The 72,089-nt window shown below is 37.6% G+C and overlaps 5 protein-coding genes, 1 long non-coding RNA gene and 1 other non-coding gene across 9 annotated transcripts; 4 read left to right on the forward strand and 3 right to left on the reverse strand.

The window, feature by feature from the left end:
* Window positions 1-841: 841 nt before the first annotated feature.
* Window positions 842-2,061, forward strand: LOC142177476 (uncharacterized). 3 transcript variants are annotated; one of them, XR_012705939.1, is made up of 3 exons: window positions 842-1,121; window positions 1,655-1,705; window positions 1,785-2,061. It is a non-coding gene; the product is annotated as an uncharacterized LOC142177476 (long non-coding RNA). The 3 variants fall into 3 exon arrangements; XR_012705938.1 differs by having other exon boundaries at window positions 842-1,030; XR_012705937.1 differs by having other exon boundaries at window positions 842-1,705.
* Window positions 2,062-31,535: 29,474 nt separating this feature from the next.
* Window positions 31,536-31,979, forward strand: LOC142177341 (uncharacterized). The gene has a single exon (XM_075245815.1). The coding sequence runs from the start codon at window positions 31,536-31,538 to the stop codon at window positions 31,977-31,979; it is 444 nt and encodes a 147-aa protein (XP_075101916.1).
* A 5,301-nt stretch (window positions 31,980-37,280) lies between these two features.
* On the forward strand, window positions 37,281-38,998 carry LOC107792531 (large ribosomal subunit protein eL31). The gene is made up of 3 exons (XM_016614755.2): window positions 37,281-37,415; window positions 37,537-37,653; window positions 38,589-38,998. Exons 2-3 carry the CDS (start codon window positions 37,571-37,573, stop codon window positions 38,866-38,868), a joined length of 363 nt encoding a protein of 120 aa, XP_016470241.1. The 5' UTR covers window positions 37,281-37,415; window positions 37,537-37,570; the 3' UTR covers window positions 38,869-38,998.
* A 1,601-nt stretch (window positions 38,999-40,599) lies between these two features.
* Window positions 40,600-45,555, reverse strand: LOC107792530 (histone acetyltransferase type B catalytic subunit). The gene is made up of 10 exons (XM_016614753.2): window positions 45,398-45,555; window positions 45,230-45,271; window positions 44,444-44,553; window positions 43,382-43,450; window positions 42,757-42,795; window positions 42,612-42,688; window positions 42,420-42,519; window positions 41,876-41,951; window positions 41,635-41,795; window positions 40,600-41,545 (listed from the first exon to the last, which is right to left on the reverse strand). The coding sequence occupies exons 1-10, from the start codon at window positions 45,480-45,482 to the stop codon at window positions 40,904-40,906; spliced, it is 1,401 nt and encodes a 466-aa protein (XP_016470239.1). The 5' UTR covers window positions 45,483-45,555; the 3' UTR covers window positions 40,600-40,903.
* Window positions 45,556-47,294: 1,739 nt separating this feature from the next.
* Window positions 47,295-47,366, forward strand: TRNAP-UGG (transfer RNA proline (anticodon UGG)). The gene has a single exon. It is a non-coding gene; the product is annotated as a tRNA-Pro (tRNA).
* Window positions 47,367-48,099: 733 nt separating this feature from the next.
* LOC107792529 (F-box/LRR-repeat protein At4g29420) lies at window positions 48,100-53,738 on the reverse strand. The gene is made up of 2 exons (XM_016614752.2): window positions 53,151-53,738; window positions 48,100-49,621 (listed from the first exon to the last, which is right to left on the reverse strand). Exons 1-2 carry the CDS (start codon window positions 53,614-53,616, stop codon window positions 48,723-48,725), a joined length of 1,365 nt encoding a protein of 454 aa, XP_016470238.1. The 5' UTR covers window positions 53,617-53,738; the 3' UTR covers window positions 48,100-48,722.
* Window positions 53,739-55,753: 2,015 nt separating this feature from the next.
* Window positions 55,754-58,946, reverse strand: LOC107792528 (putative caffeoyl-CoA O-methyltransferase At4g26220). The gene is made up of 6 exons (XM_016614751.2): window positions 58,696-58,946; window positions 57,509-57,582; window positions 57,340-57,419; window positions 56,818-56,962; window positions 56,599-56,730; window positions 55,754-56,447 (listed from the first exon to the last, which is right to left on the reverse strand). Exons 2-6 carry the CDS (start codon window positions 57,569-57,571, stop codon window positions 56,160-56,162), a joined length of 708 nt encoding a protein of 235 aa, XP_016470237.1. The 5' UTR covers window positions 57,572-57,582; window positions 58,696-58,946; the 3' UTR covers window positions 55,754-56,159.
* Between the last annotated feature and the right edge of the window lie 13,143 nt (window positions 58,947-72,089).

Genomic DNA, 72,089 nt, shown 5'->3' on the forward strand with positions numbered 1-72,089 from the left:
ATATTTGGATTACAACCCTGAAAGTAACCCAAAGTACAAAAGAAAGAAGCTGCAAAAGTCAACTACCAAGACTCCTTCCTTGTGGGGAGAGGAGTTGCTTCCCAGTTATTGAGCATTGTTTTTGGGCCAATTAGTTGCATATCGGCATGACTAGTGCCTTCACCAGCCTGGATCATATTCACTTCAGAAAACATCTGCCTGAGGCCATGGCAAATTTCATCAATGTTCGCATGCGCCGAGGAATTTTGACCATGTTTGAATCGTGGCTCGACAAAAGTGTAGAAAATGTGAGGGATAGGTTGCTGCAAGACCCACCCGTACTTTTTGCGGTGCTTGGCTTTGTCTTTGTCTGCTTGTGTTGGACTGAAGCCTAAACCAAAAGTACCACTGTTACTAAACGGAGAAATGGATTCAGAATATTGTGGATAGTCCCTTGCCACTGCATTTTAACAGTTCCAGTTTCTTTTTCTACTAATGATCTTTTCCTTTTATTGACAATGAATCCTATACATCTGATAGAAACTGCCATCATATTTTCTGTAGTCGTGACAGGCCATATATACTACGGAAAAGGGTCAAAAATATCGCTTTGCTATTGAATATTATTTAAAATTACCCTCCGTTATACTATTGGTTCAGAATAACCCTTACCGTGCTAATATTGATCAAAAATACCCTCCAGTTAACGGAGGTGCTGGCAGACATTTAAGAATTTGGCCCATCCGCATTTATTTTTTACACAGACCCGACCCGATACCCGACCCAAAAAATTAAATCCTAAGAATATTTTTTCTTCATGAAATTTCAGTTCATTTTGGCAGCTTCTTCCCTTATCCCTTCAACTCCTTACCCCATTTATATATGGCAACTTGCAGAAGCAGATAAAAATGGAGAGAGATATCTCTGCAAAAAAAATAAACGTTGCTTTGTTCTTGAGTTCCATGACTGTTTCTCACTGTTTCTTAAAGAAACTATAAACAAATGGAATATATAAAAGAGTCTTTCAGACATTGAATCAGAGAATATACCAGTAAGATATGTGTGTACAAGCCAGAGGTTATCAACATGTTACTTCTTAATTGTTTGTTGGTGATATCCTTTATCCAAACCAAGTATAATTGGTCGGTTCTCGTTGCTCATATTTCATAGATTAGACTTTTTGTAGATCTCATTCTTGACTTTATTTGAAACTTTGTTTTAGCTACTAATGGAAACAGGCTGCCATTGATGGAGGGTTTGGATCGTGGAGAAGAGAAGGAAAGAAAGAAGAAAAAAAAAGTATTTTTTAGGGTTTAATTTCTTGGATCGGGTACCGGGTATTGGGTCAGATCAGTGTAAAAATAAATCTCGATGGACCAAATGCTTAAATGGCTGCTATGTGGCACCTCCTTTAATTGGAGGATATATTTGATCAATAGTAGGGTAATTTTAAGTATTCGATAGTAAAGGCATATTTTTAAGCCTTTTCCTTATATACACCTTTGGCACATCCATGTACTAAAGTGATCAACGCCTTTATTCAGCTGCCCTCTCTCCTTTCTCATACATGTATAAACCTATGTGCATACTCGTGTCTTTGCTTGCATTCATCACTTTGGACCCTTAGGCCCTATAAAGCTGTTGGTTTGACCTACGTTTTACATGTCTTTTGCAGGTTGGCCAAATTTAGATGGGATAGTTTGTGGCTACCAGTAGGGCCCCTTAGGTAAGCCTGTTTTTTACTGTTTCCACATTCTTAATTATGCCTTCTGCTGAAAAACTATCATCGAACTTTGAAATTGCAGTGGAGTTGGAATCTGCATTTACGTAGACCATTTACTAAATGTGTCATCTGAAGAAATACGGAAACTTAGAAGATATATGTATGCATATAAAGCCAGGTAAGAGTTTAGAGGATGTATTTATGGGCCCTTAAAGCCAGTTAAGAGTGTCGCCCTAATCGATTTATAGCACTCAACTAGTTCCATTATAGATTTTCCCTCTTTTTTTGTCTGGTGTACGATGACTATGAGATGTACTGTAAAGTTCCGGAGAGTTTGTCTGATAGGAAGGGGCTTAAATTAATGGCGGAAGCTCTTTTATTCCATCATTCCCATTTCCCTCAATGGGAATTCTCTGTTTTGATATATATATGGCACTGTAAATGCTTTGTTCCTGGTACTAATATACTTTCTTTCTGGTGGGAATTTTTGTTCCCCTGCGAATTCTGGCTGTTTCAATATGCTTATGAATTCGTGTAAATGTTTGATTTGATTACCCACGTTATTATGCTTGGCTTTTTACTGTTAATTGTCTGTGATTCAGATTAAAGCAACAAAAGCGAATATATTTCCCAAGTTTCACATGCTTACCTTTGTGTACAAATTGTTGACGCAACAAGAGATTAGAGAGGATTGTCCAGCAGTTAGTTTGTACTCTATACACCAAGCGTTCATTTGGTTGATGATATAGGAATAAGAATCCAACACCAATAAACTCAGTGTAATCTCACAAACGGGGTCTAAGGAGGGTAGTGTATGCGCAGACTTTACCCCTACCTTGTGAATACAGAGAGGTTGGGGAGGGTACTGTATACATAAACTTTACCCCTACCCATAAAGATAGAGAAAATATTTCTGTTAGACCCTCGCTCAACGAAAGCACGAATAATAAATCCTACCATAGAACTCTGCATAAACTAAAACATTGTTTGGTGAATAAGAAAAAATTATCGTTGTAGAACTAATCAGAGGTGGAGCTAAGATTTGAATCTTATGGGTTCGGGAGTATAATGGTTTTAAGTTATTGGGTTCTAAATTAATAATTTGTACATATTCATTAGATTTCTTAATACAAATGCAAGGTTTGAACAAAAATTACTGGATTTGACGAACGTCAAGGTCAATTTTCTTAACATATCAGAATCAGACTCATTCTTATTCTTATTCTTGATTTATTTTATATTGGTCTCTGGTGTTATATTTATCCACCTTCCAAATGTTTAAGCATGGACTGGGGGGGGGGGGGGCTCAACTAAGTGTGTCGCATTGATCGAAGAAATATTATTTTAACTCCTTATATGGTTTTGAATAATCTCCTCGTGAACTAGTTTTTAAGATTGAGTTAGGTTAAAGCATTATTTTCTTATATTATCATCGATCTCATGCGGATCTAGCTTTTAAATTTAATTAGTTGGTATAAAATACTACTACTACATTTACTAACTATTAACCAAACGAGAATACAGACTTAGTGTGTGTCTTTGTGTATATTTTCTAAAATATTCAGTTATAAAGGTATAAATCAAAAGACGAGTCACTACAACAAATTTCGCCTAAGGCCACCAGAAACGCGTTGCTAAAGATATTTGCGGGCATGCTTTCATCTGTGTGGCCTTTATTACAAGCTTTGGGCAACGGTTACAAGAATCCAAAATATAGCGAGCTAAAACATGTATCATCCTCTTTAGGCCCAAGGCAACTTTATGTTGGACTATATACATGACACAACAAGCATTTATACTGTATTTACCATTCATAACTATGCTTTTCAAAAAAATATCATTCATAGCTATATTTGAATTTTGTAGCAAAAAAAAAAAAAACTATAGTATTGAAACAAAAGATTTGTAACAAGAGAGCAATAAGCTTTCATTGCTCAGTTGGTTAGAGCACCTGCTAAGTAAGTAGAGATTTGGAGCTCGACTCTCAATAAGAGCATTTTATTTTTGTATTTACCTTGGTTATACATGTTATATCCTTTGTATACACCCGTATTTTGCCTCGTGCGAACGAATACGATTGATAAAGATTGTATTCGTTATGCGAACAAATACAATTGTGCGAACGAATATAGTTGATTCAGACACATCTTGTATTCGTTGAGCGTATAAATACAAGTGATACAATCTTATAACAATTGAACAGTAGCTATGAATAGTAATTAGGCAAACTATAGTTACGTGTGATAATTAGGCTCTAAAGTGTAGTGCTTTATGAAGGTTTTCATTCAATTAATTTTAAGTTTTTTTTACATCCATTTGGTTTCATCATGCATGGTACTGGCTTCATAAGAGAAATTGCGATTAAATTAGTTAGATCAATAAAAGATGAGTTAAAAAGGACTAATCATGTGATTAGTTTCCCTTACATTAATTATTTTCATTCATCGACTATTTAATGAACATAGTAGATCATTAGGGGCAAAATTCACAAATAGCCACTTTCCATCCCATATAATTGGAAAATAGTCATTGTCATGGGATTTTATATTTTACGTGTGAAACTCCAGGACATTTTCATGGTGCTTTACTTCCGAAGATTACAATACCATGGAAGTGACTATTTCTCAATTACAATGCTGAAAAGTGACTAACTCGTGCTACTACTTCGACCATTTCACTTGGCCCATTAGCAATGAAAACACAATAGCAATCCAATAGATAGTGGGATTTAAACAAACAAATTAAAGCCGCGTATGACATATCTCTTGGATTTGAGGATTTCAATACGTCTAAATTCAAACATCGCGACGCTGCATATGAATTTAGTGGGGCAAAATATAAAAGTGGTATATCCGCCAGCTAAAAATTATATAAAAAAATATGTATCTTATATATATATATATATATATATATATATTCAAAAATATATATTTTGTCGGCTATTATCTTTTGGAACGGCTAAAAATTTACGTTTCTCAATTTATAGTAAGCTTACTACGTTCCTTGTAAATAACAAAGTAATTAGAGAATTTGAGTGCGCCGTGCAGTTATAAAAAAACTTTAAAAAATCAGTAAATTTATACTTTATTTCATACGAATTGCCCAAGTCATGTAAATCACGAGAACTATTAAACTCAATCCAGTTCAAAAAATATTTAGAATTAATATATTTATTTGCATGTAAACAATAACATTGTCGCAACTACAAAATACTATATAGTGCGGCTACAGACTGGGCATGTACAGAATTGGACATTCATTCATGGATGCAATTAGGGTGAAACTTGTGGTCGCATGGAAGCTCGAGTTCTCCTCCCATCATCGCTTCCCTGCAGACCGTACAAATCTCTGCATCTTGCGTCTCCTCTACAGGATTCCCCTCCATCTCTACGTCTAATGGATTATCTTGCATCTTTCCAATGCAACTAGGACGAGTACACTGTCTCTTGATATATATATATTATACTTTAATTTTTTTCCTTTTAAATTTGTTTTATATGTCATACATAGATTTTGAGAATATATTAGATTTTTGATTAGTTTGTTTTTACTAATATACAAAAGATGCACGCGTGACACACGAGCGCACATGAGGCGCACATGAAGCTAGTTTTATGTGATTTACTTGAGACCTTCTAAGTTTTTAAGTATTAGTTTCTCAAAGCAACTCCAATAAAATCAGATTCCTTTTATAATTATAATAGCTCGATAACTTAATTATTCTTAATTAACTTATATGCTAGGAAACTATTAGGCATGCTTAAATTTTTCAATCACAGATTCGCCCGCATAGAGTGGTTATGACACTTGATAAATTCTTCATATTAAATTTTCATCAATCATAAATACAGTAACTGCTCCAAAATAAAAGTTACAAACAGACTTGTGGATGTGCCAGACACATTAGCAACAAAAATCAAATAGCAATCTAATAGATAGCGGGCTTTAGACAAACAAACTAAAACCTCATATGATATATTTCTTGGATTGGGGATTTTTAACACTTCAAAGTTCAAACATTGCTACGCTGCATATGAATTTAGTGGGGCAAAATATAAAATTGGTATATCCGCTAGCTAAAAATTATATATATATATATATATATATATATATTCAAAAATATATATTTTATTGGCTATTATCTTCTAGAGCGGCTAAAAATTTATACTTTTCAATTTATAGTAAGCTTACTACGATAATTGTAAATGACAAAGTAATTAGGGAATTTGAATGTGTCGTGCAGTTGTAAAAAAACTAAAAAAAAATCAGTAAGCTTATACTTCATTTCATACGAATTGCGTAAGTCATCTAAATCACAAAAACTATTAAACTCAATTCAGTACAAAAATATTTAAAATTAATAGTTTTATTTGCATGTAAAAAGCAACAATATTGCAGTGACTACAAAATACACTAGTGCGGCGACAGACTGGGCACATAGTAGAATTGGACATCCATCTATGGATGCAATGAAGGTGAAACTTGTGGCCGCATGAAAGCTCGACTTCTCCTCCTGTCATTGCTTCCTAGTAGATCATACAAATCTCTGCATCCTGCGTCTCATCTACAGGATGCTCCTGCATCTCTATGTCCATGTCCACTGGATCATCTCGGCTATATAGACACCACCTCCTAATACAATAATAAATGCACACGTGAGTGCTATCAGAGCCCTAATAAAAGAGTAGGATTTTCACGCAGGCTCTGACCAGCTACCACGGTGGAGCACATGTTGCGCAACAACATGACACCCGGACAGTAGAGTTAGCCCGGTGTATAACAATACCATGTGAGGGAGTCTTGCTAACCCTAATGAAGGAATTAGGAAACCAACCAAAATGCAATAAGCCAAGAGGAAACCAACCAAAATGCAGTTCGTGTTGGCAGAATGCAGGGCAAAAGGAATGACCGTGTAAGTGTAAGGAAGTTTGCATTCTTTATATAACAAGAGGAATGAACGAGATATTGTGTGTGCCTCACGTGCGTCACAGTCACACGTGCATCTTCTGTATATTGGTAAAAAAAATTAAAATATTATATATTTTCAAACTCTATGTATGACATATAAAAAAAAATTAAAAGAAAAAAAATCTCAAGTTATATATGTATACTGGTCAATACAAATTCTTATCACCCTTTTATTTAATAATTGGGTGAATTCTTGTATCACTTAATGTTTCATTGATGGCTATAAATAACAAAGAAATATTGCATTGGCTGAAGATCGGTCATACGAAACATAGAAGTGCAAGGCATAAGGTGTAGAATGACTAGAATAACTAAAGAAAAATTTGGAAGAGCAGTTACCTTGGCTATGGTGGCAGCTATGATACATCAGATATGGAAGGCCAAAAATGAAACTATTTTGAAGCTAAAAGTTCCAAGAGCTCAGCTGGTTTGTGACCAGGTTAAGCAAGACTGTAAGTATAGATTTTTTGACATTCTGAAGAGTGGACTGGACATCAAAGGAAGATGATGGATAATAGAATCATACAAATAGACAAACGCAAAATATAGAATGAGAATATATAGGAAAAATGCAAAGTAAGGTATAGGATATAGGGGACATAAGGGACAGTTAGGTATATGATATAAGGTAGAATGAAAATGTACAGGGGAAAAGAAAAGTAAGGTATAGGATATAGGGGACTGTTAATTGTTGTTAGTACTGTGTGAGACCTTTGTATTTGTATTACACCTTCGTATTTGTTTTTAGTGGTGATTAATAATATTTGTTATTTCCACCCAAAAAAGAGATTTGGCAGAGGGAATGGTTAATTGTTGTTAGTACTGTGTGAGACCTTTGTATTTGTATTATACCTTTGTATTTATTTTTAGTGGTGATTAATAATATTTGTTGTTTTTACCAAAAAAAGAGAATTGGCAGACCCAATTATCACAAAAGATGAGCTCAAATAGAAGGAAGATCTTATAGAGATGATCTTAAAGACTAGGGCAGAATGCAAGTAACTTGAATTTTACAATATCATATACTCTCTCCCTTTCAATTTATGTGAACATATTTTCTTTTTAATCTGTGCCAAAAAGAATGACCAATTTCTTTATTTGGAAATAATTTATCTTTATACAATGAGTGCCACACCCCTTTTATGCCCCCCTCCCCCCTCCAAAACGATAATGTGTATTATGGATGGTGGGTTAAATAATTTTTCCAATTAAAGTGACAAACTTGATTAGGAATTATTTTATTTACAGAGTCGCCACTCGGAATTGATTTTTTGGGTGTTCCAAGTCACCTTTTATTTGAATCCTTAGTCAAAGGAATGTTTGACTCTATTATTATTGGTCTGCGAAAACAAAGTCCGGGTAAGGAATTCTGTTGACCGGGGAGAAGGTGTAAGGCATTCCCGAGTCCCGTGGTTCTAGCACGGTTGCTTTATTGACTTAAACTTGGCATAAATTAATTTTGGATAAACTGTGATTTATTGATTTCCATATTTTATCTATCCGCTTTTAATTGCTTGATTATTCATAGTTATGGAATTATCTTCAAATGAGTCACGCGTACATGTACTCATTTTGTTTGGCGCGTTAAAAATCATATCACGCGTGCGTGTACAAAATTACTAGTACTTTTATTATTATTAAGATTGTGTCGCCCAAAGTTACGTGAACGCATACCTTGGTTTTAATTTTGGAACTAGTAATTATGTCACGCGAACGTATACATAATCGCGATAATTTGATTAATTAAGAGCGTGCCTAAAACATACTATTGTATTCATGAATTTATCCTAAATATAATTTCAGATTATTGTGAGGCAAGGAGTTATGGAGCAATAAAGACAATGGGTCACCTTTTTCTCTTATTAAACTGGACGTGATAGAAATTATTTTGACCCAAAAAACTTAAAATTAATCATAGCGTAATTAGTCTTTTAAGATCAACTAAGCAGTAGGCCAGTTGCTTTCAAATTTGCATCTCTAGCCCAACAAATAACTTAGCTAACAATCCTCTTAATTCATGCTTTCGTAGCCTAATGACTTGGTCCCAACAAATGAAAACTAAAGAAATACACTTTCAGTCTATTTTTTGATATTACCCAAAATAGTTTTTCTCCAAAATGTGCTTCTCAAATTTCACCTACGGCACATTTGAACTCAATCAAACCACGACTCACGTTATTATCAACAAATTTGATTATGACAGTCCAAAACCCAAATTAAATCTATTCAATTAACACATAAAATCTCAAACTTAAAACCAATATTAACATTGAATTCCTCAGCATAAAGATATGAATCAAATCACTAATGGAACAAGCCAAGAAGACATGATAGAAGCTAACACCAAAATTTTATTTATCACAAGCATCAACAAAATTTTGAGATTAAAAGTACGTAACGGACCTCAATACTCAACTTTTACGGGCCTGGAAGACCGAAAACAGCATGACCACGGCAAGCCGGGAACCTCGCCGAACAGAAACTTTCACCTCGGCGAACTCGACCAGAACTTTGACGGAGCTCGATTACTCGACTGATTTTCGCCGGAGTGAATGGGTGTTTAATAGCTAGTTTCGAGACTGCTTGGTGCCAGTCTTTTTGCTGATTTTCGTGGTGGTTTTAAGGTGTTTCAGGGCTGTGATTCTGACTTATTTTTATCACCTTTTGGTTATTTTCGCAGCTGATATTTTGTTGAAAAAAAGGCTTTTTTCAGCTGCTTTTGGAGCCAAAGATGGAGGGAAAAATCTTTGAAGCTTTGATGGTCGATGGGGTATTTTAATGGAGATTTTGTGGTAGTCTCATGGTAGAAAGCTGCTGCGTTTTGGCTTTGGACCAGAAGAAAAAAAAAAAGGGCGCCCAGGTTTTTCTCTTCACTCTTTTCTTTTTGTCCTCTCTATCTCGTGTGTGTGTGTGTGTGTTTTGAAGGAGGCATATGTAGGGGGTTGTGAGTGGGGACAAGCATGGGGACAAAGAAAAGTGGAGAGGGGATAAAGTGTAGGGGGACAAGCATGAGGGCAGGTATGGGGGACAAGAGAAAGTAGAGTGGGGACAAGAGAAAGTAGAGTGGGGACAAATTATGGGGGACAAAGAGTGGGGACACGCGTGGGAAGATGGGAGCGGGAAATATTCAAGCACGATAGAAAATTAGGTGCTCACAATGAGTTATAGACACAAAATATATGTGCCTCATTTTACACCACAAGTTCAAAAATCTTCTCTCTTTTCTTAAATTTCATGTTCAGTCAAATGAATTCACATAAATTGAAACGGGGAGTATAATATTTGTTATGCTTACCTTAGTTCTATTCATTTTGTTTTAGAGAGTGATTGGTCGACTTTTTCAGAAGGTAGATGATATTATTTTTGTCCTTAGGTTTTGGATGTTGTCGTCCGTAAGCATCTTAGTTTCTTTAATATGCATTTCTTAGGCTGTAGTGTTTTATAGTTGCTCGGTTATTGCTTAGATTAGTTGTTGCATATTAGGGGTGGGCAAAAAAATTGAAAAATCAATAAACCAAACCGGACCGAATCAATTCGGTATTTCGGTATCGATTTTTCGGTACTAATTCGGTATAATTTTTTTAAAAGTTCGTTCGATACGATTCTCGGTATTGAACTTTCGATACTTTGGTAAATCAAAATACCTAAGTACAAAACTTTTGAAAAAGAAGGGGATTGACCTTTAAGCAAATATAGGTTTCTGTTGTTTCCGAAACCTTATCAAAAGGTATTTCTTACTCTAAATATGCAAGCATTCTTTTTAGAGATATAACCAGATCTTTGTCATCTTTTAATGAAATTTCCTTCAATATTATGAGAGTGCACTAGTTTTTTATCCTATGGTCGGAGAACTTTCTTTTTCCTTAAGATACCTATGCGCGTTGGTTATATAGGAACAATAATGGTAGTATGTAATACCTCTAGAGCACATTAAAACTATAGATTGTCCTAAATAAGATATATCTATGCTTACATACATCCCTTTTGGACTATTATACCAAGGTTTGTGGAACATAGTGATGTGGCCCATTTTTTTATGCGCCAAATTGTCATTCCTCTCTGAATTAGTATAGTATGGCTGATGTCTTGTTGCAGTTTCTGCTTTACTCTAGTTTTTTCATTAGAAAATGCATTGGAGAAACGGATCTTTACCTCTGAAATTAGAGAACAAAATCCATTAGAAAAATTGATCTTATATTCTTATATGAAATCATGAATTAGAGTTCACCACTTTTTCATTCACAAAGACTCGGTATGATATCGAAACCGTACCGAACCAAACAAGAAAATATCGAACTGTACTGAAATATTTGATACGGTATTTGGTATGCACAATTAATAAACTGTATACCGAAGTATCGTACTGAAGTATCGAACGCCTATCCCTACTCACAAGATCAGCCCATTCATGTAATTAATACAGGGGTAAGATGAAAAAAAAACTATTTAATTTTATTTTGGTTAAATTAAATGACAAGTATTTTGAGACAAATATTTTTAGTAAGGACAACAAGTATTTTGGGATGGATGAAGTATTAGATCAAGTCATTTATAGGTATATGTTTGTTCACTTGCATTTAGATACGATAAAATTTCAGATTTTGATGTTAATATTTCATTCTTGCTTAAAATAACGGGGACTCCTAAAGTATGATAGGGGCCCATTTAGGGAATAAATGCTATAATGTTCAATTGGTATGCAATAGATGTCACGTCCAAAACCTGGGGAGGCAAGACCGGCACCCGATGCCTCACTTGACCGAGCGTACCAACCTGAGACTCAAGGACTCTGAACATATAATGTGATACTTTGGCCGTAAGGCCACATTGTAGTGAACATAGACTAGCTCCAACCGAACATCAGTATAAAGCTGGACCGGCAATGCCGTCATAACAACTACAGCTGACAAATAAAAAATTATACATATAAGGCCTACGAGGCCAACATACTGCACTGACTGACAGGATATGTCTACAAGCCTCTACTGATGGGTCGAGCTGAACTCGGACAACACCTACTGAGGAGGTCTACCTGTCTGTCTATCTGAACCTGCATGTATGAAATGCAGCATCCCCGGATAAGGGACATCAGTACGAAATAATGTACCGAGTATGTGAGGCAATTAAATAACTGAAAGCTGAAACTGAACTAATAATATAACAACCGAAAGTAACTGGGAGTCAAAAAATGATGTGAAGATATACTTACCTACTGATACTGACTCAATGTCACGACCCCAATTTTCCTCCTTTAGGATCGTGATGGCACCTAGTCTCTAAGACTAGGTAAGCCTAGTACATGCTGAGAATTTAATAGAAATAAACAACTTAGCTATTAACTTCAACAACTATTAAAAAGAAAACTCTACAACTCAGTATATACAACTTCCTAAAACCTGATGATAACGAGTCACAAGTTCTACGAATAAGTATTGATCATCCTATACAACAATGTGTCTAAAAAGGGAAAGAAAATAAAGTAGACTAAATAGAGGGGGACTCCGAGGCCTGCAGACGTCGGCAGGTATACCTTGAAGTCTCTGAAGCGGAGCTCGTCTCACTAGTACTTAGACTAATATGAGGTACTTGGATCTGCACAAAAAGATGTGAAGAAGCGTAGCATGAGTATACCACAATGGTACCCAATAAGTGCCAAGTCTAACCTCAGTAGAGTAGTGACGAGGTCAGGTCAAGGCCCTACTGGAATAAATAAGAAACTGAATGAGTAATTAACAGTGTAATAATAATAATAACAATGGAAATGAAATAAGTAAGAAATATACCAAAATTGGCTACACTAAACTAAGGCAAATAATGCTTCATGGAAAAAAAATAAGGAATGTTATGCGAAGGAAACAAAACAACCAAACACAAGTGAAGTAATAGGGAAGTATCAACAAGAGTCACTACCGAGGTACCGCCTCGTAGTCTCAAATCACAAAACAATTCACAATCTTTCCTTATATCACCGCGGGAGCCTTGCATTTAGTTTTGAAAATTATTTTTCCCAAAATAGCTTCCCGCGTTTTAGCCCACCTTATCACACTGCGTGGCTTCAAGTAGTTCCCCTACTAGCAACGCACGTTCAAGCGCACCTTATCTCACTGCATGCGTTTCAACCCCAAAATCTTATACCACATGCATATCAATATCACAACGTATCACAATCGCACCTCAAGTGACCAATATCACAACTTGCCAAGAAACCAACAACAATAGTGTTTTTACAAAAAGTAGTCGATGGCTCAACCACAATATATACAAGACTATCAACAATAATAACCGAAGCGAGTAACTCAACAAGAATAGTATTTCACAACTTTATGACTTTGCCTCAATGTAAATCAAGGCCTTTATAACTCAATACCAATTTCAACGACAAGATATTTCAAAAATAACAACTTCAAGTAAAGAACTCAACGGTTAAATAATAAATAAGGAATAGAGGAAATAATACTTCAACTAAACATGTAAAGGCAATTAACAAATAAGAGATAAGACAAGTAGAGCATGTGAAGATAGACTAATGATGATGAATATAACATGTTAAGGTAACTCAATTAAGGCATGAAGGAAATCTACATAGCTAAAACCGATAAATTTTCACATTTAGCCCGTGTACACACCAGTCACCTTGCGTACACGGCTTTCACATATCACAATATTCACAAACCATCACCAATCCTAAGAGGTAATTCTCCCACACAAAGTTAGGCAAGACACTAACTCAAAACACGCTAACTCAATCCACTAGTAGGCCTTTCCATTATCCAACTCCGAACGGCTCGAATCTAGCCAAAACAACTTCATATCATAACTATAAACTATAGGAAACTATTTCGAACAATAAAGTTACGATCTTTACAAAGAAACAAAAAGTCAACCCGAGCTCGCATCTCGGAACCCGACCAAAATTATAAAATTCGAACACCATCCGATAACGAGTCCAACCATACAAGAATTACTCAAATCTGACCTCAAATCGCTTTTTAAATCTCCAATATTTAGCCTAAGAAGTTTTCAAAACTTTTTCCCAAATTTTCAACTCAAATTACTAATTAAATAATAAAAATAACTATGGATTTGTTAAAAATAGCCAAAGCCGAGTTAGAATCACTTACCCCAATGATTCCCTTGAAAATAAGATCAAACCCTTGAAAAATTCCTATTTCTTCCTAGCGATTTCACTTTTGTAGGCCAACAGCCACTTTTGCGGATCCCCACATGCGAAAATTTCATCGCAGGTGCGGCCATGACTTAAGTCCTGAAAATGCGCTTATGCGGAAACCCAAGCACACTTGCGCCCACGCTTCTGCGACCAATGCCTCGTTTCTGCGAGCGCGCATTTGCAGAGCTTTGACCGCATATGCGGTGCTTCCCTTGCTCCCTCAACTTTGCTCCAGCGATGCCTCTCTCCACACTAGCGAGTCTGCTTCTGTGAAACATGGACTTATGCAGCACAAGGGCCGCTCCTGAGGTGCCGCACCTGCGACCCAAAATGCGCAGGTGCGATTGCACTAGTCACAACAACCTTCAGCAATCACACAAAGTCTAAACTTGTTCCGGATTCAATTCGAATCACACCCAGGGCCCCCGGGACCCCGCCCGAATATACCAACAAGTTCCAAAATACATAACGGACCTACTCGAGGCCGAATATCACATCAAACACCATCGATTCTACGAATCGCAACCCAATTCAAGCCTATAGAAACTATGAACTTCTGAATTCCAAAACTAATGCCGATTCATACCAAAACTACTCCGATCGACTCTAAATTTTGCACACAAGTCATAAATGACATGACTGGCTTATTCCAACTTCCGAAATTAGAATCCGATCCCGATATCAATAAAGTCAACTCCCGGTCAAACTTTCCAACCTTCCAAACCTTCAACTTTCTAACTTTTGCCAATTCAAGCAAAAATGACCTACGACCTTCCATATCAGTATCCAGACATTCTCCTAAGTCCAAAATCACCATACGGAGCTATTGGAACCGTCAAAACTCTATTCTGGAGTCGTCTACACAAAAGTCAAACTACAGTCAACTCTTTCAACGTAAGCCTCCAACTTAGGGACTATGTGTCTCATTTCACTCCGAAACTCACCTGAAACCATAACCAAACACCTCGGAAAGTCACATAACCACAATATAACATAGATAAGGCAATAAATAGGGGGTCGAGGCTAAAATACTCAAAATGACAGGTCGGGTTGTTAGATCCTCCTCTTCTTAAAACAAGCGTTCGTCCTCGAACGAGTATAGAGGCATACCTGAAGTGGTGAAAAGATGAGGATAATGGCTACACACATCATGCTCGATCTCCCAAGTCGCCTCCTCGATTGGTTGACCCCTACACTGAACCTTCACTGAAGCAATGTTCTTCGACCTCAACTTTCGGACCTTCCTGTCCAAAATGGCCATCGGCTCCTCAACATAAGATAAATCTTTGTCCAATTGGATTGAACTGAAATACAACACATGTGACGAATCACCGTGATAATTACGGAGCATAAAAATATAGAATACTGGATGAACGACAGCTAGAATAGTTGGCAGTGCAAACTTGTAGGCCATCTCTCCAATCCTCTCAAAAATCTCAAAAGGTTCGATATACCTAGGGCTCAACTTGCCCTTCTTCCCGAACCTCATAACACCCTTGATGGGCTAAACTTGGAGCAAGACCCGCTCCCTAACCATGAATTCAATGCCACGAACCTTTCAATCCATATAACTCTTCTGTCTAGATTGTGTTGTACAAAGTCGATCTTGAATCAATTTAACCTTTTCCAAAGCATCCTGAACCAAGTCTGTACCCAATAGCCTAGCCTCGCCCGGCTCAAACCAACCAACCGGAGGCCAACACTGCCTCCCATACAAGGCCTCATACAGATCCATTTGAATGCTCGACATGTAACTGTTGTTGTAGGCAAACTCCGCAAGCGGCAAAAATTGATCCCATGAATCCCAAACTCCATCACACATGCACATAGCATATCCTCCAATATCTAAATAGTGCGTTCGGACTGTCCGTTCGTCTGAGGGTGGAATGTTGTACTCAAATCCACTCGTGTGCCCAACTCACGTTGTACGGACTTCCAGGATCGTGATGTAAACTGCGTACCCCAGTCAGAGATGATGGATCCCAGGACGCCATGATGTTTGGCAATCCCACGAATGTAAACCTAAGCCAGCTGCTCTGAAGAATAAGTAGTCACCACTGGAATAAAATGAGCCAACTTGGTCAACCTATCCACAATCACCCATACTACATCAAACTTCTTTTGAGTCCGTGGAAGCCCAACAACAAAAGCCATAGTAACCCACTCCCATTTCCACTCTGGAATCTCTAGCCTCTGAAGTAATCCACCTGGCCGTTGATGATCATACTTCACATGCTGACAATTTAGGCAACGAGCTACAAACTCTACTATGTCTTTCTTCATTCTCTTCCACCAATAGTGTTGCCTCAAGTCCTGATACATCTTGGCGGCACCCGGATGAATGGAGTACCGCGAACTGTGGGCCTCCTGAAGAATCAACTCATGCAACCTATCTACATTGTGCACACATAGCATGCCTTGCATATGTAACACACAGTCATCCCCAGTAGTGACCTTCTTGGCATCGCCGTGTTGAATCATGTCCTTGAGGACAAGAAAATAGGGGTCGTCATACTGACGCTCTCTGATACGATCATATAGAGAAGACTAAGAAACCACACAAGCCAAAACTCAACTCGGCTCCGAAATATCCAATCTAACAAATTGGTTGGCTAAGGCCTAAACATCCAATACTAATGGCCTCTCCGCTAGATATGTTAAACTACCCAAGCTCTCCGCCTTACGACTCAAGGCATCGGCCACCACATTGGCCTTCCCCGGATGATATAAAATGGTGATATCATAGTCCTTAAGCAACTCTTACCATCTCTGTTGTCGCAAGTTAAGATCCTTATGTTTGAACAGATATTGTAGACTCCGGTGGTCGGTATAGACCTCACAAAGGACAACGTAAAAATAATGACGCCAAATCTTCAAGGCATGAACAATAACTGCTAATTCAAGGTCGTGGACTAGATAATTCTTCTCATGTACCTTTAGTTGTCTAGACGTGTAGGCAATCACCCTACCGTCTTGCATCAACATCGCACCGAGGCCAACACACGACGCATCACAGTACATAGTGTAAGACCCTAAGCCCGTAGGCAACACCAATACTGGGGTTGTAGTCGAAGCAGTCTTGAGCTTTTGGAAGCTCTCCTCACACTCCTCGGTCTATCTGAACAGAGCACCCTTCTGGGTTAATCTGGTCATAGGAGCAGCAATAGATGAGAAACCATCTATGAATCGACGTTAATACCTTGCCAAACCAAGAAAACTCCATATCTCAGTAGTTGAAGACGGTCTGGGCCAACTCTGCACTGCTTCAATCTTCTTCGGATCTACCTTGATCCCCTCACTTAACACTACATGTCCCAAAAATGCCACCGAATCAAGCTAGAATTCACACTTTGAAAATTTTGCATACAACTTCTTTTCTCTAAAGGTCTAGAGCATGGTCCTCAGGTGTTGCTTATGATCCTCCCAGCTCCGAGAGTACACCAAGATGTCATCAATAAACACAATGACGAATGAGTTAAGATAGGTTTGGAATACATTGTTCATCAAGTACATGAATGTTGCTGGGGGTGTTGGTCAGCCCAAATGATATCACAAGGAACTCGTAATGACCATACTGAGTCCTGAAGGCAGTCTTCAAAATATCCAGATCCTGAATCTTCAACTGGTGATAGCTTGACCACAAATCAATCTTTAAGAACACTCTGGCACCCTGTAGCTGATCAAATAGGTCATCAATGTGTGCTAATGGATACTATTCTTCATTGTAACCTTGTTCAACTGTCTATAATCAATACACATACGCATAGAACCATCCTTTTTCTTCACAAACAAGATTGAAGTATCCCAAGGTGATACACTGGGCCGAATGAAACCCTTATCAAGCAACTCTTGCAACTTCTCTTTTAACTCCTTCAACTCTGCTGGGGCCATACGATATGGTGGAATAGAAATAGGCTGAGTGTCCGACAACAAATCAATACCAAAATCGATATCCCTATCGGGCGGCATGCGTGGAGATCTACTAGAAATATATTTGGATAGTCTCTCACTACCGGAACTGACTCAATGGTAGGAATATCAACATTGACATCTCTCATAAAGCCTATATATGCCTCACACCCCTTCCCAGCCATTCGTTGTGCCTTAAGGAAAGACACCACTTTGATAGGAACATAATCTAAAGTACCCATCCACTCCAACTATGGCAAACATGGCATAGCCAATGTCACTATCTTGGCGTGACAATAAAGAATATCATGATAGGGAGACAACCAGTCCATGCCTAAGATAACATCAAAATCTGCCATACTAAGCAACAACAGATCAAATCTGGTCTCAAAACCACCAAGAACAACTAAACACGATCTATACACACGGTCAATAATAATGGAATCTTCCACAAGCGTGGACACATAGATAGAATAACTCAAAGAATCACGGGATATACCCAAATATGGAGCAAAGTAAGATGATTCATAGGAATAAGTGGAGCCTGGATCAAATAAGATTAATGCATCTCTATGACAAACAGGAACAATACTTGTGATAACTGAGTCGGATGCAACCGCCTTCGTCCTAGTCGGAAGAGCATAACATCTGGCCTGGACTCCCCTTCTAGGGCGACCCCTACCCGCCCGAACTCCACCTCTAGCTGGTTGTGTAGGTGGAGTGGCAACTGGTGCGGTAACCACAGTCTAAGAAAGCCTAAGGACCCTTATAGAATGCATGGAGCCTGAGTGGTCTCTGGAGGTGCACCCTTCCTGATTCTGGGGCAGTCCCTCACCATATGACGAGTGTCACCACACTCAAAATAAGCTCTTAGAGGACGTGGCTATTGTAACTGGCTCGGTCTTGGCCGGCTGGACTAACCATTGAAAACACCCCGTGTAGAAGGTGCACTAGATAGTGGCAGTGCATAATAGGCAACTTGAGACCTGGGAGTGGCCGGAATACCGCTGGAAGCTGAGAGTGCTGAATGAACAGGACTACTCACATAGCCTCTACCATGACAGGTTGCAACTGGGGCAGGGGAACCACTATATGTGCCAGAATCTCGAGGCCTCTTAGTATCCCTCTCTTTTCTCTCTAGGCCCCACATACCCTTAAATATCTGAGCGATCTCCACCACCTGCTAGTATGGTGTATCAGTCTCCAACTCTTGAGCCATGCTGAATCTAATAATGTGGTTGAGCCCCTCGATAAATCGACGAACTCGCTCTCTGACTGTGGAGACTAAAGTTGGTGCATGTCAGGACAATTCACTGAACATGACAGCATACTCCGACATGGTCATAGCACCCTGGCACAATTACTCAAACTCTGTGTGCCATGCATCACGAAGGTTCTGGGGAACAAACTCTCTCATGAATATCTTTGAGAATTGAGCCCAGGTGAGTGAAGTTGCCTCGGCCGGGCCATCCAACTCATACGCTCGCCACCACTGATAAGCTGCTCCGTTAAGTTGGAACTTAGTGAAAGCAACCCTACTCGATTCCATAATAGCCATAGTACAGAGGATACAATGGCATTCCTCAAGAAAAACCTATGCATCCTCTGAAGCTAAGCCGCTGAAAGTAGGAAGGTGGTATTTCTTGTACCTCTTGAGCCTAATCTGCTCCTCCTCAAATGTTGTTGCCCTAACCCCGGACTGAACTGGAACAACCGGTTGCACTGGTATGATCTCTGGAACTTGGTCAACGAAGACCAGCTACTCTAGGGTACGGGCTGCGGGAGTCTTTCCCATCTTGGGATATGGCAGGAGTAAGTGGAATCAACCTCACCTGAACTAGAGTGCCAAAGATGCTAAAAACCTGGGCGAGAGTCTCCTGAAGTGCAGGGGTAGTAACAGGCATCTCAGGTGCATATCCTCTAACTAGAGCTACCGGTGGCTCCTCTGTAGCAGCGCGGGCAGGTGCTCTGGCTGCACCACGTGCCCATCCTCGGCCTCTGCCCTGGGCTCTGGCCTCTCGCGGCTCTAGAAAGGGGTGCGAGTGTCTGATCATCAGATTCGGTTGTGCGTGTCCTCACTATTTGTGAGAGAATAGAAATACAGAGATTTAGAATTTCGAAGTCAACAAATTCGCACGATAAAGAATCAAAGAAGTGAAACTTTTCCTAACATTTCCATAGCCTCCCGAAGATAAACCTGCAATAACACCTATGAACCTAGAGCTCTAATACTAACTTGTCACGACCCTATTTTTTGTTCCGTCGGATGTCGTGATGACACCTAATCTCTAAGACTAGGTAAGCCTAGCATATATGTAGAGTATAATTGATATAGCGAATAAACTCTCAAATACTCAACAACTATTATAAAGAAAACTCCGCAACTCATCATATACAACTTCCCAAAACCTGGTAGTAACGAGTCGCAAGCTCTACGAATAAGTATTGATCATCCATATACAACAATGTGTCTAAAAAGGAAAAGAAAATAAATTAGCCTACATAGAGGGGGACTTTGAGGCTTGCGGATGCCGGCAGGTATACCTTGAAGTCTCCGAAGCTGAGCTCGTCTCACTATTGCCTGGACTGGTAGGAGGTACCTAGATCTTCACAAAAATATATGCATAGGCGTAGCATGAGTATACCAAAATAGTACCCGGTAATTTCCAAGCCTAACCTCGGTAGAGTAGTGATGAGGCCAGGTCAAGATCCTACTGGAATAAATAAGAAACTGAACGAATAATTAAGAGTGTAATAATAATAACAATGGAAATGCAACAAGTAAGAAATATACCAAGATTGGCTACACTGAACTAAGGCAAATAATGCATCACGAAAAAAAAACAAGGAATGTTACGCCAAGGAAACAAAATAACTAGACACAAGTGAAGTAATAGGGAAGTATCAACAAGAGTCACTACCGAGGTACCGCCTCATAGTCTCAAATCACAAAACAATTCACAATCTTTCCTTATATCACCGCATGAGCCTTGCATTTAGTTTTGAAAATCATTTTTCCCGAAATAGCTTCCCGCGTTTTAGCCCACCTTATCACACCACGTGGCTTCATATAATTCCCCTACTAGCAACGCGCGTATCAAGCGCACCTTATCTCACTGCATGTGTTTCAACCCCAAAATCTTATACCACTGCATGCGTATCAATAGCACAAACATATCACAAATCGCACCTCAAGTGCCCAATATCACAACTAGCCAAGAAACCAACAACAATAGTGTTTTCACAACAAGTAGCCCATGGCTCAACCATAATATACACAAGAGTATCAACAATAATAACCGAAGCGAGTAACTCAACAAGAATAGTATTTCATAACTTTACGACTTTGACTCAATGTAAATCAAGGCCTTTATAACTCAATACCAATTTCAACGACAAGATATTCCAAAAATAACAACTTCAAGTAAAGAACTCAATGGTTAAATAATAAATAAGGAATAGAGGAAACAATACTTCAACTAAACATGTAAAGGAAACTAACAAATAAGAGATAAGACAAGTAGAGCATGTGGAGAGAGACTAATGATGATGAATATAAGATGTTAAGGTAACTCAATTAAGGCATGAAGGGAATCTATATAGCTAAAACTGGTAAATTTTCATATTTAGCCCGTATACACACTCGTCACCTTGTGTACGCGGCTTTCACGTATCACAATGTTCATAAACCAACATCAATCCTAAGGGGTACCTCCCCCCCCCACACAAGGTTAGGCAAGACACTTACCTCAAAACACGCTAACACAATCCACTAGTAGGCCTTTTTATCAATTATCCAACTCTGAACGGCTCAAATCTAGCCAAAATAACTTCATACCATAAATATAAGCTATAGAAAACTATTTCGAACAACAAAGTTACGATCTTTACAAAGAAACAAAAAGTCAACTCAAAAAGTCAACCCAGGTCCACGTCTCGGAAACCCACCAAAATTACAAAATTCAAATATCCATTCGATAACGAGTCCAACCATACAAGAATTACTTAACTCTGACCTCAAATCTCTTTTCAAATCTCTAAAATTTAGCCTAAAACGTTTTCACAATTTTCCCCCAAATCACTAATTAAATGATGCAAATAACTATGGATTCGTGAAATATAGCCAAAACCGAGTTAGAATCACTTACTCCAAAGATTTTCTTGAAAAACTCTCGAAATTTTGCCACCAACCGAGCTCTCTAGGTCCAAAAATTAAAATGAGATCAAACCCTCAAAAGATCCCTATTTATGCCTAGCGATTTTGCCTTTGCGGGCCAACAACCACTTCTGCGGCTCCGCACCTGCGAAAATTCCATCGCAGGTGCAGCCATGGCTTAAGTCTTGAAAATGCGGTTCTGCAGACACCCAAGGTCACTTGTGCCCACGCTTATGCGACCAATGGCTCGCCGCATCTGCGGTCCTTCCCCTGCTCCCTTAACTTCGCTCTTGCGATGCCTCTCTCTGCACCAGTGAATCCGCTTCTACAGAACATGGACTGCAACTGCGGTCCCATTTGGGCATGCCAAAATCCACTTTTGCGGCACAAGGGTCTCTCCTGCGGCGCCGCACCTGTGACCCAAAATGCGCAGTTGTGATTGCGTCAGTCACACCAACCTCCAACAATCACACAAAGTCTAAACTTGTTCCGGATTCAATCTGAATCACAGCCGGGCGCCCCGGGACCCCATCTGAATATACCAACAAGTTTCAAAACACATAACGGACCTACTTGAGGCTAAAAATCACATCAAACAACATCGATTCTACGAATCGCAACCCAATTCAAGCCTATAGAAACTATGAAATTCCGAATTCCAAAACTAATGTCGATTCATACCAAAACTACTATGATTGATTCCAAATATTGCACACAAGTCATAAATGATATGATGGACCTATTTAAACTTCCAAAATTAGAATTCGACCCCGATATTAATAAAGTCAACTCCCGGTCAAACTTTCCAACCTTCCAAACCTTCAACTTTCTAACTTTCGCCAATTCAAACCGAAATGACCTACGGACTTCCAAATCAATATCTGGACATGATCCTAAGTACAAAATCACCATACAGATCTATTAGAGCCGTCAAAACTCCATTCCGAAGTCATCTATACAAAAGTCAAACTGCGGTCAACTCTTTCAACTTAAGCCTCCAACTTAGGGACTATGTGTCCCATTTCACTCTGAAACTCACTTGAAACCAAAACCAAACACCTCGGCAAGTCACATAAACATAATATAACATAGAGGAGGCAATAAATAGGGATTCGGGGATAAAATACTCAAAACTTTCGGTCGACCGGGTCGTTACACTCAACTCTATCAATATAGTAAGTAAAATAGTTGTCCGGCCCTATAAGGCTCGATACGTGTAACTGCTTGGTCGTAGTAGGCTCGCTTATAGGTGCTCGACCATACTAGGCTCGGTAACTCGGCCATTCTAGGATCTCTCATAGGCACTCGGCCACAGTAGGCTCTGTATATAACTTACCATCTGATAAGAGGTTATCCAATAGAGACCTACCCATTGATTATAGCTCGATGGTGGTTAAAATACTGTAATATTGTGTATATATATATATAGACCCTCTGCTCTCTTGACTGAAAGGAGACAATACTTAACTGAATATAAAGTCCCGTTAAGAGAGAATAAATTAGCTTACGAGACTAGGATAATGTATATAAATTCAAGAATACGAACTTCTCTTTATGTCTCGTTATCAAACGCATGTAGTTACAGGATCATGCCAAAATAAAATAAAAGTTTAGCCTTAACATAACTTATCACAATCTGTCCAATAACCACGTTGAACACATCTCGTCGCACCTTAATCTATAACAACAATAATAATACTATCATTAAGCTATAAAAGGTACAACTATCGCACAATGAAGGACAAACTTATTTTATATTAAAACGGGCAGCATCAACCCTATAATCTTTACTTTCTCCCAATTTGAGATAACACTGACAACACAAGAACACAACAATAACAACATATATACATCATTTTTCAACCTTATATCCATCACAAAATACCACAAAATAGCACAACATACCCTAATCACTTCATACACAAAACGACAACCATAGTAGTGTCAAGCAACCCGAAAATATTACGACGAACAACCAGCCCACCACCTTCTCATTATATGGTGCTTTTCCACACCCTTTTTTATCCTAAACTCCATAAAATAGTAGCAAAACAGACAACCCAACAACAACGCGAAACAACCCACAAAACAGTCCACTACAAGTTGAATAACTCGAACTCATGGCTTCCGATCACCGTCTTGTGAGTTCTTACAATTATAAAACGAATTTCTCTACCTTTCCAGCAGGAAAAAAAAGGTATGAAAGAGGGTAGTATAGTTTCCTTATTTGGTGAAGATCTCAGCTCCTAACTTGGTTCTTCAACTCTTAGGTTTTCCTCTAACTTGAACTTGTAAAGAAGAGAAAATCATTTAGGGTTTTATGTTGAATTTTTTAGGAGAAGTTAGCAGGGGTTTATCTCTGATTTTTGGCTCTATAATTAATGGAATATATGAAGAAAATCAGCCTTTAAAAGGGCTTTTTGGACGACCCCAACTGGCCCTTTTCTGTGGACATATTTGGTCATTTCATTTAAGCAAGTAGGTGACACACCTACTCGTCACCTATGCAGTCTATGCAGTCTCGCAAAAATGCAAATATCTCTCTACTCCAATGCTGTATTAACAAACGTTTTAATACATTGGAAACTAGACTCGTAGCTTCAATTTGATAGTTGGATCACCCCATAACTTTAAGTATATTGGGAGAAAAACTCAGTGACATTAGACCCAAATTTTAGTAAAACTTATGAACGTAACTTGTGGCGACTTTTCTCGACTTTTGTTCCACAACTCGCTTGACTTCAAAATGTAAAACATGACTATTAAAATAACTCATAACATAACCTTCTTATCATATTTAGCACCCTTGTCTCACCCCAAAGGTACGGGTTATAACATTTCCAACTTGTTGACTTTCGACAAAACTTATCTTCTTCAATTTGTTTAGCTTCTAAACCTTCCAATCCTCTTGGTACTTATTGTTCATGATCTTAAATATTTGTAACCTCTAAGGTAACATGATTAAATTACTTTATATAGTTTCAAAGATGATCTCATTTTTTATCTTACATCAGTTTGCTTACGACGTACTTTTATGTAAGAAAATATGGGATGTAATAATAAAATATGTTTTTCAGTCTTTTTCCATTTATTTCTTTGACGAAGCTTTTAGAACCCTTTTTAAGTGTACTAGTATTTGTTTTACTATTATAAATAATTTTTTTCTATTATTTATACATAAATAATTAGCAACAAAATGGGATTCGTTAAGTGTTGGCATTTGTACGTTAGCTTTCAAAATTGGGCAAAGATCACTTTTGGCCCGCGACCGAAATTATTTATTCGGTAGCTGCAAAGTGTATAAATTTTATATATATATATATATATATATATATATATAATATACAAAAAAATATACAAAAAATATTATATAGGATAAAATTGGTCCATATTAAATGCTCGAATGACAGAGTCACACGTGGAATCAGAGTTCTTAAAAGAATTTGGGTGAGAAGCCATAATCAGTAGAAGGTGATAGGAGTTTTTTGAAGAAGATCAAAGAGAGATGAAAGTAGAAAGGAGTTGAACGCAGGGAAGTTGAAAGAGTTTATGAAACTGGTAGAAGTGGAAGAAGAAGAATGAGGCGTATAAGTAAAGGAATAGGCGGTTAAAATCGTGGCCATGATTACCTAGAGAATCAGCAAAAATATTGCTAAACTGTGGGGTAACACGTGTCCGGGGTATTAAATGCGAAGAGATGTGCGTCTTATCAAGCGTCAGAAACTTTTCGAAAAGGTTCAGAAATTTTTCCGCCAAGAAAGGAATCTTAACCAACTTCCCGGTGATACAAAGATGCGCCACCGAAAAGTAGGGGGACTATCTGTATAGGGTAAAATCAGTCCATATTAAATGATCGAATGACAGATGAGACGTGGAGCCTAGGGGTAGACGGAAGATGAAGCGAGTGGAAACCAAGACCGAGGACAATGGTTTCGGTTGGCAATGGGTAGATCCCAAAGGGAACATGATCGATGAGAGAAAATGAATACTCATCACCAGATAACATTCAATGTAGAATATTCCTCAGTATTAAATATGCAACAATTATAGAGAATTTTGAAATTGATGACCCGCCATTACATATCCATCAATTGCCCTCATTATTATCATTTAAGAGGGGTTTGATCCTAGATCCTTGTTCCCTAGGTATGGCTATAAATAGTGGCTTCAACAGCCATTGTAACACACAAAATCTCTGATAAACTTATGCTACACACTATTTCAAGCTAAATAATACTTTATTTTCTGTATAACGTTATTCTTATTGCTGCTTTCATAAGCCTTGCTCCCGGAACCAAGCTACCTGCTATTTTATCTCGATTTCAATACTAAGTCTTGCATTTTATTTAATTCATTTATCATTTTTGGGATGAAATAGATTCTCTTATCTATAAACCACATTATAAATTCAATTGTACCATTTTATGGATAAATAATTTGGCGCCCACCGTGAGACTTAGACAACTGCATAATTAAGTTGATCCTTGCATCTATTACTAACGTGTTTGATTATTTGTTTCATAGCAAAAATCGGAAAACAATGGAAGTTAATGATGTCAACATCACACACAACATTGAGGCGCAAGAGAATCTGCCTCAACATGAGTATTCGATCAGTGACACTCGCAACGAGGAGGACATAACAACTCTGGTCCATGACAAGCGTTATCCCTGACATGTGCGGGAGACAACTCATGATGATGTTGAGGACGAGCACATTGCAGAAATAGTAAGGATCTTGAGGTAACAACAACATGCCATCATGTGCCATCTCTCAAGGCAAGACGAGGCCATGACGGAACTGAAGCAGGCCTTGTCGGGTGACTCCAAAAATGCGAATGGAAGAGGCCATGTTGGGTTGATTACAACGCCCCGAGGTGGGAAGTTGGATACAACGGAACCGGGGGGATCGGCAACGGATCCGGTAACAACAACGACAATGGTCCCTGCCAAACCAAACTTATACGATTCATGAGGGAAATGAATGAGCGGATGGATCAGAATGCAAATGAGTTCCACGCCCGAATGGATCGAATTTCGGTCGCATCACCAATATTGAAGGGCTCAGGCTTGAAGAAGTACACACAATTGTCGTTCAAATTGAGCGCAACACCAGAATTGATTTCAAAGTAGTTCAAAATGTCATACATACCGAAGTATGATGGGACTTAGGACCCTCAGGAGCACATCACAACTTATACAACAGCGGTGAAAGGAATGACATGGCTCAATATGAAATTGAGTTTGTCATGTTGAAGAAATTCGGAGAAACCCTCACGGGGAGGGGGGCTTGACATGGTATTAACTCCTACTCGAACACTCGATCGATTCCTTTGAAATGCTCGCAGATTCTTTGATCAAGGTCCATGCCGGGGCCAGGAAGGTCCAGGCCCAGAAGGTGGAAATATTCAAAATTTCGCAAGGAGAGTCTGAATTACTGTGAAAGTTTGTGATCAGGTTACAGAAAGAGAGGATAATGTTACCCGTCGTGCCAGAGAATGGGCAGCTGAGGCATTTATTAAAGGATTGAACCCGAGGAGCTCTGACGCCTCCCGGAAGTTGAAGCAAAGCTTGCTCGAGTTCTAAGCAACCACATGGGCGGATGTCCATAACCGCTACGAATCAAAGATAAGGATAGAAGATGATAAGCACAGTTCCCGGCATTAACCAAAGGTCGGGATCGAGAAAAAAATAAGGATAAATCAAAATAAGACTTTGATGTTGATCGGCGATCTTCTATGGGTCGTTTCTTGCCATACGAGAGGGCTGAAGGATGCAACATAAAGGGATTTCGGTCGGTGGATAGGTTCTCCCCCGATATAAGGGTTGACCGTAGCCGAAACAACAGGTCGTTGCAAGACAAAGAGGTATCGAGCTCCCAGGATTCCACTTATCCAAGGCTATCCGAATATAATTTCAATGTCAATTTAGTGGAACTGGTATCAGTGATGAGGAACATCAAGAAGCACATTTCCCGAGACCGATGAGATCTGATCCCAGCTAGAGGGATCCTAATTTATGGTGCCAATATCATAGGACTAATGGCCACCGACCTGGGGAATACCGGCATCTGCGCGATGTGGTGGTAACACTATTAAAGAACAACCATCTCATGGAATTCTTAAGCGACCGAGCTAACAACAATTACGTTCGTAGTCGAGACAAAGCAGAGCCCTTGAAGATAAGAGAAGACTCTCCTCGACTAACTATCAACATGATTTTTTGGGGGAACGAGATCAACAGTGTAACCTTCTCGGTAACACAACAGACAAAGGTGTCGGTGGCTCATAGCAAGAGACTCCGGGAAGTCATCGAAGACGACATCACCTTCACAGAAGAAGACACTGATGGACTCCTTCTGTCGCACAACGATGCCTTGGTAATTTCTCTTAACGTTCGAGATTTTCAAATTAAACGTGTTTTGGTGGACCCGGGAATTTCAGCCAACATCATTCAATGGAGAGTTCTAGAACAAGCCAAGCTAACTGGAAGCATCATTCTGACAACAAAACTCCTCGCCGGATTCAACTTAGCAAGCGTAACGACCCGGGGGGAGATTTTGCTGCCCACGAATGCCTAAGGGGTCATGAAGACTACCTTATTTAAAGTGGTAGACCATGGCTACATGAGATGAAAGTTGTGCCATCAACAAACCACCAAATACTGAAATTCCCGACCCCATAGGGTATCAAAAAAAAGAAGGGATCAACCGGTGGCAAGGTAAATGAACACGGTATTGGTTTCCAGCAGTAAATGGAAGAAGCTCGTTGCATAGCAATTACAGAAAATTGACGCTTGCTCCCGAGACAAGTAAAGATTACAAAGGGGAGGAGTAGTCGGAACCCCACCAGGTACCAAGATATTTTCAGGTACCGAAAGATACATACGCGACCAAATCCATAGTGGAAGAACTCGAACAAATGGCCCTGTTCGAAAAATTCCTGGAGAGAAAATTCCACTTGGGGACAGGCCTCAATCCCGAGCTCAGGTCAGGATTTATTGATTTTCTTAAAATTAACGTTGATTGTTTCACATGATCACACACGGATATGACATGTATCTCGGTAGAGGTGGTCGTGCACAAGCTAAGCCTAGACCCAAGTATCCCACCTGTAAGGCAGAAAAAGCGCCTGATAGCCGAGGTCAGAAACAGGTTTGTCAAAGAAGTGGTAACTCGATTACTTGACATCGGTTCAATCCAGGAGGTAAAGTATCCCGCCTGGCTAGCTAATGTAGTTGTTGTTCGAAAAAAGAATAATAAATTCTGAATGTGCATAGATTATAAGGACTTGAATAAGGCGTGCCCAAAAGACTCGTTCCCACTGCCAAACATCGATCAAATGATCGATGCCATGGTCTGGCACGAGTTAATGAGTTTTCTTGATGCCTATTCTGAGTACAATCAAATTAAGATGAACCCAGAGGATTAGGAAAAAATATCGTTCATCACGAACTTCGGCACGTATTGTTATAATGTGATGCCTTTCGGGCTGAAAAACACTTGAGCCATTTATCAGAGGCTCGTGAACAAGATGTTCAAAAAGCAACTAGGTAAAATAAGGGAAATGTACATAGATGATATGCTGGTCAAGTCTTTAAATGCAGGTGACCATTTAAAACATTTCCAGGAAACATTCGACATCCTAAGGAAACACAATATTAAACACCGAAAAATGTGCGTTCGGAGTTAGCTCTGGCAAATTCTTGGGTTTCTTAGTGTCACAAAGGGGGATCGAAGTCAATCCCAATAAGTTCAAAGCCATTGAGGACATTTCTGACTAACTGACAAGCGTAAAAGAAGTCCAAAAGCTATCCAGAAGATTGGCTGCTCTAAGCAATTTTATTTCTCGATCTTCGAAAAAATGTCATCACTTCTTCTCACTTCTAAAGAAGAATAACAACTTCAAATGGACTCCAGAATGCCAAAAGGCTCTAAAATACCTGAAATGGTATCTATCGAGCCCTCTAATACTATCAAAATTGGAGGAAGACGAACAATTACTAATATACTTAGCAATCTCGGAGGTAGTGGTAAGTGTTGTTCTAGTCCAGGAGGATGAAGGTACGTAATCTCCTATCTATTATGTTAGCAAAATCTTGACATGGGCAGAAACTCATTTTGCGCACCTCAAAAAGTTGGCCTTATATCTTGTAGTTGCCTCTCAAAAGCTTAGGCCTTATTTTCAATGCCACCTTGTAGACGTGGTGACAACCTTTCCCCTACGGAATGTCTTTCACAAATATGAGTTGTCAAGTAGGCTGGCCAAATGGGCAGTTGAAATCGGTGAATTTGATATTAAATATAAGCCTAGGACTGCGATCAAATCACAAGTTTTGGCCGGCTTCATGGTTGATTTTAGTCCCGGACTACTGCCTTTGGCCACAAAAGAAGCGGTGATGTTGTCTGAAACGACATCAGAAGTTTGGACCTTTTTCACGGACGGAGCTTCCAACGTGAAAGGGTTAGAGCTCGGGGTGGTCTTAATCTTGCCCTCAGGAGAGATCATGAGGCAGGTCATAAAATTGTTCCCTTGACTAATAATAAAGCCGAGTACGAGGCTTTGATTGTAGGACTTAGATTGTCCTAGGGGCTGGACTCCGAAGTCATAGAAATTAAATGTGATTCCCAACTAGTAGTAAATCAAGTGTATGGAATCTTTGACACCAAGGTGTAACGCATGCAATAATACGTGATTAAAGTTCAAACCTTGCTCGTACGGTTCAGGGAATGGTCAATCACCCACATACCGAGAGAAGAAAACACAGAAGCAGATGCATTGGCCAATTTGGGATCATCCACGGAAATGAGGGATCATATTCCAGTATTGTCGTACAGCTCATGCACTCGGTACTGGACATGGACGATTATTATGAAGTAAATATAATCAACTTAGTCTAGGACTGGAGGCAGCCAGGGCACTCCACACCAAAGCAGCTCGTTATAACTTCTGGGGAGAACAGTTATACAAAGGGTCATTCCAAGGCCCATTGACCCGATATTTAGGAGCCTCCGGGGCTAATTACGTCATGAGAAAGGTTCATGAAGGAATTTGCAGGAATCATTCAGGTGCAGATTCGTTGGTCCTAAAATTAGTTAGGGACAAATATTACTGGCCTTGGATGGAACAAAACGCGAAGGCATTCGTTCAAAAATGCGACAAGTGTCACCGTTAGTACACCAATCGGCAGAACTGATACCTTCGGTACTATCCCTATGCCCATTCATTAAATGGGGGATTTATGTATTTGGATCGTTGCCGCCGACTCCCGAGAAGGTAAGATTTCTTTTAAATCTAACCGATTACTTCACTAAATGGGTTGAAGCAGGTCTTTACCAGAAGATCGATGAGCACGAAGTGGTCAATTTCCTGTGGGAAAACATAATTTAGCAGTTCAAAATACCGAAAGAGATTTCCTGCGATAACGGGCCATAGTTCATAGGCTCCAAGGTCACGGAATTTCTTAAAGACCTGAAAATTAAAAGAATCACATCTTCACCACACCATCTGAGTGCAAATGGACAGGCGAAATCAACCAATAAGGTGATTATTCAAAACCTCACAAATAGGTTGGAAGCAGCCAAAGGCAAGTGGCCCGAAGAGTTACCGGGAGTGTTGTGGGCGTACCGGACGATGGGAAAGTCGAGCACGGGAGAGACACCTTTCTTTCAGGTATACGGTGCAGAAGCTCTGATCCTGGTGAAAGTAGGAGAACCGACCGTGCGGTACTTCTGGGCGGATGAAGAAACAAATAACGAAGCATTGCTGGTCAAATTGGAGCTGCTTGATGAATGCAGGGACTTGACACACATAATGATGGTGTCCCAGAAACAAAGAATGGAAAGGTACTATAACCAGAGGGCGAATCTCCGTTATTTCAAAGTGGGAAACTTGGTTTTGAGAAAAATGACTCAAAACACCCGGGAGCTCAACGTAGGAAAGGCGGGTCCGACTTGGGAAGGCCCCAATCAGGTTTTAGCTGTCACCGAGAAAGGATCATATGAACTAGAAAACCAAGACGGAGTCAAATTGCCAAGCAATTGGGATGTGACTCACCTCAAACGGTATTATTGCTAATGAGCATCACTTGTACTGAAAGTATGTGCTGCACTTTTTTTCCTTTCGTCCAGTTTTGTCCCAATTGGTTTTTTCTGGCAAGGTTTTTAACGAGGCAGCAACGGAAATCATACTACAAAGAAAACGTCATCAGTAGAGATAAGACCTTTAAATAACAAGACATGGAAACAACAAACCACCGCGGGATGGTTAGATAATCTTTGGCTCGATGGCAAATTCCTAACGGGAAGCAAAACTTGCCATTGGACCAACGTCTATTCAAACTTTCATGAGTGCTCTTTCCTACAAGCCATTAAGGGGTGGTTAGATAATCATTTCCTCGATAGCAAAGTTCATAATTGCCAAGCAATTGGGATGTGACTCACCTCAAACGGTATTATTGCTAATGAGCATCACTTGTACTGAAAGTATGTGCTGCACTTTTTTTCCTTTCGTCCAGTTTTGTCCCAATTGGTTTTTTCTGGCAAGGTTTTTAACGAGGCAGCAACGGAAATCATACTACAAAGAAAACGTCATCAGTAGAGATAAGACCTTTAAATAACAAGACATGGAAACAACAAACCACCGCGGGATGGTTAGATAATCTTTGGCTCGATGGCAAATTCCTAACGGGAAGCAAAACTTGCCATTGGACCAACGTCTATTCAAACTTTCATGAGTGCTCTTTCCTACAAGCCATTAAGGGGTGGTTAGATAATCATTTCCTCGATAGCAAAGTTCGTAATGGGAAACGAAGCTTGCTATCGAACCAAAGATTACCCAACCATTCACTGGTGGAATCCTAAAATGAGCAAGACTTTCGGTGTTCCAATTCACATTCGTCGTATTCAAACACCGGGGGGAATAGTATGAGAATATGGCAACATGATTTCCACGAAAACCAAGACTATGAAATCTGAGAACAAATATGCCTTATCGGGACCGGGGACTACATAGCTAGCCCCGTAGAAACAAATTGTACTGAATAGCCACCTGCATTGGCAATTTCTTTTCGTTCAGCACTCGACTGCTTTTGTTAATTTCTTTTCTTTCAGCACTCGACTGCTTATGTACTTTTGAAGATATAAGGAACAAAATGAAGTCCTTTTATTTTCATCTTGTTTCGTGTCCAAACGATGAGTTAATTTTATCATTTGAAAGTTAACTAAGTACTTCAAATACTAGTGCCAGAATAAACAGGAGACACCCTCCTCAAAAGCACTATAAATATAAGAGGTCCCTCTCTTATGAAACCCTCACAATAAAGGACTGGTTCTAGAAGAGTTTACGCTCGGAACCCAAATGTTATCGGGGGAAAATACACCCGAAGCCTTGCCTAATTTGACGCAAAAATAATAAATTTTGCGCAATGCTTAAACAAAAAGCAGTTTTATTTATTAAACGTGACAAATACCACAAGTACAAAAATACAAAAGAAAAACAACAAAGGAAAGGAAAGCAAAAAAGCTAAACTACGTCGCCACCAAAACTCGGCGGAAGAGAAGCATATGCGCCCCCGGAAAAAGTAAGCAGATCTGTCGCCGACTTAGGATCTTGGCCTTCATTGTTATTCTCTTCAAGTTTCTCCTCGATTCCTGAAAACTCAGAATCGGAACTAAAAGAGTCAACTGTATCAAGTTGAGCCGAGAGGCATTCTCGAACAGTTAATTCCAGCGCTCGGGCCTTGGCGATCTCATCGTCAATATCAATCACGTCCGATTTGGCCTCTTCCAAGGTTCTCCTCCTCATATGATACATAGAATGTGTTTTTTCGATGATGAGGGAATCTGTTCGGCGCTGAAGTTGTGATTTAAGTCGATCAACCTCGGTCAAAATTTATCCCGCTTGGATCGCATGACACTTAAGCTAAGATCGAGATCACGGATAATAGTTATATGAACCTTATTGTGTTCCATGATCCTCTTATACCTATCCTCCGTCTGGGCACACTTTTCCTCAGCAGTAGCAGCCTCCTCAGCTTTGGAATTCAAGGCTGCCTCCAAGTTATTCACTCGTTTAATGGAGGCAGACTCGCGTTCGGCAACAGCGAGCACGACATCTTGAACTTCCGACCACTTAGCCTTAACTTCTTGGAATTGAACATTTAATTGAGAAGCTTCTTGACTAAGGACCACTACCTCATGCTCGCTAAGTTGTAGTCAGGCCTCAAGGTCACTCGCCTAAGCGGCATTCGCTTCTAGCACCGGGAGGCGTGCAACAAGTTGATTCTTATCGGCCAACAGTTGATCCAGCTCAGACTTGAGTCCTTCTTTGTCAAGGATCAATTTTTGAAAATCCTCGGAAGCAAGGAAGTTGGCCTGTAAAGCAAATATCAAAGTTAGAAATCCTGTCATAACAAGTCAAGAAGAAGCATGCAACAAAAAAGACAAGTACAATACCGTTGATGCATTGTGCATGCGTTATTTATCATACACTCCCCTGAAAGAGAGTGTATTTTCTTCTAATCTTTCTCTGAAGCCAGCGTGCTTCAGATAATTGGTGAGTTCCACCATCCTGGATAGTAGATGGCTCTCCATCAACATTGAGAGAGAGACACTCCTCCTCCCTTAGGGATCTGCAAAATGGGGCGAGTAGTTATGCCCCAAATTCCCATGGTCTATGGACTGGGGAGGAGGGACATCCTTCTCTCGGGTGTTTGCGACCGGTGGGGGAGATGTAGTAGTTGCTGGTGATGATGGTATGGCCAGCGTGGAAGGAGATAAAGCTAATGGTGTTGTAGATTGAGGAGCAGACACGGCAAAGGCAGTGTTGTTTATTGGTTGCTCACCAACCGAAGGCAGAAGAGACCAGTGTCCGACCTCATAGGACTGGAAGCAGCAACTGGGACCGGAAAAGGAGAATCAACATTCTCCACTAAGTTAAATTCTCCCCAAATCTCTCGGGTATGTCGTCCTCAATTGTGGTTCTAAGTTCTTAGTTGAGTTGATGAAGATCGTTGTCTCCTTTGCAGGGAAGCCCCTTAATCACTGGTTTCTCCGTCATCGTCAATTACCACATTGGATACGACTGGCTTAGGCATGACTTTCTTTGCTTTCTTATTTTTACCCTCAACCGAGGAAAGGCGTCGCCTTTTCGTTTGCTTGTTCTCTGGCTGGGGACTCCAAGAAGAAGCGTCTGCACCGGAAGCAAGCCTGAAGGCACCCGTCTGGGTGAGAGCTTCTTGCAACAACATTGCAGCCTCTGCGGGATCGAACAAAACATCCTCCTCAGTGTTGGAGACAAAACCCTGAGGGAGACCTGAATCAAACAAAAAGGTAGGATTAGCCAGTTTTCTTATGAACAAAGATGAAATGAAGGCAAAGCCAGTTTACCACAGTTCTTGGCCCTCTATCCATATTTGGGGGCCAATTCCTTCCATCGGCGGGTTTCAGGCGTAGTGATGTCTAGAATCTTATGAACCCACCGGTCCAGGCCTTCAACCCCTGGATGTGTCCACCGAGTTGCTTAAATAATGAATTAAGAAGGGTTAACAATGACATGAAACAACCTATATTTTTGGAGAAAAGGATAAATTATGAACTTACGTGAACGAGTCCAGGATTCAGGGAACGATGGAGTTGTAATCGGGATGATATTCCTGGTGACAATGACAACAAATCTCTCCCTCCACCCACGGTCATTGTTGTCATCCATGCTGGTGAGCAAAGCATGATGGCCACGCTTGCTGAAATTTATTACTCCCCCATGAAAGATCTTGGGGGAGTAGAGGTTCATCATACGAGCCAAGGTGATGGGCTCATTCATTTCATGGCACAGTCGCCGCAGACATGCCACTGTTCGCCACACCAAAGGGCCCACCTATGCCAAACAAACCTGGTACCGGTGGCACAACTCTAATATCACGGGGTCAAGTCTCCCGCTCAAAGATAACAGACCCAAAGTGAAGCGATACGTGTAAACATACGTAAAACCCTTCTTAGTGAAGGTCACTCGCTCCACCAGATCGGGAGCAATGATATTTAAGGCATGGCAATCACATTCCTCCTTCACAGCAAGAATACTGGAAGGGCGAATAGAGGAAGGATATTTGCCAACAGCTCAAGTGCGAGGATTTGAAGTAGGAAACTTCTCTTCGAAGTCCTTGGTTGTGTTGAGATGTTTGGGGATGGTGGTGCTCACCGTAGAGGATCAACACCAACACCGACCTCTTTGTATTTGATCGGCCCCACCGAAGAAAAGACCGGAGTTCTTGAAAGAATTAGGGTAAGAAGCCATAATCAGCAGAAGATGATAGGAGTTGTTTTGTAAGAAGATCAAAGAGAGATGAAAACAGAAAGGAGTTGAATGCAAAGAAGTTGAAAGAGTTTATGAAACTGATAGAAGTGGAGGAAGAAGAATGAGGCGTATAAGTACATGAATAGACGGCTTAAATCGTGGCCATGATTACCTCGAGAATCGGCGAAAATATTGCTAAATCGTGGGGTAACAAGTGTCCGGGGTATTAAATGCGAAGAGACGTGCGTCTTATCAAGCGTCAGAAACTTTTCAGAAAGGTTCAGAAAATTTTCCGCCAAGAAAGAAATCTTCACCAACTTCCCGGTGACACAAAGATGTGCTACGGGAAAGCAAGGGGACTATCTGTATATGGTAAAATCGGTCCATATTAAATGCTCGAATAACAGAGTGACACGTAGAATCGGGGGAGAGGGGGGCAGACGGAAGATGAAGAGATTGAAAACCAAGATCGAGGACAACAGTTTCGGTTGGCACCAGGTAAATCCCGAATGGAAGATTATCGACAGGAGCAAACGAATACTCGTCACCAGATGACATTCAATGAAAAATATTCCTCAGTATTAAATATGCAAACATTACAGAGAATTTTGGCATTCATGACCTGCCGTTACATATTCATCAATGGCCCCCATTATTGTCATTTAAGAGTGGCTTGATCCTAAGACCTTGTTCCCTAGGTATAACTATAAATAGTGGCTTCAACAACCATTGTAACACATGAAATCTCTGACAAACTTATGCTACACACTATTCTAATCTAAATAATACTTTATTTTCTGTCTAACGTTATTCTTATTGCTGCCTTCTTGCTCCCGGAACCAAACTATCTGCTATTTTATCTCGATTTCAACGCTAAGTCTTGCATTCGCTTGTCCACACTATAAATTCAACTGTACTGTTTACGGGTAAATAAATATATATTTTTCGGCTACTATTTTCAAAGCGGCTATACAGTGTCATTTTACCTTCAAAATTGTGTGGACCTGTCAAAGGTGGGTTGGATAAGTAGAAGCCCAAAGTAACATGGACTTGAAGTGCGTTGAGCCCAGCCCAATGTATAACATCGTAAGAATGACAATATAATTACTTACATGCCACTAGGGTTTTAATAAGTCCCCCTCACCTTTAGCTACTCATTTTAGTCGGTTTCATCGTCTCCACTGTTCGGCCCGCTCGGTTGCCTCCTTCCTTCAAACCCTAGTAAGCGCTCTCCATTTGTATCTGTCTCTATCTGACATAGAATAGGGTCTTTTTTGTTTGCAGATCTGAAGTTATTTTAGCGTTTTAAGGAAACTAAGGACTTTGTGTTACTTGAATGCAGGAACTGAGGTAAGTTTTGAAAAGGGTAAGAGAAAATGTCGGACAAAACCAAAGGAAGAAAAGAAGAGGTGGTGACGAGGGAGTACACTATCAACCTCCACAAGCGCTTACATAGCTGGTATACTTTCTCTTTTATATATTCTTCCATTTTTTCCCACCTTAGATTCTGGTCCCCCTTTTTGGTAGTTATTAGTCTGGGCTTGTGTTTTCTGATACTATTACTAGTTACATTTGTATTTGAATGGATGGCGTTTGAGTTCTAGATGATGTTCAGCAGTGACTGATTCTGTTTAGTTCATGTAAGAATTATTGCTGTTTGTGCAAATGTTGTTCATTTTTTGATTTTATCTACCATTAATTTAATTTTATTGACATATGCTGTCTGCTACTGCTAACTAATAAAACCATTTTTTAAATAATTTTCCCTCAGTATTTAATGCCATTGTGGTTGGTCATCTTTCGATGTGCTGCTCACTGTAATTTCTTAACCAGCGTGTTAAGCTGTGATTTATAGTCCCAGTTCACGTTGTCTCTGCCATGGACTGGGATAAAGATGGGTTTCAGCTAGCCTTTTCTGTAGGTTATTTACATCGTGTTTGGTGTTCGATTAGGAATCTGAGAGCAATTCCTTTTGTGAGCCACAAAGCGAATGCAGAACATTACTGTTTACGTTATACTTTCGACATTGGAAATAGGAACTTGAGGTTGCTCCACTTATTTGCTGCTTTGCAGCAACCCCCTTCTCAAGAATCTGACTTTTGTGGTTTGAGCTCTTTTCTAAGGTTTTGCAAGTTATAGTGCTGTTTTCTAAGCAATATTTTGTGATTTGACTTTTTTAAGATTGTTCCTCAGTCCTCTCTTGTTTAAGTTCTTTCTTAGGCTATCAAAGTTGTTATAAGGCCTTCCTTCATTATTGGTGTAGTAAGCCATTTTTTCTGTTATTGACCTTTTCTTGTACTTGTCAAGAAAAGAATTAACCATTTAGTAATTTGATCCTGTGAGTCTTTATGATAGGATTGTTGTCTAACATTAAACTTTTGTATTGGCTAACAGTACATTCAAGAAGAAGGCCCCAACAGCCATCAAGGAGATCCGGAAGTTTGCACAGAAAGCTATGGGCACCAAGGATGTAAGAGTGGATGTGAAGCTGAACAAGCAAATATGGAGCAGGGGTATCCGAAGTGTTCCAAGGCGTGTCAGAGTTCGTATTGCTCGCAAGAGGAATGATGATGAGGATGCAAAGGAAGAGCTATACTCTTTGGTTACTGTTGCAGAGATCCCGGCAGAGGGATTGAAGGGTCTTGGTACCAAAATCATTGAAGATGAGGACTAAACTGTCGTTGTTAGTGAAGAATGCTAATATTAAATGCTGTTTTCATTCTTTTCCTAGTGTTATGAGACTTTCAATTTTGTCAGGGTACTTAATGTTTATGTTTTATCAAGCATCAGAGGTGTTACCATGAGTTTTTATGTGTTTGCTTCTGTTTTCTGTTTCCCATTGTTATAAATTGGTTTGTAGCTACAGTTATAAATGCATAGTTTGTGGGAAGAACAGTAAGCAATTGAACATTGGAATTGAGTGGTCCAAATGGAGGGAAATTGATATTGCGATGAATAGTGAGGATTATAGCTGATCCCAGTTAACTTAATATTGATTCACTAGTGGCGTTTGTAGTCCAACTTGGACATCTGTATTGTGGCTTCAGTATTGGGTCAATGGGTTGTGTATTTGGGTTTAGCAACATGTGTTTTGAGGTTTATGCTAAAATCTGTTCAAGTGATGTTCTACTTGACAGTTATATCATAGATGAAGATTTAGTGTCAATGCCAATTTGAATGTGGACAATGAAAACCGAATTACTACATTGGGTGGTCTTGTTGTATGTCATGTTTTATCGAATGTGTTGCTTTACTTTTCATGTCTTCCTGGTGTCTTGACTCTTTATCTATGTATCATCTTACGAAGTTAGAGCTTCGAAAAGGATGAGTTAGTAGAACACTTGTGCCAGGCAAAAGTAGGGCATTATTCATGAAAGAATATCTTGCATGAAAGAGTTAGTAGCTAATAATTCCTAAACTAGCTGCTGAGAATATCTTGCATGAAAGAAACATTATTCTGGACATTAGCTCTTATAAATGAAGGGGCAAATTAGAAAATTTAAAGCAAAATACTGTTAAGAGGTCGTGGATTTCTGGACAAGTGTATGTCAGAATAAGTTACAAGGTTTTTGAAGAAATAAGGCTATGTTTAACTGATCCCTTAGCTAATAATTCCTCAACTTGTTCTATAGGGTTCATCCTATAGTGTGGTAACTTGGGAAGTTGAGTTGCAGGGATAAAGTCAATGGCATGTCAAATGTCCCTCGGAAGAGGTAGCTAATTAGGAAGTTTCTCAGGCACAACTTCAAATTCAGGGAGAATTGAGTGCACCTCTTGTGAGAAGAATGAACGAGATGCTTGAGAACAGAGAAGAGGGTCTTTAGCTACAAGGGCTGGAAAAAATCCGCTTTCTAGTTGTCATTTCCGCGACAGATGTGACAAGAATTCAAGCTCTTTGGAACAATACTCTGAGACGATGACCCACTGTTGGACCTAGAAATTAGATCATGGGGTTTAGCAGGCGTTGGAAGTGATTGTCTTGCTCTTGAACTTAAAAGGAGCAAGTGTTTTCTCTAGCATGGTTAATGGCATCTTTTATCAAATAGCAAGCCAAAGAATATTTGAGCAACATTCATCGGTAACATGTCACAGTACACATCTTGTTAATTTCCTGTATGAATAGGAAATGTATCATAAGGCATCTTTGGGTAACGGGTTAGGTATTTTCTTCACCCAAACAACCTTAAAAGGTATAGGGTGAGGCTCCACTTTCAAGTTGAGGCGTGGTATAGCACGTTTTCCTCGGCCTCGTCCAAAGGAGCCACAATTTCCAGTAGAAGCAGATGTAGTGGATTGATCTTTAGCGGATACAAATAGGCAATTTGTGGGCTATGATCGTCAGTTGGATTTGCATTAATGTGAACTGTGAGTCAATTGATGTAAACTGTAAATCGGCCAAAGGTGCTGAGATTAAAATATTTTCCTAATTGCTTCATTTGGCACATAACCGTTACATGCTTTAAACTACAAGATAAAATCCATCAGTAAAAAAAATAGAGGGAGAGTGCAGAAAGCTGCCTCATATCCAAATGGCTCACAAGTTAAGCAAACAAGTTTCTAACAATATCGGAAACTAGACAAATTTAACCTAATCAAATACAGCCGATTTCATCTACAGCCACATCTTTGTAAATTCCAAAACTGCTGGCTGCATCATCGGCTTTGGAGTAAGCATCTGTTAGGATGTGAAATAGCAGCTGCCTTTGACTTCATTGCCGATGAACAGAAACCTTCTCTGCAATCAACTTGATCTGATTCAATCGTTCATCCACAAGTTTCTGCAGCTGCTCCTCCACATTACTTTGATTGTCAGCCTTCTCTATGCTGCTAGATTCACCATTTTGCGATTTGAACATCACAAATGACATCTCCTGATCATATTCAGTTGGTACATCAATCACCTGTTTCCCGTTGCCTTCTGAATCTTTCCCAACAACTTCAGCCTTTACTCTGTGCAAAACAATTGTCCTGTACGTCTCCCTATATTTGTCAATTGGGTTCAAGCTAAGATAAATAAGAATCTCCCAACATTGCTCAAACTGCTTCTTGTTGATTTTCAAAGTTTTCCTCACATCTTCAACAGCATTCACTGGAGGACCATACTTGCAAGTGTAGCTTTTTTTAGAAGGATTTTCCTGCTTTAAACGTGATACAACTGAGTTTAGCGCTTGCTGGATTGGGTCATATACAAGCAAACGCTCCACATCAATACACGATCGAACATGTTGAAGAGAATCCTCTGGCTCTTCAACAGTCAGGTCATATACGTTTTCTGATATTGCAACCCTGTTCAGCACCTCAAGAAGAAAACGACCATAACCTTTACGCTGGTAAGGAGGCAAAACTAGTATCTGCCAAAATCCAAATCAGTTACAAGTTAGAAAGAGCTATATCAATAAAATATATATGTTATGATCATGCCTAACTGTCAATTATTTACCTGCCCAAGTCGCAAGCGTTTACTTTCAGGATAACGGTGGAAACGGTAGACAGCTGCAAAACCAAGCAACCTTGAAAGGCTTTCTTCCTGGGTATCTTTCCTTTCCTGGATTAGGAGATAAATCTCCCATCTAGGATCAAGGATGTCAATAGGATTGCTACCTGGTTACAAACACCGCTATAAGAATTGAAGCCAGCCATAAATAATACTTTTTTCAAAAAAAAAAGCATACAACCCTTACCATCCACTAAAAGTAGTACAAGTGGCACCAATCTGCTATAAAGGTGTCCTACAGGCATGCCAACAATCCGGAATACCTGGACCAATTCCGAGAAGGATAATCAATCCTCAGCCTATTTGTCACAAAATACACAAACATAATATTTCAACTCAACATGCTAAGAATACACATGCAGAAGGAAGTGAACTTTCAAATTTTGAGAGAGCACATAACAGACACAGACAGAAGCTTCCAATCAGGCAGGAGTAGCTTTTTATAACATTTGATACCCAAATAGTAGAACGAAGTTCGCTAATATATATGGTTCATAAATCATTATTCCATGTCTAGAAGATATCCTTCACCATATTCCAAGCTAACACATTGGATTGGCAGATGTAGTTTAGCTGCTTTAGTACTAGTTTGTTCCAAACCCTTAACATCTTAAAAGAGAAACACATAAGAAAGATATTATGCAAAACATGCACTAGACTAGAGGCATAAAACAGATATGATTATTGTCATCTCTATCCTAACAAGTCAAGAAAACGGCCAAAGAAGACACCTCTGCATCAAAAGGCTCTGATACCGAAAGACAATTAGATTCAGTGCTACAGCCATTTGAAACTTTAAGCTGCAATGCTTCAGCATTTGAGACAACAGATCTGTGTGCAAGCATTAGAAAAAAATATTATTCATCATGGATGGTAAGAAGAATCGACATGAAAAAAAAGGTATAAGAAAGTTATGGACAAACCGGACATAATGGCTTTCAGTTGAAAATGTTTGCAGGAAGGCATCTTTTTCATCAACGAGACTCTCAGCAAAAATATTCTGCTAGAAAAATCACAGTTAAAACCTGTCTTGATAATAAACACTAAGAGAAAATCCACAGTCATTACCTGTAAAGCAGACTTTAGATCTGTGATACCTCTGCCTCCCTAGTAATCCAAAAAAAGATAAAAGAATAAAGAGAAGAAAATCATATATAAGCGAGTAAGAAATAAGTCACACAAATCCCGAGAGGTAACTCTTTCATAGAGAATTGCATTTTGGCTCTTATTCGACTGCAAAGAACCATTTGTAATGAGATATATCCAGAAAGTCTTCTGAAATAACTCTCAATGAGATTCAACCCTTAAAATTCATGTACACTTGAGTGATAGGAGCAAAAGCAATAGAAGAGCGAAGCACAGGGGTAGATTTACAGGAGAGACTATGGGGAACGTGAACCAATGGTCTCTCCGTAAAATTAGATATTTATGGTGCACGTGGTTGAAGGTTTAATTATTTACCAAGAGGGATAGCGATCAATTCCCACTTAATACATTTTCTCATCCTTTATTTAGTAGTACACCCATGTACTAGAAATCCTAAATCCGCCTCTGGCGAAGCATAGGGACATTGACAAAAATGCAACAATTTTGTTTAGCATCACTAGAATCTAGTTCACTCGTTTATACATAAGAAATTTGAATGGCAGGAGCAAAAGCAACAAGCAAACTAGGAGCAAAAAAGGATACTCACATCTGATGAGCTTTCAAAGGAAATATCAGCATAAGCATGAAAGGATATCAAGCTAACCCAAATAGTGATCTGCAAAATGGAAGACATGAAAAGATCAACTAAAAGAACAATCAATACAAGTAAGAGCATTATCAAAGTTATGTAACAATTATACATTATATCATCCCCCCCCCCCAAATGGAAGTGGAGAGGGGCCAACTTTTTCTGACTGTTTGTGCTGGGCGACTCCAACTTTATGATATTCATTCAAGATCATTACTAAGGTCTCCATTATATATCTTTTGGTCCAAAAAATTGTATCCTTATTGGATCAGACCTGTTAAGAGACACTGAAACAGAAGATTCTGGTGAGAAGCCAACACCAAATGTGCAACCTGATATCTAGATAAGCAGCAACGGGAGATGACGGTGCAGTCTAGAACTTTAAGTTCCTGAGTTCATCTCCGTTCCAGAAGATGTAGCGTAGCTCATGTTAGCAAGATGATAGCAAATGTACTTTAGAAGGACTAAGCAGAACTTAGATACTCATCCCATCCACGACCTTAGCCACCTTGCAGCCCATCTCAAAACCTCAAAAACCCTCGCACACACCCTAAAACTCTTTCTTCTCTCCTCACAAATATAGAGTCCTTCCCTTCTTTTTTTCCAGCTAAGGACTGCAGTCCTCCCTTAAACCATGCAATCTCACCATTAACCTGATAGACCAACATCCCTAATCCATTATGAGACGTGTAAGAGAGAGAAGATAAAAGGGCAGGTCAGGAAATTTGTGGCGGGGAAGCAAACACCACATTCTAATAGCAGGCTCTAGTTACTATCAAGTCCAATATCAACACCAATCAGACACCTCTCTGATACATGTCCAACAGACCAACACAAATGCAGTCACATCATATCTCTTTTAGTCCAAAAACCTGGACACTCATGTCACTCTACATGACAACTTTCTGCATTATTTTCTTGGTCTGAAGATTCTTTTAAGTGTATCCAGAACAAAAATTAAATAATAAATGAACTCGGAATAAGTAAGCCACAAAGAGCACTTCTGAGAAAGAGGGTTACCTTCAGACCCTGATACCCAAAAATTTTGCCATCGTCTTCAAAAAAATTATTCAAGTCAACTGGCTCAAGACAGAAACTGTTTGGGGAGTCCACATCCTCTTTACTTGAAACTAAGAACAAGCAAAAAATACAACGTGTTATGGGACCAGTAAGGAAGAGAAACAGGTTCCCAAAGCCAAATAAAGAAAAATCATGCCAAACTAAATTATATTATCAAGCATCTCAACTTTAAACAATGTGTTAGGTCCAAGTTAAACCTAATGATGAATGAGAAAAACCAATCATCGGGATGTATATCATTTATTCTTTAGCAAGCCTCTAGAAAAAAGAAAATGAGACGTCCAATGAATTAAAGAAGAAACTCTATGTTCCAATTCGAAATCCATGCCTACAGTGTATATTTGTTTATGAATAGACCAAGGCAGAGCCAAAGCTTAAGCAAATGAGCAGCTAGATCAGGTACAACACCAATATCTAGATTGAACTTCATTAATCTCTAACTTGGGGAAAACTTACATACTCTAAATTCCAGCCAATATTAACCTAAATATTCTTACTCTACATAGAGGCCTGAAAGAGAAACTCTAAAGGATTTTCCTTTTTCACATTTAAAAAAAAAAGGAATAAAATAATTCATGGTGAAAATCAAACTATCAAGCCAGAATGTTAAGAGCTGGATATTTCACTTCACTGGAAGCTAAACGATAGGATAGTAACATTACCACTCCGAAAAAACTGAACAGAACAGTTGACTAATTTTTCCTTGGAGAAGAGTAAAGTTCAAACCTAAGTATATAGTAATGCACTCGTTGGCTTCAATTCCAGTATCTGCATAGAAAAAGAACATCAAGCAAAGACGACGTGAATGATGAGAGAAGCTAGAAAACGCAGCTGAAGACTGAAGAAGAGGAAATGAACCAAGGAAAAGTGATTCAGAGGTGAATGAATACTCACCAGTCTTAGCAAAACCGACGCGACGGCGCTTCTTCGGGTCGTCGATTGGATCGGAGGAGGAGGAAGAGTGATGCTTCGTCCCCATTTCGCTGGTTAGGGTTTTGCTCCGAGCGGGAAAATGCTCTGAGGCGGGAAAGATGGAATCGGCTGTGCATAATTCCATTATATAAGCTGTGCTGTGTGCCCGCCCTTATAGATCTCGGGTCATTTCCTCATTTCACTGACCAAATATCTGGGCCGGTTTATATGGGCCATGCTTCTAAGTCCTATTCAGGGCCAGGCCTTCTTCAAAGATCCAAAGAGAATTTTGTCATGAAGAATTAACCCAAATAGTCATCCACCCAACTGATTAAACTAAAAATAGCCGGTGGAGGTATAATATATGAATAATTTATATATTAATTTATGTATAATTATGTATAATCATTGTATAATCTATGTATATGGCTATAAAAAATAAATAATGAATATGACCGTCTATTTGTGTAAAGATCCCTTTGTCATATTCAAGAATGGAAAAATTAAATGGTGTAACTAACTTATACAATGTATTTACCATACATAAATGCACTTTGAAATAATTATAATTGATAGCTACTGTTTCTATTTTGTAGCAAAACTCCAACATTAAATATAGTATATACAGTGTATGGAGTTACATATAGTTATACATATATATATTTCAGTGCATTATATGCATTGATACAACCATTAGAGTGAATTTGAGTCACACACAATGATAATAACTGTATGTATCACTGTATTTCAGTATATTATATGTGTGATACAACTATTTAGAGCGAGTGATACAAGTTGGTAACAATTGAATAGTTGCTAAGAATGATAATTAGGCAAACTATAGTGACGCATAGTAATTAAGTTCTAAATTGTTGTGCTTTATGAAAATTTCTCAGCAAGAATCAAGCTGACCCATAAGAGTGACCATTAAGGATTTATGTTATAATGTTATGAGTTTTCTATGTTATATCATCAATGTAGACATGTTATAACAGGTTACCATTTGTATTAAGGTACCAATAAATGTTGCCTAAAAAAAAGTTAATTACCAATCAACAGCTTCAAGTACATAATTAAGAATATGATTAAAGCAATAACGAGTAAACTGCCGCATGCAAAGATCATGTTCAAAATCCAGGATCACCTTTTTAAGGCTAATCGTAATAACCTTCATACGTCCCAAGTCTATAAAGGGCATTATATTACAATAGTCAGGCTTAACTAGCAAACAGCGATAAAGATAATTTCATCTAATAATACGTAGTAGTAAGTATGTGTTGCACTACACTGAAACAGCACGTCGATCATAAGATAACACACACGACATGCTCGATTTTATTGGCCCCCTTGGGATTTTAAAGGCTTTATGGAGAATAGCTTGAAGACTATGAGAAAATGATTAACTCAAACAGATATACTCATTCACTTGTCTCATTAAGTAATAAAACAGGTTTATTCTGCTTCTTAAATCAAATCATAGTAGTTACAGAAAAACTGAAGAGTTCTTTCTCTCTAGCTGAACGGTGAATCATTAGTGTATCTAAGCATAAACTTTCCACCCTAACCTGAAAAAATAAATTAAGAAAAAGAAAATCACACTTCGCCTACTAGATAAGAGTGTGCATTTTAATCATGTGTTTAATGGGCAAATCAGAGTGTTTGTAGGAATTAACGTCGTAAATATCGTTGCTTTCTTTATTGAACCGTAAGTATGAGTGTTCATTTTCAAACTCTTTGACGAGAAAGCAGTCGTTCTTTTTCACAACCTTCCAAATCGATTGTCCAGCTGGCACTATCGCATTTACATTTGAGGTTTTACCTATCACCAATTAGTATGTTGTTGATAAATATTGAAATAAATAACGAAATAATGTACCTTGGGCGTTTGGTCTAGTGGTATGATTCTCGCTTTGGGTGCGAGAGGTCCCGAGTTCGATTCTCGGAACGCCCCACTTTTTACAGATGCTATTTAGCGTTACATTTTTCTAAACTGTTTCTATTTCTTTTAATTTCCTTTTCCTTTACTTACTAAAACAGTAAAAAGTATTCCTTCAGTTTCTTTATGTGAATTTATTTTATTGGAGCACATAATTCAACAACAACCCAGTAGAATGTACGCAGACCTTACCCCTACCCCGAAGGAACAGAGAGCTTGTTTTCGGGAGACACTCGGGTCATAGACAATAGATCTGTAACCCCAACAGAAACCAGAAAAGTAGCACAAATTCAAAAAAAAAACAATAACTTTTAGAACTTTTATTCTTTCATATGTCATTTCGTGTAACTATGTTACCGTTAAAAAGTAAATTGAAAAAAATAAATTATTTTTAAATGCAGAAAGACTTATCTCGTATTAAGAAAATAGTGTCACGTAACAAAGAGAGGTAGTGGCTGCTTTAATTTCTTCCATTTCTTGACAACTAATTCTGAAATAAGTTAGCTCCTTCCATGACTCACTGACTATAAACAGACTCAGATATGAAAGACTTTCAGGGAGTTGCTGGAGATATGGGCAAGAGCGAGTAAGCATGTGTTTTCACCACCTAAACGCTCCTTAAAAAATACAACTCTTTTGATAGTCATAAATATAGAGTAACAATCTTATAAAGGCAACACGAAAAGAACCTTATTAAATAGTCACTGTTAAACTTAATTCATTTTCTACACCATAAAAAGGTACTCCACTTATTTGAATGGTACCAACTACAAAGATTCATCAACCAACATTGGAGGCGAAAGCAATTTATTTGTTTTTTTTCACAGAATGCAATTGATTTCTTTAGCTACTTAATTCTACATTTTTCGAATTTTATAGCAATAGAAAAAATTTAGTGGCAAAAGCTTAACTTTCGGGGTACTAATTCACAGCATCAACGATGACATGACGTTTTACTTTAGGCACAAAACCGATCACAATTAAGAACACCAGTCATCATCTTCTATAGAAATAACATCAACAACTTGACTTTTAATGCGCTGCCGGAGTTCGATTCCTACTCCAGCATTTGCTTAAATTTTTATTCGACAATGGTGCCCCCAACTTCCAAATCTTGAGCCTGCCTCTGCCAAAGATGCAACAAATGAAGCCAGCGAAAAACCAACCAACCAACCAGAAAGCTTACCCTGGCACTAACAGTACAGGCTAAATTTTGCGTTTCTACTGCTTTAGTGTTGTCCGTAATCCGTGAGATTATAGTACTACACCAAACTTGAAGGAAACAATGTTCTTGTCGAGTAGTGTTGAACATCCAAACAGATAAATCAATCTTCTTTCTAATTGCAAAGAAGCTTCAGGCAGTCTGAATGACTACACGCCATCAATAATCCAGGCATCTTTTGTTCCTTCTTTCCATGTTCCCCATCTCAACCTTACCTTCGAACATTGGGCAGTGCACTTTGTTATGAAGTCGCTGGCATCATTAGAGCGAAGACCACGGGGAATAAACAATGCCATGTCACATAAGCTAGTGCAACTATTCACTATATGGGAAATGAATTTTAACGTCATGTCAACATTAAGCATCATCAAATATGCAGTAATCTCCTTCAACCCCTTGGGATATGTCCTCACTTCTAATTCTAAATCACCAACAGAAAAGTTCCACTGAAACGCTGCCCAAACTTGAGGTGCTACAGTGATAGATTTAACATTAGGAAATTCAACAAACAGCATTTCAAAGCAAAATGTTATCTGTCCTAATAGTTCTGTTCGATTTTTTGCACCCAACACTAAATTGTTAACGGTTCTACCAAATTGAAATGAGCAAAGCAGGTTGCCAAGGTCGGGTGACACGAGATGCAGGGTATCCAAGTTGTGAAACTCTTGCACTTTGAGGCTGCGTGCTCCCTGGAGAGTGAGGTGTAGATAAGACAGGGATGGGGTATCAATAACAAGCATCTTTGGCTTCACACAACGAAGGTTGAGTTGGACAAGTTTGGGTGCAACTATAGTCAAATAACGTGGGCCGCTTGACACTGTCCAATGACAATGTTTGAGGTGCTCGAGATGAATCTTAGGTTCTTTAAGTCCTTCGACCCCAATCAGATTCAAAACTTGCAAATATGGGAAGCACTGGTTCACCTTGTCTAGGTTTTCATCATACAACGTAATAAATTCCAGTGTCAAAGTTGTAAGCTTGGGCATCAGAAGCAAACCATCCACGGACAGCCAAGAATTCTTAATCTCTAATTCAAGAAGATGAGGGCCTGCATACACGAGAAAACACTTCAGTATTCCTGGCTTTCACTCATATATGTCTACTTCTAATCATCAAAAGATCACCAGATCGCTCAACGTAAATGACAAAGGCAAGAACAGTAATTCAAGAAACTGAGACAAAAAGAACAATACATCACTATCATGGGAGTAAATAATGAGTTCCTTTTCCCCATCGTTGGATGCAGGGGAAGGCCATTTTTAATTCATTTAGTTGATCTAAGGGCTAGGATTAGGCTATAACATGGAATGCACTGGATAGAAAAAAATTCAAAATTAATAAAGTTAAAATTCCGTTTCCTTTTCAAAGTTCCTTCCTTCGTTTTTCTTGGTTATTCATTCTCTTGCTTTCTTGAGACCGAAGAAAAACCAAAGTGAAAGACTGGTCCCTTTTTCCTGCCTATTATCAATTTCCATTTTTTTCTATCCTTATTTAAGGGGAGGGATGGGGGTGTTCACTTGTTACACCTCTTCCCCCTTCCCAAATACAAGTATAAAATATAATCACAGAAGAGCAAGGTGAAAACTGAAACATGCAATATTTAGAAGCAATTTACCTTTAAACTTCTCATTTTATCCTTAATAATATGATTTATAACCAAACAAAGATACATAGCTTGTTTAAGATCAAAAGTTTCAAAAGTCTTACTTTATTTCTTAAATTGCATGCCCAATCAACAATGCCACAAAAATTGAGTCATAGTAATATATTTAAAAATAATTTAACTTTAAACTTCTAATTTTACCCTTACAGTTTGTTTGGATGATTGTTATGTATCGTTTTATAATGTACCGTATAGTATTGTATTGTACTGTATCATTTTGATATATACAATGTTTGGATAGATTGTATTGTTTGCCATCGTTTTACGATGTTATGCACTAACAATATGAAGAATAAACTAACAATATTATAAAGAAAAAGTAAGGTACGATATAAATTATTATATAAAAAGGTAAGGTAAAGGATAAAATAAGATTATTTAATAATAAGAAAAGGCAAGATGAGAGGAAAAAATAAGGTAACGACGTGACCACACCAAATCGGTCGTTCCATAAAGTGACAATTTTCGTTGTTACGTAACGACGGATTTAACGATACGATACAATAAAATTTAAGTAACAATTAAAACAAACATTGTATTTAAATTTTAAAGTAACAATACGATACGATACAACAAGTAACAACCATCCAAACAAGCTGTTAATGAGATGATTTATAACCACAGAAAGATCTATGGCTTGTTTTAGACGACATTTCAAAAGTCAGTCTTTTCTTTCTTAAATTTCATACCGAGTCAAACAATACCACATAAAGACTTTCTTAAATTTCATACCGAGTCAAACAATACCACATAAATTAAACCAGAGGGAGTAATATATTATTCCGTGGGTGGGGAATTCAACTGTATACAGAGAACTCTTTGTTCTTCCGGCAACAACCATTCCAGACTGACATGTTAGCTGACAACTGGACATAGAATATTTATGTTTTTCGAAATAAAATTTTACATATTTGAAAACAATGTAAAAAATGTCACCATGACTTTGGGTACTGCAGGCGTATCGAGGTTGAGGAGGTTGCGGGAGCTATGCGTAAGATGAGTAGGGGTAGAGCGACCGGGCCAGACGAGATTCCGGTGGAATTTTGGAAGTGTGGGGAGAGCAGGTTTGGAGTGGTTGACTAGGTTGTTTAATGTTATTTTTAAGGCGAAGAGGATGCCGGATGAGTGGAGGTGGAGTACGGTGGTTCCATTGTATAAGAACAAAGGTGATATCCAGAGTTGTAACAATTATAGGGGTATCAAATTACTGAGTCATACCATGAAAATGTGGGAGAAGGTAGTTGAAGCGAGGGTGAGGATGACAGTGTCTGTATCCGACAACCTGTACGGGTTCATGCCGGGTCGTTCGACTACAGAAGCTATACACCTTGTTAGGAGGTTGGTGGAACTGTACAGAGAGAGGAAGAAGGATATGCACATGGTGTTTATTGACCTAGAGAAAGCGTATGACAAGGTTCATAGAGAAGTTCTCTGGAGATGTCCGGAGGCAAAAGGTGTATCGGTTCACTACATTATGGCGATTAAGGACATATATGATGGGGCTAAGACTCGGGTTAGGACAGTGGGAGGCAACTCTGAGCATTTTCTGGTTGTAATGGGGTTACACCAAGGTTCTGCGCTCAGTCCGTTCTTATTCGCCCTGGTGTTGGACGCGTTAACACACCATATTCAAGGGGAGGTACCATGGTGCATGCTATTCGCCGATGACATAGTTCTGATTGATGAGTCGCAAGCCGATGTTAACGAGAGGCTGGGGGTTTGGAGACATGCTCTTGAGTCTAAGGTTTTCAAGTTGAGCAGGACGAAGACGAAATACCTGGAGTGTAAGTTCAGCGCTGAGCCGGGGGAAGTGGGCGTGGATGTGAGACTTGAATCACAGGTCATCCCTAGTAGAGGCAGCTTCAAGTACCTTGGTTCGATTATCCAGGGGAGGGGAGATCGACGAGGATGTCACACACCATATTGGGGTAGGATGGAAGTGGAGGTTAGCATCTGGAGTCCTGTGTGACAAGAGAGTGCCACCGATACTCAAAGGTAAGTTTTATAAAGCGGTGGTTAGACCGGCCATGATGTATGGGGCTGAGTGTTGGCCCGTTAAAAACTCACATATCCAGAAGATGAAAGTAGCAGAAATGAGGATGTTGCGGTGGATGTGCGGGCACACTAGGATAGATAAGATTAGGAATGATGATATTCGGGAGAAGGTGCACGCGGCTCCCATTGATGAAGCGAGGCTTAGATGGTTCGGACATGTTAAGAGGAGAAGCCCACATGCTCCGGTACGGAGGTGTGGGCGGCTGGTTGTGAAGGGCATGAGAAGAGGTAGAGGGTGGCCTAAGAAGTATTGGGGAGAGGTGATCAGGCAGGATATAGCGAGGCTCCAGATTTCCGAGGACATGACACTTGATAGGAAGATGTGAAGGTCGAGTATTAGGGTTATAGGTTATGAGGTAGTTGAGTCTTGCCTTACTTCGTACCATTGTGAGACTAGCCAGGTAGTGTTTTTGTCTAAGATAACTAGTGGCAATGTTGTGTCTTACTATTTTGCTTTTCAGTGCAGGTCCTATTTACTAGCTATCGCTTTTGCTTTGAATCTTTCTTCTGGATTTCATAGTATTCATATTTTTTCTATAATTGTTGTGGTGATACTAATATTGTCTTTTTTTGTCCTTTTGTCTATTGTCTTTTTTTGTCCTTTTGTCTTCTTGGCTCGAGGATCTTTCGGAAATAGCCTTCGGGGTATGGGTAAGGTTTGCATACACAATAACCTTACCGGACCCCATTAGTAAGATTTTACTGAATTGTTGTTGAAAACGATATAAAAAGTGCTATAAATCATAATAATACAAAATTTAAAATATTTAAAAGGGTATATTAAAAAATCACAGTCAAAGAATAATTAGTTTGACTTTCGAAATCCAAATGGTTATGTGTTATTGAGAGAGGAACTCACAATAGGAAGAGATAAGAGCAAGGACATTTGATCGTTGCCAACGAGACTGAACCCAAAGGTCCGATATGGAAAGAGCTCTCAAGTTTTGGTTAACCTTAGGCAACCAGTGGGCAACAAAATTAACATCCGTCAAGTACAAATCATTCGCAATTCCGAACGGTGTCGCATCGCCGTAAGACACCTTTCCGAAAGGTTTATCGACCCCAATGGAAACGGCTTCCACAATGCTCAACTCAGAAATCAGTTTATTGAAGATTCGCTTGAAGGGTGTAATGGAATCCCGGGTTTCAGGAGATCGGGACTTGGTGTAACGATCGGAGGAGCAGTAGAGATTGATGGATCGGACATCGCGAGAGAGTGCGTTCAGGGTTTTCGACGCGACTCGGCAACGAGCTAGATCCGTTGAGTCAGCTAGTCGGCTGAGGATTTCGAGGATTAACGGGGGAGGTAGGTTATCCATATCCATAGCAACGGAGTGGGAATTACAACAGATGTCACTTCTATGTCTAAGATTCAGAGACTCTCTTTGACCAAACTACCAAACATCCCTTACTTTGATGTTAAAATAGCTTTTTTTTTTAAAAAGTAATTTTAAGGAGTTCGTTTTTGATTAATTCAGTTAATATTTCTTTTTAATGTATGATAAATAGGTTGGTTTAACCAATCTTTACAAATAGTGCAATTGCAACTATTAGAGCCTGTTTGGTTGCTTGAATTGGAGAATTAAACTCCTAATTAATTCAGCATAGCTAAATACAAAAAGTTTTTGAAATTTGTGGTCTTAAAAGCTTAAGAGGTAAAAACTTTAAGGGGTCATGACATTTGTGTGGTTATAAAAGCTTCTCATTAAGGATAAAATTAGTAAAATGACGAGTTTAAAGTTGAATTATTTCCAATTATATAAATATATCATTCTTTTTTAAACAAACTAATCAGGAAAGTATGTCATCTAAATTGAGAGAATGAGTACCTTGTTTGGTTGCAATTTTGCATCTTTTAAATAATACTTGCATTGGTTATGTATGAATTGATGTATTATTTTATGCTGATAGAATGTGAAATAAGGATACTATATTATTTAAAGACAAGAAATGCCCTTAAAGTATTCATTATTAATCATCGCATAATAAATTTTTATTATTAATCATCGCATAATAAATTTTTATTATTAATCCTCACATAACAACCCTTGTGATATTAATCATCGCATAAACAATCCTTGTGTTATTAATTACCCATAAACAAATCTTGTATTAATAATCTCTGCATAACTAATATCGGAACCAAATGGTGTGTTAGTTTATTTAAAAAAAGAGATGAATTTAAATATTTCTCATGAAAAAGCTTGGTTAAGGTTTTTATTTAATCTATATCTATATCTATACTATATTAAAAGCACGAAGGCCCTTAGCGAAATGTCGTTCGTCTTTTTTACCATTTAAAAATAAAGTTTATACGGGACAAAATAGGCATTTTATTATTTTTCCTAAAATTTAGGATTCTAAAATCAACTAAAATTATTGTTATTAATTATTTCCTTATATAAACAATGCAAAAGGTCCCAATATTTAGGACTTAAAAAACTAAAATTTAGTACTTATATAGGAGTGCAAGCGTTTACATGTTTAAGGAAGATTGAAACATTAAAATATCTAAACTTCCTTTTGAGAACTTTTATTAGTGTGACATAAAAAAACACACATTTTATAAATTTAGTGTATATAACCGAAACAAAAGGTACAAACATATTTTTTATATTCGTTAAAATCTCAAATTATAATTTTCTATTTAAGAATTGTCTATAAATGTCTGATTATGGGTTTGCACTTCAATACAAGATCCTACATTAGGATTTAGCAGCTAAATAATACTCTAACATTGTAAATAATTTAATTTATTTTGAGTACATTAACAATATAAAATAATATTTAAGCAAATTTTATCTCATATCATAATGATATAATAATTTAATTTATTTCATTTTATTTCTTTCTAGTAAACTTTGTTGCATTTAAATATTACTAATCTAATAAAATTATTTGTATGATAATTATATGTAACAATATATGGAGTACCTTATTGTTTTTCGTATTCTTCAATTTGAGTTCAATAGGAATAACATGAAATTTATACGAGGTACTTTGAGCAAATAAAATTTATTTTCTTAAGGCTATGAGAACATAGTATAGTTATATGATATTTGACAAGTCAGTATATTATTCTACTCTCTTAGAGCTATTAATGCAATTGCACAACTCATATATCGAAGCTATATAACTTTTGCATGATATAATTTTTTTCTTTATTAAGTTGGCTAAATAGGATCAATAGTCATTGAAATAAAGAACACGCACCATGCGCGTACTCTAAAGCTAATTTAATTAAAAATAAAATCAAGATAAAAAAGTATATATTAAAGTTTGTAATCAATATAAATATCGTTAAACCAAAGCAAAAATATCGGATATCTGGTATAATTACTTACTAGTTTTTAGAAGCAAAGGTTTTATTTTACATCTCCACACATTTTACCTCATTTTCTTCCCCAAATCCATTTCTTTCCGCAAGACATTATAGAATAACAAAGGTGGATGCATGGGGTCATATAACAAGAATTTTTATTTATTTCAAACTATAGAGACACAATACATTCACACAGGTACAGCCAGATCTGTCAATTTATTCACAAGAAACCATAACAACAACAACATACCCAATGTGATTCTATAAGTGGAGTCTAAGGAGAGTACAGTGTATGCATACTTTATCTCTACCTTGTGTGAGTTAGAGAGGCTGTTTCCGACCTCCGACTCAAGAAATGCATTTTCAAAACAGGTTTGAAAAATACAAGAGTAGAAGAAAGCTAAGATGAAAATACTGAAGAAAAGAAAAGTATTGACACCAAAAATAATTAAGGTAAACAAAGTAAAAGAAACACCAGTAGTAACAAAATCCAAAGGATTGAAAGTACTTTCTAGGTACTATGCGACATTTGAGTAAAATATACGATCACAAGCGCCTGCAGATTGTAATTCCATCCCCTAAAGGTACTTGAGAAAGTCGAATGCGGGTATCAGCAGCCAAGAACTTGTTAAATTCAATGGTGTGATGTCTGACTGCTTTCAATAATTCTGAAACAGACTCCTCTGGCATTGCAACAGTTCCAGACCACAGTGTGTTATCATATACTATTATACCTCCAACCTTCACAAGCTGCAGCAGTCTCTCGTGATACTTTTGATAATTCACTTTGTCCGCGTCAATGAATGCAAAATCATAACTTTCTTTGTTGTCATTCTACAATTGATTCCATGAAAAGCAGCATATAAGAAGAAGATACATGATTCTAGTTGTCTTTTATTTTTTCATTATTCTGTTAAATCCATCCCAAAGGGTTAGGAACCAAGTACAAGAAATAACAGAGAGATATTGAGTTATTTTTTCTCACATCTTCCAACAGTTTGTCAAGGACCGGTAAAGCTGGAGATTGGATGAAATTGATTTTGTGCTCAAGTCCAGCCTTTCTGATTACTGGCATTCCCATCTCATATGCGTCCCGATCAAGGTCTATGGCAGTAATCTGCACCAACATAGTTGTTTAGATGTTATTATATGCACTAGAGAAGACATTTTAGGGCGAAAACAAAGATTTACAGTTGATACTGGCCTTGCCATCATCAGGAATTGTAAGAGCTGTAAGTAGCAAGGAATATCCTGTGAACACTCCAATTTCTATTGTCTTTTTGGCGTTTACTAGTTCCAATAGCATGGATATCATTTGGCCTGCATCTGGTGCAGTCGCCATCAGACATCTGAGGTTGTAATAAATGCAAAATGATACACTTTAGATGACCAGTTTTATTACATAAACAAACAGATGCTTATGCCTTTCATGATTCATGTAACATCATGTTAAGAATGACATTGAAAATGGCCCCATAACAACAACAACAAAAAAACCAGTGAAATCTCACAAGTGGGGTCTGGGGAAGGTAGTGTGTACGCAGACCTTACCCCTACCTAATGAGGGTAGAGATGCTACATTGAAAATGGCCCCATATGTAACAATAATATGTGGTGAATGTCCCTGCCTTGTTTAAAGAATTAGATGATCAAAAGAAGTTTGGCGATTTTTAAATATGATTAATCATCTCAAGTATGGGATAGGATGACGAGAGCATTAAAATACCGTGGATGATTGGCAGTAATATCTCTAATCTCTTTGAGAGGCTCTGGTTCGCGTGGATACACATTAGTCTCCAGAATATACTTTCGCCATGAGAAAACAATAGCTGATCAGTAATTTCAATAAAAGAAAGAAAAAGTGGGACAGCAAAATGCATATAAGAAAAGAGTACCTCATACAATTCTTGACTCTGCAGCAGTCCCTTGGTAGACATCAACTTCGTCTTGTCTTCCATTTCTTCTAGTTCTTGACAAAAAGAATACAAAGGAAAACAACAAATTAGAATGAAAAACTAGCAAAGTTCAGGTGAAAACTTAGGGCACTAAATGAATCTTAACGTATTGATATTTAAAAGATGAACTTCCAGTTGAGTTTCTTGAGCATCTAAATAAAGACTTATTGTGACAACATGATCTAAATTCAGTCAAAAATGCCTCTTTAGCTACCATATTAATTTTATCATTCTAACACGCTTCTTGGAAAATGGCCTTCAATTCCTTGATGTCATATGGTTGGAAAAGCTTTCAAGAACAAAGGTGTCCGAGGAGGAATGTAAGGTATGATCCACATTGAATTCAACTTAGCCCATGTCTAACTGAGACTTGCAAGAGAAAGGATAGGGATTCAGCTCACTGAAGTAGGTAAGTAAGCCTAGCTAATTTACAGTACCACTCATTCATTTATTTTTTTCTTTGGTAAATAATGATAATATGCTATTTCTTCTTTTTTCCACAAAATCTTACAATCGTTCAACGTATAATCAAAACGGTTTGCTGTTTAAATATCCCTTTTCACTAACAATTTGATCTTTTCTTCTATTCTTTTAACATAGAAAAGCTGCACAAACAATCTATAAAGAGAGATTACAGATACAACCAAACATAAAGTGCTATATTGCTGTGGCCACCCGCCCACCCCATAGGTAAAAGGATATAATCTCAGTTTTATCTAGAACATGCAGCCCTTATTGTTTAATCGATAGAAATAGATCAATTTAAGTTGTGTGCACTGGGAGTGTATAGTTTTTTGACGCCATCAAATTCAAATCTTGCAACCATAGATAAATCTTCATAGCAAGTCTTATATCGTAACTTAGGAAATAGAATTACCTGCTACAAGTGGTTAAATTGACAATCCTTAACTTTGTACTCGAATTGAAAAAGAAGAAAAAAAAAACACAGTGCCTATCAAAACTAATAAATCTCAGAATCACACACACTGGATCTTTGTGTACAACAATACTAGAAGTGTATGAGTAGATAATAGAGAAAGTCAACAGACATGATTATAGTTCTAATAACAATACAAAGCATCTGATTCCCAAAATTCCAGAGAAAAAAGAAGAGAAAGAGAGAGTACCCCGCTCGATTTGATTAAATTTTAGCTTTCAGAAGAAAAGCAAGAATATGGGATTCTCCGCTCAAATGAAGTGAAAATCCAAATGAGTTCCTGACGGTCTTCACATCTGTTTTGGTTTCTCGTTAACTTTTGAAAAAAGATGCCGTCACTTCTGTCAAAATGAAGGATACGAGCTTGAGAGGGAGAGAGGGTATACAGAATATTCTAGAGAAGAGGCATCAGTTGGGTATCGAACAAACTGTTTCCACTTAAAATATTTGTACAAAGGTCTATACACGTACAAATAATACTTCCCGAAGTAATGCTAATAATAATTAATATCTATCTATCTATCTATATATCTTTATCTATCTATCTATATTATTATAAAAATATTTATTTATATCTATATCTATATTATTATAAAAATATAAATATTAAAACGCTAAATGATAAACAATTAAAATATTCCTAAAATATTGATAGAGTTTTATACCCTTTGAAAAGAGAACTAAGCTCCATTCTATGTTGGATAAAATTGTAATCTCTTTTAGTATTTTAATACTAGATGAACTAATATTTAAGATTTTCAAGTTGGCTAAGAATTCGTCACTTTCAGTCTCCTACCAAAACTTTATTTTTGAGTTTCAATAATAAATACTTAACCTACTTTAGAAAAACTATTATCATTAAGTTTTCCGTCCTATTTCAACTAAATTACTTATTGATAGGGGAGATGCCTCATGTTCCGTTTAGAATTTAAGGTGACGTCCTGCACCAATTGTATTTGAATTGCAATCGAAAAGATTTGGTTTGCTTCGATTTGTAGTGACATTGTAACTCTTCCCTCTTGGGAGTTTGAATCAACTTTGGGACAATCTGTTGTAACTTGATTCCAAGTCAAAACGTCAAGAGCCCCAATATCTTTATAAAGAGACTCTTTTCACCGATTACATGCCATGAAATTTAAGTGCCTATTTTTTTGAATTGATAATGATAATCAACCGTGGTCGATCAACAAATCCTAGGTGATAAACTTCATATACTTTTTAAATCTACAACCATATTCTTATAGCGTAAGAAGAAGTTTGTCGGTGATTTTATTCTCAACGCCCAGTTCAAAATTTTTTACTTTATTGTTTCATAATTATTTTATGTGTTCTAATCAAATATTATTAAAAAGCAAAATAAATATTATTTCCCCTACATCTCTTTTTTCTTTTCCTCTTTTGGTTGTTGCTTATTTGCTTTATATATATCACGATTAATCGTTCAAAATAAATTTCAAAAAAAATTTGGTTGAGAAGTATTTTCACATGCCTAATTAAGATTTATATTTGGAATGTTCCAGTTTTACCTCTTGTTCGTGCAATTTTATTATTTATCATACCAGTCTATTACTTTTTTTGGTCTAAATCCTTGTATTCATTTTTATAAGATGAAGACAAAACATAATATTGCTTTAGGTACATTTATTCTACCAATTATTCATAGATATTAGTACTATATTAAAAGCATGAAAACCCTTAGCGAAATGTCGTTCGCCTTTTTTGCCCTTTAAAAAATAAATTTCACACTAGACAAAATAGTCATTTAATTATTTTCCTAAAATTTAGGATTTTAAAATCAATTAAAATTCTACATATTATATCTTTCCTTATTTGAAATTATATGTAATTAGTCCTAACTCACGTATGCTATGACTCAAAAAAAGTTTTTTTATTGTTGGAGAAGAAAACTTAAATTTTAAAATAGCAATGTGCTTTGTTGACCAATAAAATATATCATCATTTAATTATTTCCTAATTTTAATAGAAATATATCCAACTTTAGACAAAATCAATTGTAAACAAAACGTAATTAAGTTTTTCTCCAATTATTCCAACAAATGACAACATTCTACATTTTTGCTATAAATTTAACTATTTATTATAAAATATTAAATCAACATTAGTCATTTATGGACTTTACATTGTAATTTATCAATTTTTTATGAGCTATAAGACAATGTCTTCATTCCCATAAGACTAACAGAATTAATTTGTCAATTTATTTTATATAACAAATCTTAATAAAATTATTTTTATGTTATTGGTTATATATATATCATAAAATAACAATAATTTTCATAAGATATTTCCATATAAGTATGCATAATTCACAATGAGATATCCAAGTACTTCTATGATCAAGATTTCTTTCGTTTGCTGTGATCATCAATCGTCTTTTATCAAACTTAGAGAAAACTCAATTTTTTTTAAACAAAAATATTCTATTTAAAAAGGAAACTCTAACTTCTGTTATGGGAAACTTTAGTTGATTACCAAACGAAATTAGGATTTTTTTTTTTATACCCTTTTTATCTATATTTTGAATTGTAAAAATGTTATGCTTTTACTTTGAACACAATTTAATTTCTTCTTAAAAAGTTCCAAGTTTATTTTTAATTTCATATAAGAAAATAACCATTCTTACTTCTTTATCAAATTATTTTTAATGTGAATTTATCAACGACACTAAAAATATTATAATTCAAACAACTATTTATGGATGTCCATATTATTTTAACGTTGACATTTTCTCTTAAATCTTTCAATCATGTACTATTTTTTAAAAATAATATACATATATAATACTAAAATTATTTTACAGTGAATGGAGTAATAGGTAAAACTAAAGCATATTGTTAGTTTGAAAAATAAAGTTAAGTTGAAAAAGGTATTTGAAAACTACATTTAGACTTACCTTTTAAAGTTGTTTTCGAAAAAAAGTTTAAGAGTTATTGACAAAATGAAATGTTGTTGTAAGCATTGTTAATACAAATTAATACATTATACCTACTCTGCTTAGACTTCTAAACTAAAAATAAAATTCATGTATCAAAATTACTCTAAGGCTTATGAGGACTTATGTAGCATAATGTTTATTTCTTTATAGAATTAGCTAAATTGAATTAATATTTATTATTTTTAGAAAATTATATTATTTCATTTAATCTTTTTATAATTCAAGAAACTTTTCTTAATACTCATATTATATTATACTAAAAGCACGAAAGCCTTTAGCAAAATGTGGTTCGCTTTTTTTACCCTTCAACAATAGAGTTCACGTTGAATAAAATAGTAATTTAAGTTATTTGCTTAATATTTGGCAATAGTTATTTTAATTGATTTTCTACTATTTAGGAGTAGTTACCTTTTAGGTTTAGTTTTTATTTTTATTTTGTTAATGAAATAGGAAATTTCATATATTTTGGAGTGTTAAATATCTCCTTTTAGGTTTACGAAGGTAACAATATTAAATTCTTGCAATTCACGTTAGGTTTCGTTTGATTTCTAATTTCATTTATATTTAGATTTCTCCTTTTTAGGTTTAGGAAGGATTTTTATTTAATAAAATTTAGGGTTTTTTTGTTAATAAAGTTTTGATAAATTAATTCTTTATAAATATATGTTAGGTAAAACACGTGGATTTTGAACTCAGTTTAGGAGTTTTTATTTTTTAATAATTCTTTTGTGATTTTTAACTATACATAATGTGATTTTATATAATTCTTTTTTTGTTTAGAATTGTACACACAAGTACTTCTAAAAAAGAAGTTACAATTCCAGTTGTCATCATCAAAATGTTGTTGTTCAGTAGCAACTACAAAACTAAGGGGTTTTATGTTCTTTTTCTTTGACTTTGAGCAAAAAGTTTTTGTAGTTGAAATTTATATTCACATATTTATATTAGTAGTTACTTTTTGTATTCACGTATTTGTAGTAGTTAATTTTGTATTCACATATTAGCAACAAGAATTTGACAAGAGGGGGTTGCTCTAGTGGTGAGCACCATCCACTTCCAACCAAGAAGTTGTGAGTTCGAATCACCTCAAGAGCAAGGTGGGGAGTTCTTGGAGGGAGGGAGCCGAGGGTCTATCGAAAACAGCCTCTCTACCCCAAGGTAGGGGTAAGGTCAGCGTACACATTACTCTCCCCAGACCACACTAGTGGGATTATATTAGGTTGTTGTGGTTGTTGTTCTATATTAGCAACAAGAAAAAAAAATCTATTTTTATAAAATTAAAATAAAATTAAATATGACGAGTAGTGGGATCTGGAGCTACACTTTGGCTAAACCTTGGATATCCAAGTGGATTACCTTTGGGAGTTAAGTCGAAGATCACGACGGTCTTGTGAGTAACTGCGATTGCAGTTTTCTTTCATAATGTTTTCTTATGGCCTCACCTCTCAAACTCGACAAAGTTACCTACCTTTCTTTCAATACTTTAAGATGGAAGTACATCGAGTATAGGACTTTCTCAATCTCCATCCAAACAGATTTGATTTCTTATTTTATTTCTTCTCTGCTCCTGGAAATATATCAAGATCAAGGATGTTAAAAAGACAGAGTCAACTAATAGATCAAAGAGTTATTTTTTTTTTCTAAAGTGGCATTCTCTCTTCTATCTATCTTTATTGAATTATGAACTTCAGGTGTTTATATATTATATTATACTAAAAGCACGAAAGCCTTTAGCAAAATGTGGTTCGCTTTTTTTACCCTTCAACAATAGAGTTCACGTTGAATAAAATAGTAATTTAAGTTATTTGCTTAATATTTGGCAATAGTTATTTTAATTGATTTTCTACTATTTAGGAGTAGTTACCTTTTAGGTTTAGTTTTTATTTTTATTTTGTTAATGAAATAGGAAATTTCATATATTTTGGAGTGTTAAATATCTCCTTTTAGGTTTACGAAGGTAACAATATTAAATTCTTGCAATTCACGTTAGGTTTCGTTTGATTTCTAATTTCATTTATATTTAGATTTCTCCTTTTAGGTTTAGGAAGGATTTTTATTTAATAAAATTTAGGGTTTTTTTGTTAATAAAGTTTTGATAAATTAATTCTTTATAAATATATGTTAGGTAAAACACGTGCATTTTGAACTTAGTTTAGGAGTTTTTATTTTTTTAATAATTCTTTTGTGATTTTTAACTATACATAATGTGATTTTATATAATTCTTTTTTATTTAGAATTGTACACACGAGTACTTCTAAAAAAGAAGTTACAATTCCAGTTGTCATCATCAAAATGTTGTTGTTCAGTAGCAACTACAAAACTAAGGGGTTTTATGTTCTTTTTCTTTGACTTTGAGCAAAAAGTTTTTGTAGTTGAAATTTATATTCACATATTTATATTAGTAGTTACTTTTTGTATTCACGTATTTGTAGTAGTTAATTTTGTATTCAAACATGATACTATTAACTCGATTTTGACAAGAGTGTGTTGCTCTAGTGGTGAGCGCCCTCCACTTCCAACCAAGAGGTTGTGAGTTCGAGTCACCTCAAGAGCAAGGTGAGGAGTTCTTGGAGGGAGGGAGCCGATGGTCTACGGAAACAGCCTCTATACCCCAAGGTAGGGGTAAGGTCTGCGTACACATTACTCTCTCCAGACCACATTAGTGGGATTATACTAGGTTGTTGTTGTTGTTGTTGTTGTTGTTGTTGTTCTATATTAGCAACAAGAAAAAAAATCTATTTTTATAAAATTAAAATAAAATTAAATATGATGAGTAGTGGGATCTGGAGCTACACTTTGGCTAAACCTTGGATATCCAAGTGGATTACCTTTGGGAGTTAAGTCGAAGATCACAACGGTCTTGTGAGTAACTGCGATTGCAGTTTTCTTTCATAATGTTTTCTTATGGCCTCACCTCTCAAACTCGACAAAGCTACCTACCTTTCTTTCAATACTTTAAGATGGAAGTACATCGAGTATAGGACTTTCTCAATCTCCATCCAAACAGATTTGATTTCTTATTTCATTTCTTCTCTGCTCCTGGAAATATATCAAGATCAAGGATGTTAAAAAGACAGAGTCAACCGATAGATCAAAGAGTTGTTTTTTCTCTAAGGTGGCATTCTCTCTTCTATCTATCTTTATTGAATTATGAACTTCAGGTGTTTATATATTATATTATATTAAAAGCACGAAGGCATTCAGCGAAATGTCGTTCGCCTTTTTTATCCTTCAACAATAAAGTTCACGTTGGATAAAATAGTAATTTAAGTTATTTGCTTAATATTTGGCAATAGTTATTTTAATTGATTTTCTACTATTTAGGAGTAGTTACCTTTTAGGTTTAGTTTTTATTTTTATTTTGTTAATGAAATAGGAAATTTCATATATTTTGTAGTGTTAAATATCTCCTTTTTGTTTAGAATTGTACACACGAGTACTTCTAAAAAAGAAGTTACAATTCCAGTTGTGTAATGACCCGGTCGGTCGTTTTGAGTATTATAATTTTGTTTCCCTATTTACTGCTCAAATTATGAATTACAGTTGTTATTTGGCTTGCCGGGGTAATTGGTTTGGGTCCGGTGAAGTTTTAAAATAATTTGGAGCACTTAGTTCCAAGGTTTAGAATTTAAGTTGAAAAACTTGACCGGATGTTGACTTATGTGTAATGACCCCGGAGAAATTTTTGCTAAGGAAATTAAGGTTTGGTAGTGCCGAGGTGGATCAATTAGTACAAAGATTGACCAGACCGGTCGTTTTGAGTATTATAATCCCGTTTTCCTATTTTCTGTTCAAATTATGAATTACAGTTGTTATTTGGCTTGCCGGGGTAATTGGTTTAGGTCCGGTAAAGTTTTAAAATAATTTGGAGCATTTAGTCCCAAGGTTTAGAATTTAAGTTGAAAAGGTTGACTGGATGTTGACTTATGTGTAATGACCCCGGAGAAATTTTTGCTAAGAAAATTAAGGTTTGGTAGTGCCGAAGTGGATCAATTAGTACAAAGATTATAGATATTTCTTGTGGCGAGCTTGCGAGCCGCGGCTCGGACTTTTTGGGTTGAACAATGCACCGATGTGTAAAGAAAAATTTTGTCGGAAAAGGATCATTTCTGCGACCACTATGCGGTCGCAGAATCACTCTGCGGACCGCATAATGGTCGCAAAGTGGATCAGTAGAGGGGAAAAAATTGAGAAAAATCTGCAGTGCACTATGCGACCTCAGACCTATTTTGCGGTGCATTATGCGACCGCAGAACAAGTATGCGGACCGCATAATGACCGCAAACTGAGTCAGTAACGCCCAGCTTTGGAGGCCAAATTATGCGGCTGGTATGCTGACTGCATACATGTTATGCGACCGCATAACTGCGTCGGAGCTTCCATTCTTTTTAATTTTTGACCCGACCCAATTTCGATTTATAGCCCTTGAAGCTCATTTTTGAGCCAAAATCTGATATTTTAGAGAGAGGTGAGAGCATTTTTAGAAAGAGAGAGAGAGTGAAGACTTAGTCATTTATCCATCAATTCTTGTTCAAGGTTTGAAGATTTCACAAGGATCTTGCTAGGGCTTCAAAGAGGTAAGAATTTCTTTCCTCAATTCTTCAATTTCGGGTTTGGAGTAAAGATGGGTGATTAATAATATGATTCTTGGGTATAAGAGTATCATGTATACATACCAATAAGGTTGTGGAAAGATTGTTAAGTTCAAATGGGTAAAGATTGGGTTGAAAATGGTAGAAATCTTCATAGACTTTAATTGAAGATTTGAAGTTCGAGTTGATGTCGGATTTTGGTAAAATTTATATGGTTAGACTCGTGGTTGGATGGGCGTTCATATTCTGTAACTTTTGTTGGGTTCCGAGACGTGGGCCCCACGGGCAATTTTGAGTTAATTTCGGAATTTTCGTTAAAATGTTTATTTTGTTAATTAGATGAGTCTATTATTGTCGTATTTATGATATGTAATTACGTTTGCCTAGATTTGGGCCATTCAGAGCCGAATATTCGTGGGAAAGGCATTGTGACCGATTGATTAAGCTTGGTTCGAGGTAAGTGGCTTGCCTAACTTTGCGTGGGGGAAATTCCCTTAAGATTTGGAACTATTGTGCTATGTGAGCGCCGTGTACGTGAGGTGACGAGTACGTACACGGGCTAGTTGTGGTAAAACCCAATTTTTTTGCCGAGAAGCAACATGTTTTTCTGTTATTTTGAGTTATACCATTTTAATGAATACTAATCTATTTTCATTCTTAATTGAGTTATTCCAATATATGTAGCTATCATGTTTAGTCTAATACAACATGTCTACGTATCTTAATTGTTTATGTGAATTATGTGTAACATGCTTAGTGAATTTCTTGCTTCTTCCCTCACTGGTACTTAGGCTAAATTGTAAGAATTTCGTGATGTAGTTGTATTTCTATCACTCGCGCTGCATATTTACTTTGGGACTACGAAACGGTATTCCGGGAGATTCCCTTGCACATTTACTTTGGGACTACGGAATGGTATTCCGGGAGATTCCCCTACACATTTACTTTGGGACTACGAAATGGTATTCTGGGAGATTCCCCTGCACATTTACTTTAGGACTACGAAACAGTATTCCGGGAGATCCCCATGCTCATTTACGTTTGGGACTACGAGACGGTATCTCGGGAGATCCCCTGTTGTGTTTCTGTGTACTGAGTTGTTACCTTCTATGATTCCATTATTGTTAAATTTTAGCCTTTATTTTATTGCGGTATTACACTCAATATTATTTTATTATATAATTACCAGTAGGCCCCTGACCTGACCTCGTCACTACTCGACCGAGGTTAGACTTGGTACTTACTGGGTACCGATTGTGGTGTACTCATGCTACTTTCTGCACATATTTTTCGTGTGCAGATCGAGGTGCACCTTATCAACAGCACTATCAGTGAGCCAGGGCAGCTTTGGAGACTTCAAGGTATATCTGCCGCGTCCGCAGACCTCGGAGTCCCCTTCTACTCTTTCTCATGTCCATTATCTTCTGTATTTTCCTTGTTAGAATTCTCATGTATAGAGACACTAGATTTTTCCTTCTGTAGGTTGTGATTCATGATATTCCGGGTTTTGGGATTTGCTGTGTATTTTTGAACAGTTAGGTGTTAAAATTTTGTTTTTATTTTTTTTATTCCGCGAATGTTAGGCTTACCTAGTCGTAGAGACTAGGTACCGTCACAGCGTTATACGGAGGGAAAATTTAGGTCATGACAAGTTGTCATCATCAAAATGTTGTTGTTCATTAGCAACTACAAATTAAGGGGTTTTATGTTCTTTTTCTTTGACTTTGAGCAAAATGTTTCTGTAGTTGAAATTTATATTCACACATTTATATTAGTAGTTATATTTTGTATTCACGCATTTGTATTTATATTTTGTATTCACGTATTTGTAGTAGTTAATTTTGTATTCACATATTAGCAACAAGAATTTGACAAGAGGGGGTTGCTCTAGTGGTGAGCACCATCCACTTCCAACCAAGAAGTTGTGAGTTCGAATCACCTCAAGAGTAAGGTGAGGAGTTCTTGGAGGGAGGGAGCCGAGGGTCTATCGGAAACAGCCTCTCTACTCCAGGGTAGGGGTAAGGTCTGCGTATACATTACCCTCCCCAGACCACACTAGTGGGATTATACTGGGTTGTTGTTGTTGTTGTTGTTATATATTAGCAACAAGAAAAACAAATCTATTTTTTATAAAATTAAAATAAAATCAAATATGACGAGTAGTGGGATCTGGAGCTACACTTTGGCTAAACCTTGGATATCCAAGTGGATTACCTTTGGGAGTTAAGTCAAAGATCACGACAGTCTTATGAGTAACTGCGATTGCAGTTTTCTTTCATAATGTTTTCTTATGGCCTCACCTCTGAAACTCGACAAAGCTGCCTACCTTTCTTTTAATACTTTAAGATAGAAGTATATCGAATATAGGACTTTCTCAATCTCCGACCAAATGGATTTGATTTCTTATTTCATTTCTTCTATGCTCCTGGAAAAATATCAAAATCAAGGATGTTAAAAAGACAGAGTCAACCGATAGATCAAAGAGTTGTTTTTTTCTAAAGTGGCATTCTCTCTTTGTCACGACCCAAAATTCCCACCTTCGGACTGTGATGGCGCCTAACATTTCACTTGCTAGGCAAGCCAACGTTAGAATAATATTATTCATTTTTAAAATATTTTTTAAATTTATTAATAACAAGGAAGCAAATGCGGAAGCAATTGTCAAATAATCCATAATAATAACGGTGTCTAAATACCATTCCAGAATTGGTGTCACAAGCGCACGTTCTTCTAGAATAAATATAAATAAAGGTCTGAATAAAATAAAGTTGTCTGGAAATAAACACACAGCTAAAGTACAATAGACGGGAATTTCAGAACTGCGGACGCCATGCAGTTATACCTCAAGTCTCCTCTGATAGCTGAAATCCGAGCAAGTCTATGGTACGCCGCTGGGACCAACTCCAAAATCTGCACAAGAAGTGCAGAGTGTAGTATCAGTACAACCGACCCCATGTACTGGTAAGTGCTGAGCCTAACCTCGACGAAGTAGTGACGAGGCTAAGGCGGTTCACTTACATTAACCTGTACGCAATATTAGTAACAACAACAATAATAGAAATAAATCAGGTAATTCATTTATAATAATTGAAGGCAACTCAGCAGTCATAACCAATTATTATTTCCATTAATTCTGTTGCAGCGTGCAATCCGCTCACACAATATATTCACATTCAATTCTGTTGCAGCGTGCAACCCGCTCTCACAATATATTCACATTCAGTTCTATTGCGGCGTGCAACCCGCTCCTCCAATATATTCATTTTAATCAAGTATGTTGCGGCGTACAACCCGATCCTCCAATATTAACTTTTTAACAAGTCTGTTGCGGTGTGCAACCCGATCCTCTAATATTGACTTTTAATAAGTCTATTGCAGCGTGCAACCCGATCCTCCAATATTGACTTTTAATAAGTCTGTTGCGGCGTGCAACCCGATCCTCCAATATAGACTTTTAATAAGTCTGTTGCGGCGTGCAACCCGATCCTCCAATATATTCATTATAATCAATCATGTTGCGGCGTGCAACCCGCTCCTCCAACATTTTCATTTACCAATTCTTATAGAAGAAATTTTTCCAATAAATGTAACATTTAATATAAATTTACAAGACAACAAGCATACAATAATTATGGTTTAATTATGAAGCAAACAGTGACAAATAGCAAATTATTATGAAAATTAGGGAGCAAATAGGCAGTTTAATATTTAATATGCTAAATATCAAATAACAATTAAGGCACATAATTCAAATAGCATGTAACAATTAATGCAGGAATTCAAGAATTTATATTTGCAAAGAATAAGAGAGAAACAATTATTATAATAATTAATTTATGATTAAAAACAATTTATGATTTTTCAAGTAAGCATGCAAACAATTAATTTGATGACGTATAGACATTCGTCACCTCGCCTATACGTCATTTACATGCAATTCATATAAGAAACAATTTAAGGGTTCTATTCCCTCAAGTCAAGGTTAACCTCGGCACTTACCTCCCTTTGCAAATTCCAATCAATTATTCAATTCAACAACAATTTTTCCTTTTAAATTTGCCTCCGAAAGCTTCAAATCTATTCACAAACAATTCAATATATTCAATACTAATCATAGGAATTAATTCCATATGAATTTATAAATTTTCCGGATAAAAATTTGAAATTCATTAAAATATTCGGCAGTGGGACCCACATCTCAAATCTCGAAAAAACTCACGAAATCCGAATACCCTTTCCGATACGAGTTCAACCATACCAAATTTGTCCAATTCCGATATCAAATGGACCTTCAAATCTTACTTTTTCGTTTTTGGAAGATTTTATAAAAATCTAATTTTTCTTCCATAAATTCACGGATTCATGATATAAACAAGTATGAAATCATGAAATATAATCAATATATGATAAAGAACACTTACCCTAATGTTTTCCCGTAAAAATCGCCCAAAAATCGCTTTACCCGAGCTCAAAAATGGGAAAGAATTAAAAATGGGTCGAAACCCCATTTCTAGAACTTAAGTTCTGTTTCTGGGATTTTTACCATTCGCGAACGCGGTCAGTGCCTCGCGTTCGCGAAACACAATTATGTGCTGTCAAATTTTACTCTTCGCGAATGCGAGGCCTACCTCGCGAACACAATGCATGCCTGGCTTGGCCTTCGCGAACGCGAAGGCTAATTTTCCTAGCCAGTCTCTTTCCCTTCGCGAACGCGAGGCTTCTATCGCGAAGGCGAAGATTTGAACCTCAAGCCTTCGCGAACGCAGTCACTATGTCGCGAACGCGAAGCACACAACGTGCCAGCCCAATTTGCTCTTCGCGTTCGCGAGAGTACCTTCGCGAACGCGAAGAAGAACACACCAAAAGCTCGAAGTCAACAGAAAACCAGATTTCCTAAGTCTGAAATCATTCCGTAGCCTATCCGAAACTCACCCGAGCCCTCGGGGCTCCAAACCAAACATGCACACAAGTTCTAAAATATCATACGAACTTGCTCGCGCGATCGAATCGCCAAAATAACACCTAGAACTATGAATCGGATACCAAATCAAAGGAAGTTTTGAAGAAAACTTTAAAACTTATATTTTTACAACCGGACGTCCGAATCACGTCAAATCAACTCCGATTCTCACCGAATTCGGCAGACAAGTCATAAATATTATAGTGGATCTATACCAGGCTCCGGAACCAAAATACGGACCCGAGGTCAATAAATCCAACATCAGTAATTTCTTAAAAATCATTAAGCTTTTAAGCTTTTAATTTTTCATCAAAATTCCATATCTCGAACTAGGGACCTCGAAATTCGATTCCGGGCATACGCCCAAGTCCCTAATCACGATACGGACCTACCGGAACTTTCAAAACTGATCCAGATCCGTTTGCTCAAAATGTTGACTAAAGTCAACTCAATTGAGTTTTAAAGCTCTATTTCCCATTTTTAATCCATTTTTCAAATAAAAACTTTCCAAAAAATTATACGGACTACGCACGCAAGTCGAGGAATAATAAATGGTGCTTTTCGAGGGACGGATCACCATGATATTTCCGGAGCATAGACACATGGAACACCGGATGAACCGCTGATAAACTAGGTGGTAATGCAAGCCTGTAGGCTACTTCACCCATCTTTTCAAGAATTTCAAAGGGTCCGATATACCTAGGGCTCAACTTGCCCTTCTTTCCGAACCTCATTACACATTTCATAGGTGAAACCCGGAGCAATATTCGTTCTCTAACCATGAATGTAATATCACGAACTTTGCGGTCGACATAACTCTTTTGCCTAGACTGAGCTGTGCGAAGTCGATCCTGAATAATCGTAACCTTATCCAAGGCATCCTGTACCAAATCGGTACCCAACAACCGAGCCTCTCCCGGTTCAAACCAACCAACTGGCGATCGGCATTGCCTTCCGTATAATGCCTTATATGGAGCCATCTGAATGCTCGACTGGTAGCTATTATTATAAGCAAACTCCGCAAGTGGCAAGAAATGATCCCAAGAACCTCCAAAGTCTATAACACAAGCGCAGA

Source organism: Nicotiana tabacum, chromosome 23 (genome assembly GCF_000715075.1).
Source record: "Nicotiana tabacum cultivar K326 chromosome 23, ASM71507v2, whole genome shotgun sequence".
Classification (NCBI taxonomy): domain Eukaryota; kingdom Viridiplantae; phylum Streptophyta; class Magnoliopsida; order Solanales; family Solanaceae; genus Nicotiana; species Nicotiana tabacum.

Coding starts and splice junctions, on each gene's coding strand:
- LOC107792529 (XM_016614752.2), bottom strand. CDS start 53,616: ATGGATATGGATAACCTACCTCCCCCGTTAATCCTCGAAATCCTCAGC. Junction 49,622..53,150: donor TGCTCTTATCTCTTCCTATT/GTGAGTTCCTCT, acceptor TCGTGTATGCAG/GCCCTCATCTTCTTGAATTA.
- LOC107792531 (XM_016614755.2), top strand. CDS start 37,571: ATGTCGGACAAAACCAAAGGAAGAAAAGAAGAGGTGGTGACGAGGGAG. Junction 37,654..38,588: donor CACAAGCGCTTACATAGCTG/GTATACTTTCTC, acceptor ATTGGCTAACAG/TACATTCAAGAAGAAGGCCC.
- LOC107792530 (XM_016614753.2), bottom strand. CDS start 45,482: ATGGGGACGAAGCATCACTCTTCCTCCTCCTCCGATCCAATCGACGAC. Junction 44,554..45,229: donor GTGCATTACTATATACTTAG/GTTTGAACTTTA, acceptor GCTTGTTCTTAG/TTTCAAGTAAAGAGGATGTG. Junction 41,796..41,875: donor TGTACTACTTTTAGTGGATG/GTAAGGGTTGTA, acceptor GTTTGTAACCAG/GTAGCAATCCTATTGACATC.
- LOC142177341 (XM_075245815.1), top strand. CDS start 31,536: ATGGGAAAGTCGAGCACGGGAGAGACACCTTTCTTTCAGGTATACGGT.
- LOC107792528 (XM_016614751.2), bottom strand. CDS start 57,571: ATGGAAGACAAGACGAAGTTGATGTCTACCAAGGGACTGCTGCAGAGT. Junction 57,420..57,508: donor AGAGTCAAGAATTGTATGAG/GTACTCTTTTCT, acceptor TCATGGCGAAAG/TATATTCTGGAGACTAATGT. Junction 56,963..57,339: donor ATTACTGCCAATCATCCACG/GTATTTTAATGC, acceptor TTACAACCTCAG/ATGTCTGATGGCGACTGCAC.